Source organism: Artemia franciscana, chromosome 14 (genome assembly GCF_032884065.1).
Source record: "Artemia franciscana chromosome 14, ASM3288406v1, whole genome shotgun sequence".
NCBI classification, from domain to species: Eukaryota; Metazoa; Arthropoda; class Branchiopoda; order Anostraca; family Artemiidae; genus Artemia; species Artemia franciscana.
Window position 1 is genome coordinate 24,595,155 of NC_088876.1, and position 68,435 is coordinate 24,663,589.

The 68,435-nt window shown below is 34.2% G+C and overlaps 1 protein-coding gene across 1 annotated transcript; it reads left to right on the forward strand.

The window, feature by feature from the left end:
• Positions 1-5,059: 5,059 nt before the first annotated feature.
• Positions 5,060-36,445, forward strand: LOC136035757 (rab GTPase-activating protein 1-like). Its single transcript, XM_065717727.1, has 5 exons — positions 5,060-5,139; positions 10,750-10,902; positions 14,623-14,926; positions 25,843-26,031; positions 35,924-36,445. Exons 1-5 carry the CDS (start codon positions 5,060-5,062, stop codon positions 36,137-36,139), a joined length of 942 nt encoding a protein of 313 aa, XP_065573799.1. The 3' UTR covers positions 36,140-36,445.
• Positions 36,446-68,435: the final 31,990 nt, after the last annotated feature.

Consider the following 68,435-nt stretch of genomic DNA (forward strand, 5'->3'; position numbering starts at 1 on the left):
TATTGATATATTGTTTACTCGAATTATCGCCCAACACTACCTATAACATCCCTCTTACTCCAACTCTTTTGGCAGAATGATAGGCATATTTCGCTTCGAGAGGAATAAAGTTGGCCTGGTATCTGACATTGCTTCTCCAATGCCTCCGCTCTACCCGCCTGTTTTGTTGGAGAAAGCTAAGAAGAAAATATGTTGTAATTTGTTTGAAGTTGAATCATGCAACGGTTTCCAGTTAGTTTTACTGAGGCATAAAGCGGATGAGGCTCCAACTACACCACCACTTCATTTATAACAGATAGGTACGCACTTGTTTCACCAAAGCTTGAGCCCTTTGGATAAGCATCTTGGTTCAATAGGACAGGCAAATGTTGGCTTTTCTCCGAATTTTGAACACAAGTCCTCAGATGGAAGAAGGGCCCAGGATAAAACAAGGAAGTAAATTAAGAGGCATGCACCACTTCAGAGACCCACCTGCCTTTGGCACAATAGTGCCCAAAATAAGTTGAAATTGGTGAGCTCATAGCTACAGGCAAGTAGACTTTGCTTCAACATCGCTGGACAAAGACTCTTAGACCTCTGATTGTTGTGATCCAGATGAAAGCAGGCATAGTGTGGGAGGACGAGTAATACGCTAAGGATTTGAAAAGCATTATGCATGATCTTCTTGCCATACCACCATAGCCACCTCTTTGGGTGATGATGAATCTGCAGCTTTTTCTGTTTGATGTGCCTGTTATTTTTTCTAATATATTTGAGGGCAAGGAACATATATTGAGGGCAAGGAGCATATTTGAGGGCAAGGAACATAGTTTCCATCTCTATTGCGGATAATAGCTTGTGGACTTGATCCCTTTAATAGCGTGAATTACTGGATGCAATGAAATAGAGAATAAGTTTGGTTCAAGGAAAAACAGCCTATTTTGAGACGAAGGAACTTGCCAACCTTTTTAGTAAAGAAATAAATTCTTAGAAATACATTCTTATGCCTTTTTTATGGCATGGTATTAAACACATTTCCAAGGATTAATAGTTACAGCGTGTAATTAATTGTGACGAAATAAAGAAATCTAGCCAATTATGTACCTTTGAAAGTTTGAGGATTCTGAGACTTTTGGTTATAAATCAAGGTTATTTGTCCTGTATGTTTTCACTTCTCAAATCACTTGTTAATTCATGATACGTTTGCCTTTGAAAGACTATCTCTATGAATAAAGTGCGCACGCATGATCCTGGGGAAGGGATAGGTATTTCGGCAAAACTGGAAAAAAAAAATAGACGAATCAGATGTAAATTGCCAGATCATACAAGGAAAATGGTGAGCATACACAGATCGAGAGGCTGTGGGATATGGATCCTAATATCCCCCCCCCTCCCTATCCCCCGATTGTACGTAGCTGAAACTGACGAGTAGAATACTTTAAGCATAATTTGACATCGCATCGATTCTCGAATACAATCCTTCCTATCCACAGAAGGGCACCTTTTACAAAAGGTAAAAGGATCTCATTAATTAGGACAGTTTTGACCAAGAAAACCATTGAAATGCAGAAGAAAAGTTCGTATTTTTGGACCTAAAAATAGGGTTTCAAGTATTGGACCTTCTTACAAAAATCTCACTTTTAATTAAAGTCTGATAGCAAGATATTTAGGATATTTTTAAAAGGTAGCAGTGGAGAATGCGGGGTTGTTAAGATATCCAGGGGAGAGAGAATGCTAAATTTTATAAGCTTAAAAATGTTTAATTTTACTAATTAGGATACGTTAAAGATGGTGATTAATGAGGCATTTCCAAGCTCCTTTAAAATAGATGCCGTTTTCAAAACATTTGCTCGGCTACTTGTGCCAAATTTTGCATTATTCAGGAACTTTTCAGCAGATACATTGAAAACAACAATGCGTATTGCTGTAGCCTATGTGAGAAGAAGCGGAAGAAAATTACGAATGTTGGGTTGGATTTAAGCTTATCCTACAAGACTTGTGAAAATTTTAAGTGCACGGGACTGTTTTTGTCCCGTGGACTTTTCTTTTGTAGCATAAAAGTTTACCATAAAATGATTTACTTCCCTGATAAGCAACCTTATATTATGTTCCTTGAGCAATGCTTAATGTAAACCATGTTTTGAAGCAATTACTAAATAGAACAGTTAGTAAAGGAAAAATACAGTGGAACGGAATTTATTCAAAATTATTTTTAAACTAGAATTTACTCAAAATTATTTTTGGCGTTTTGGGAATACGTCATTTTGCGTCGAATGGCAACTGTCCGAAACTGCTGGTCTTCATGTTGTGAGAGCTACACCAATCCGAAAATGGTGTTCAAAGCTACCTCATGGGATGTTTAATTTTGAACACTAAAAATTTGACGGGTAACATTAAACAAGAGTTGGAGGAATTTGAAGGTATATGGCATCAAACTTAAAGTAAAAAACTCGTTTATTGAGAGAACTACAACATTACTTCTAAAATAAAAAGGCGAAGAAAAAGTCAAATTATTGAAGTATCAGATCCAAAGTCATAATCCTATAAAAATCTTCCGCCGTGAGTGAGTCGATGGGCTGGAAGGTCTTCCGTGTATGGAGGGATAGATGCTGAGTCTTTCACCCTGGGAAAATAGAAAGATCCATCCTTGCTTTTACGCAGGCATATCACGTTCAGCAAGCCGTCACAAGAAGGAGCATCTACTTCTAGCACTACAAAATGCTTATAAAATACGACTCATGAAGAACTTTATAATAAACCAGCGTCCATTCACGGTTTTTTGGTGGATAATTCGAACCCATATTGGCTGCTGCCTTGCTCGACAGAATAGAAGGGCCAGTGCTCGTCAACTCATCAACTTCCATTTCAGACTCACTCTCGCATCCGGATGCGTCAGTCATGTCAGACTCACAACTTGACGTTTGCGCGCAATATTCCTTAAAAATTTTTCAAATCTGCGGACTTGCAGAACGTCTAGTAAAACTTTGCTGACGTTCGCTGACAACCTCTTGTGGAGTTTGTTGGGCGGGAAGATGGTCCTCTTTTCGTAATGAATTTCTTTTTCCCGGGGTTGTCTATTAAGTTAGTCTTATCGTAATTATAAATATTCGACAAAGGAACATCCTGAATAGTCACTGCTAAATTGTCGTCAACATTTCAGATGAAATAGAAGCTCTTTTTTTGGAGTAGTTTGCTATGCTTCTCAGTCGAAGCTTTGAAGGATGTCGATTTAGGAAACAGTTAATAAAGTCATGCCCAGGTATATTGTTCTTAAAGCAATTTACTGTTTTTCCAATTGATACAAGATAACTTTTGACTAGGAGTTTCAGCTCGAAGCGATCGACGGGAAACCCCCACTCAGCACATGTAAGCAAATGGGAGACGGTAGCTTCTTCTTCGATCCCTACCAATACAAGTTGGTCTTCCCACCTTTTTATTGTGCTTATTGTTCATTTGGGAGAAAGAGTACCCAAAGGAATTCCGTATTTCCCTGAAGCCCTTTTCATTGTTAGGTCTCCTTTGTTTATTTCCTCCAGAGCTTTTTCCATCGCTTCCTCATCATAACTGGCATACTTTCTTGCATTTGCTTGTTTCGTACATATTCTGGGCATTTGTAAAAATTCTTAATTAAGACTCAATTTAAAATGAATAAAAAACAAAACAAAAATACATAAGACAATCGATAAGAATTCCTAATCAAATGACTCTTCTCCAAAGTTTTTACGGCCTACGCTTCTCTACTAAGGGACTGAAAAAAAAATCAGTACAATGAAGGCTTGCGGTCTTTACACCAGGCAACGGTAATGCATTGTCGCTGATAGGCTCAGTTCCAAGGATTAAATTATTACTATGATTTTGTTTCCCTTTTGGGTGTCTTTAGGTAATTTCGCTTGTCCTGCATTTACTCAGCTAAATTGCGTGATAAACCACGACCTGATAAATAAACCTCTTTAGCAGTCAAGCAGAAGGCATGAGCACCGAAAATAATATTTTAAAAATACCATCATATTTTAAGTGCATCAAATTGAATTACAAAGGACCCAAATTAAAAACCTTAAATTAATTTTTCATATTTTTCATAGGACAAATAGTACTTTTCTTTTCCATGTTTTACACTATAAGTAACTTTATAATCCTTTGTCTCTTCTATTAATTTTCAAATGACTCCTCGCCCCCCAAAAAAAAGAAGAAATAAAAGTAGGTCTGAAGGAATTAGAAAATGGTCAAAAAATTTAACAATTGCTAAAGAGACGAGCTTGATTTGTGCCTTCCTGAGGATCAATAGAATAAAAAAGGTCTCCTGAAAGTCTAAACTAATTGGCCAAATAATTGGTCAGTACAGAACACTGAAATCAATGTTAAAGTTAGACAAGGGTAACTTTGAACAGATGTTCAAAGTTACCCCTAAAAACAAATATTTGCGGGTAACATTTTACACTGCTGCTATCTTTAATCCATGGAATAAGGAACTGATTTAGCCTAAAAACCTAACCACTCGGCTCCTTGGCTATAGAAAAATGTAAGATTGAAAGGCATAGTTTAGTTTGTATAAGTAAAAAAGGGTTACTTACTTTTGGCACTTTTTGACAATTTTGGATAGCTCAAATTCTTTTGAGAATAAAAAGCTAATATTTCCTGTTAATCTGAATGCAAGTGTTACCAACTGATTTAGATGCCATCTATCAATAATCTAACAAGTACGATCAAATGATTCTACTATTGTTTGCAAGGGAGCGCTCATGGTTCGTTTCTGATTTTGTTCGAAGTTACCCCTAGCGTTCAAAGTTACCCCATTCTACGGTGTTGATGCTCTACATTGAAAGCTATTGGATATCACTGACTAAAATCACAAAAAAAAGTATTCATACGTATCTAGTATATAGCTTCATTAAAATACTTAGTACCAAAAGTCATGGATTTTTGAAATATCTTGGTTGAGGCATCTGTCGCAACCTAGTAAAGAGTTAACTATGGCAAAAGGTGAATAATGAATTGCCATTTGAAGCTGATTTAGATATGGTAACTATTATTTCGATGATCTTTAATAGTAAAAGCTCATTTCGAGAACAAATTTATGGAAATGTTGAAAAATAACCTGACACTCGACAAAGATGATGTGAGATTGAAATGGAAACTGCACCAATGGAATCATCATAAAGAGTAAATGTTTGCGAAGCTTAGACAGGAGACGTGTAGAGCTATTTTTTATTTAAACATTTCCTGAATATTAACCTTTGACCAGGTTTAGTATTACCAGATTTTCATCAGATTGTGAAATATGATGATAAGAAAAATGCAAAAAATAAGTATTAATAAGAGCATTGTGTATAGGATTTACATAAATTCCCCATAATTTCAACTGCCTCTCAGAAAACCTGCGTGAAACCTTTGAGGCCTCTTCATTTTATACATCTACTGGATTAGATTCTTATAATTTATTTTGCAAGTTGTTATAATTGAAAAATACCTTATGAAATTGTAAAAATATTTAAAAATAGGAAAGATAATAAATTTTGCAGGCATGTTCAGATCATTCTCTAAGAAAAGTACGTAAAATCACAATGCTGGCTCATGGATGGATAGGTCTGAAACTAATAAGTCTAAGTTTATTTTTGTCTTGTCCCTCCGGTGTAAGCCACTTTTGAAAACTTGTTACAAAATTTCATTTTCCAAAGAGATAGAAACCTTAATACCGATACTTCAATTTTTTTTTCGAATGTTTGATGATCAAGTTTACATGACCGGTTTGTAATTTTTTTATTTACGCTTGGAATTCTTAAAATGTATTGATTCAATTGCGTAATGTCTTTTCAAGGTACACCTCATAATTATGTTTTACCAATTACATGTGTCATAATTTTTAAATGGTACTTTTGTAGGCAATTATTTTTGTTTTCTCTAATTTTAATAAGATAATAAAATTGACCGTAAATAAAATATCTGAAATATCTGCCCCTTTTATATTTCTATATTGACCTTATTTCTTTTGATGTCTTTCTTTAATCACTAGGTATTGTTTATTGACTGAAACTTCACTTGACGGAATCAATAGATTGCTTTGATAGAATAACCTCAGGTAAATGGCCCTGGATAGATTTGCTGCGTTAAACATTCTTGTGCAGTAAACTTGTCAACGATCATGAAAATCTTTCATTAAATTATATTCCTTAAACATCCCCCCCCTCATGTCTAAAATTATGAGAATGGTTCTCTTTATTTTTACATTTCTTTTAAAAGAAGATAACGATATAGTTCTGAACTACGAATATGTTTATATAAAAGTTTGTTTGACATTCATTTAACTTTGTGGGAAAGATATGTACTTCAATTAAACGATAGTTAAATTATGATTTCTGTTTGAAATTCTGGTTGATAATATTGCCCAAAGCTAGCTTCCTCCTCATTATCTCTTGAAAATAAACAAGGATATTTGCAAAACTTGCGAAGTAGCTGATATCGAATATTTAGCTCTTTAAAGTTTTTTGTAGTGTTTTGTTGATGTTACAAGGAAACAAGCCTATGTTTTTATTTCGCTTTGTACTTCAATAAGGATAAATAATTTAATTTGGTATTGGTGAATCATGTATTGTGGGTCCTTGGCAGATATATATGAACGGACAGAGACGTATTTCCATGTTAAAAATTTTATATGTGCACATTTCACCAAAATTAAATGCTTTTTATTAATTTATTAAGATAGTAAAAGTCAAATACTTTATTTGGAAGCTGCAGTCATGACAGTGGTCAAGTATGGTTCTGAAGCATGTGCGCTCCGAAAAACGGGGGTAAATTTGCTAGATGTTTCCCAGAGAAATTTCCTACGGATTGTTTTGGGTACCCAGCTGACTGACTGTATTTCAAAAAGTAGGCTATACAAAAAGTGTAGTTTTATTCCGCTTTCTGGGGGCTATAATGAAAGGTTGAGATGGCGAGGGCACGTTCTGCGGATGAAGGATGACAGATTGCCAAAGATTGTGTTTTTCGACCAACTGTATAGGGCTAAACAGAAAGCAGGTCGTCCGCGGTCGGGGTGGAAGGATGTCGTAAAGAAAGATCTAAGGGAAATGGGACCTTCCTGTGATGGTATAAAGAGGGATGCTTATAATAGATTAGGATGGAGGAGGAGGGTACGTAGCTGTGTCGGCCTCTGGTGGCTTGGGGCTGTTGTGAGTTGTTATTACTAGTAGTACTAGTAGTAAATAGTTTACTATCTTAATGGCCTTAGGTTTGATCTGTATGCATACTACTGCAGCGACTAAAAAGATAATGCAGCACCAACCGTCTAAGTCCAATACTGCTGTGTCCACTTCTTTTCCATCTCAATCTGTTCAAGGCTTAGCCCCTTACTCCCTTTCAAGAAGTTCCAGTTTACTTTTACTTCTCTCATATAACCTCCATCTCAATCCCAAGTGAGGACAGCTTATAGTTGGATATCCTCAATACTTGCACAGAATCCTGAATCAAAGGTTCTAGGCTGCAAGTATGCTCGTTTGCAAGTTCTTGGATAAACCAAACGCTATTCTAGATCTCTTGCTGGCTCTGTGAGGGACTTCTGCAGCATTGAAAATTAAAATTGCAAGCCATAATTTCTGCTCTACTAGCTACCGCAAGCAGTAGGTTCTTTGGTTGAACGATACTAGTTAGTTCGTTTTTTTTTTTCTAGGAACAATACTTTTCTGGTTACATTCTGGTAATTCTGGTAATTCTGAATTACCATTCTGAATTTACCATTCTGGTAAATGAGAATTACCATTTCTGGTAATTCTGGTATTCTAGTAAATTTTGAAGTCAGTTTTATTAAATTGTGAGAAAAGTGACTCGCGTATTTTGCAATGTCGGTCATATTGTGGTTTGTGTTTAACAGAACGCAGGTCAATCTAAAAGGTTTCCGACTCACGCTTGCAATCATTTCGTGCTTATGGTTCTCTCACTAATACTTACGGTATATAGATTGCTGGTGCTCCAAATTTGAATCTGCTTGGAACTTCAGTATTGAACCTTGTAGACTGTTGCGTCTGCCTCACTGCTGTTTGAAAATAATTTGCCTCCCCCTCCCTCCCCTTTGGTCCCTGTTTATATAATGTCCATTTGTATGCTCAAACCTGGTCTCTCGCTGTTTGAGTATAATGTGCCCTGAGTATAATATGACATATACCCTGGCCCCGGCATAGAAAAGCCGCATGCATGATTCTAGTAACGCACAAATTTTCATCCTTTAATTCTTTGACTTCCTGAAAACTACTGTAACGCATGTTATTTTTCCGTCTTGATTCTTTTTCGTATACTAAGACTTATCAGTTTTCTTATAAGAAACACCTTTCCATGGAGTCTTAATATTAATTCTGCGTTCTGTTGATTGGTATTGCTATCTATTCTCAACTGATGTTCATACTAGTTTTGTTGATGTGCGTAAACCTGTTGATGTGACTCTATAAATAATTTAAAACTGCATGGTATTTTTAATAATCGCTGTGTTCCCTTACCTTAGTTGAAGATCCTTCATTTTTGTTTATGGCACATTATTTTATGGCTCATTTGGGGTTCCGAAACAAGTCCACCCATTTTTCATATATACGACGTAGGTAATTTCGAAGACCACACTACCTTTCAATAACGATAAATAACAGTTCGAATCGGGATAAATCCTTTTATTAGACAGCGAAAAAAAAAAAAAACAATAAAATATATACTGAATATTTTTTCATTGTTTTTTCACTGTCTAATAAAAATATTTATCCTATTCGAACTGTTATTTCCCTTTTTTCAGCGAATTGTGTCCGTTACGGAGTTGTATTGTATGCCTTTCTTTTTCCGTGTATGTATGTATGTATGTACATGTTTATTTCCCGTCGTATTGCAAAAAATACAAAACTGACGGAGTAATACGAGAAAAAACAAAAGAAAAGAAGAAAAAAAACAAAACAAAAAAACACACTTCTAAAACGAAATCAAACTCAGCATTTATAACATGAAAAAACTATCGGAAAACACTTAGCAAAGTGCTATTACTGCCCAGGCGTGTTATATAACGCTCATTTCGCTTTCCTACTGTACGCACTGGATTGGCTACTCCGCAACGTGTTGACAGAGTTGCATTACTGGTCCATAGAGGCAATCTAAGCAGATATTTTGCATATTTGTTAAAACACTTCTTTATGTCGCTGACATCTGTGTGCGAGAAAAGAGACCAAAATGGGGCAAGCGCATACAAATGGGGAGCCACAAAAGCATTATATAAAGTAGCAAGGATGCGACGGTTAAACTTGAACCTCAGCGCTACCGACAGGCCATATGCCTTCCTAGTCTTATTCGCAAAAAAATCTTTAAGCAAGACCCGTGTCGATCGGAGATTTTTTTTTCGGGCTCCAAGGTACGTAAGACGTTCTTGGTCTTGTATGGCGTGCACACCAAGAAAGATGCAGCAACAGGATCTTGGCAACGGCGATTAAAAACTAGAATCTCACTCTTACTATGATTAAAATTGAGACAACACGATTATATTCATCTGACAATTTACGAAAGTTTTTCTTCAATCCCTGCTTATGTTCTACTTACATTCAATACGCCTTCTGCGTTATTTACTAATGAAACGTCTATTCCTTTAAAAATACATGTCGCGAGGGCTTTTTGCTGTGGCTCGATTGCACTGTTATTGAACAGGGGCGGGGAGGCCAGAGCTCCCTATCTAATACCACTTTTAAACAATGATCTTGGTTTTTGCCTCATTACTAATTGATTTGGCTCCCAATTCGACTCTGTATGCATTTATAATTTAAGTTATATTAATGACCTGGCTATATAAGCTACTTTTCCTTCTACTTTTCCTTCTGAGTTACATACTAATATGTAACTCAGGATTTGTTACTTTTTTGTTCGCCAATATTCTCTGCAGCTCTTAAGAAGTGCCTGTGTTTTGGCACTTGGCCATTCTGGCCACACCTTATCTCATGTGTTAAATTTGTGGTAATGACCTGTGCTTTGAGGGGGAATCCTGTTACCTAGGATTGGTAATGAACATGAAGGTGATGGTACGTATTTATACCCTGCTTTTGAGTCATTGTACCTCAAAAGTAATCTTCTGCTTCGCTACTCTAGTTATTGTACAAATCATGCTCAAAATGTTATTCTTCATGTAGACATGAGAAGATTTATAAGTCCCTGTCCTGCACTGGTTTGGGACCCATTGCTTTGCTTGAGGCCATAATGATTTCCGTGGTTTAGATTATATGAAAATTCTATCTTGCAGTGTTACAACGTTAAAAAACAACCATCGTATTGATATTTTGATAGAAACATTTCGGCGTTTTTAATTGGCCTCGTTGGGAGTTTCTGAAACTCGTAACCAAGGGGTAGGGGGGAGGACGAAGTTAGGTGATATCGATTTTTTTTGTTCAGGCAGGAATGATGCCAAGGCTGGTAGAATTAGGGATAAATGACATTCTAGGCTAGATAAATTTAGTGTAGGAAGATAAACAAGTGATAAGATAAGAAATAAGATAAGATTTATTTCAACAAAGCGGCTATCACAAGCCCAAAAGGGCCAAATTCGCACTTTAGTGTCCGTACAAAGTCCGTGAGGGATGAACGTTCTTCTATATATTTCAGTGGAAACTCTTATTGGGGCAAGAAGGGGGATTTTTCTTGAAACAGAACGTGGGGGGGGGGGTTCGGGGGGTAAATGATCACTAGAGAAAAGAGAAGTAGTACGAAGGTTATGCACGGCATTGTGGGCAAAACACCCACAATGCCATGTATACTACAATTTTGTAGGTATAACAATCCAGTTATAACTGCTAAAGTATTCACTCATAAAATGGGCCATAAGTTAACATGGCCGTCACATGATGGTGAGATGGCCAACCTTATTGATTGTGTTATTGTGAACCGAATACTGGCACAAATGATGCCATTTGTTTATCTATAGTATATAGGAGTGCTGCTACTGACCATTATTAGCCTTAAAATGTGAACAAAGGAGGTATGTATTGGTGGCCGTGGATAAAATTGCAGAAGATCTGGAAGAGGCAGCCAGACGCCATATAGAAATAATATTGGACTGCCATGTTAAAAAATTAAGAGGTAACAGTTGATCTGAACTAGTCCTAGTTAAGGATAGAAACGGGGCCACAGTTAGTGCTAAGCAAAGAGTAAAAGAGAAATGGGCATACAAATTTGAGATTGTACTAAACTGTGGTAAAATTACAGGAAATGATATAGAAAAGAATGAAAAAATTTATGACACTTTGGAAGTCAGGGAAGACTTATTATGTGAGGGAGAAGTAAAAAAAGTACTGAAAGGATTAAAAAATAATTAAACCCCATGGGCATATAGTGTGGTAAATTTTTTTTTTAATACAATTTCTTTTAGTATAGTGGCTGTAAAGTTAGAAATAAATTGTTGAAGATTATGAATATGGTTTTTGAAGAAGGGGAAGTACCTAGCCATTTTAGGAAAACTTTAATTAAAACCTTCTATAAGAAAGGTGATAAGAGTGAGAGTGGTATTTATAGTCATTAGTTTGGTTTCTTTTGGAAGCAAATTAATTAATATAATGATGCCTTTTAGAATTAAGAGGTGTCATAAATAAACTTTTTGAGAATAACAGTTTGATTTTAGGAAGGAGAGAGGATGTGCCAACCAAATTTTCACTTTTATAACTGAGAAGTGCCTGAGTCATCAAACCCCTTTAGTTCTCAGCTATATAGATTAAGGGCGAATGTTGATTCAGCCGATAGAAGAGCCTTAACAAAGATCCTATCCTTGTTTTGCTATGCCATATAAAAACATTAAAGGGATCAGTGCTATGTCCAAGAATTTCAGTGCTGCGGTTAAGGTAGGAAATTTGAGGAGGAGGGAGGAGGGTTTGTAGCTGGTTTCGTATTGAATGAGAAGTGAAGTAGCGCTGTGTTCTATTCCTGTTTATTAGGATCATTTTGGTGGACTTCGTCCTAAGGAACACGGTAGAGGCTATGCAAGAGTATGGAATCAAATGGGAGAGAGAGACACTTTTATTATACTATTCATCAATATACAAAAGAACCACATCACCACTTTAGAAAGTCAAAGACTTGTTAGTAGTGACTGCTAAACATTCAATAAACAATAATACCGACTTCAATAACAAAAAAAAAGATGGAAATGAGTAAAAAAATGGGAAAGGAAAAAAATTAAAATAAAGAAGAAGAGAAAAAAAAATCCTACTTAAAAAACAAGACAATAAGCCATCCCATTTAAATTATTTACTTTATCTCTTCCCAGAAGGTGGTTCTTCAGTCTACTCTTAAAATGGCTATCATTTTCAGATAACCTTATACTCGTTGGTAAAGAATTCCATACTATTGGTCCAGCAAACCTGGGACTAAAACTTGCCCTCTGAGAGCTGCGGCACTCCTATACCAAATCATCCATATTTCTGTTATAACTGTGTCTCATAACTGTGGTACGAAGACTTTCTTGCAAAAATTTGACGGAAAATTTCAGGGGACAAACCATAAATACTCTGAGATACAAAAATAGGAAGTTGATACTCATGAAGTTGGCTTATATTAAGAATCATGAGTTTTATATAACAATTAACTGTATCATTTTCACCACAGACATCATTTTCTAATAGTCTTTAACTTTATTTTGTAAAACTTGTATAAAATCCAATAGTCCATATCACCACACAACCCTAAGAAATATAAGGCATGACAATAGAATGATGGTTTGTTAAAAGGGCTTAAGGGTTTGTTAAAAGGGAGTTAAAAGGGCAGAACGAGGTAACTGATTTCTCAAACGCCGAATCAGACCAAACCCTCTAGATACCTTAGCTGACACCTGATCACTATATGCTTTCCAATTCAGATTTTGATCAAGCTGGAAATCAAGGTATATCATCAAAGCTAATTGTTTCAATGCCCTATTAAAAAGAAATATTTTTCCACTTAAGTCAACTGGACTTCCTTTTCGACTAAACAATATAAAATGAGTTTTTAAAACATTCACTGATAAACGGCTAATCCTTGTAAAAATTAAAAGACGACTTAAAGCTTGGTTAATTTTCTCCACAAGATCATCACATGATCTCCAAAAGATCAAATGGCAAAGTAGAACTATTCTAGACTTAGGTTGTAGGGATGATTTAAGCATCCTGAATAGAAATGTTAGTAAAAAGAATGATTTTTTGGGGGTCTTGAGAGTTCAGCTTGCAAGAATAGGTTTGAAAATCAACGCTTACCAGGTAGTATTATCAGTGAATGGTATTATTATTGTTGCCCCCCCCCCTTCTTGAAAGATGCCTGGTGGCTCTTTTGGCTTTTTTGCGTGCATGGATGGTGCAATGTTTTTTCTGTTACTTAGTATCTATTCAGGCAATAAATCTATATTGGATTGAAAATCAACGTAAAGAAGAATAATTCGCTAAGACTTGAAATAAATGAAGGCGAAGAGGTGATGATGAGAAATGAGAAGATTGATCAAGTTGAATGGCCCCGCTTACCAGGTAGTATTATCAGTAAAGGGGGTGCATGCAATGAAGATGTTAAAAGTAGATTAGCCAATGCTTAAGGTGTTTTTCTCGCAGGTGAAAAAAGTTAGGAAGCTACAGTGATGACAGCGGTCGAGTATAGTTCACAAACGTAGGCGCTCCAAGAATAGGAGGAGGATATCTTGGATGTTTTCCAGAGGAATTATCTACGTATTCTTTTGGGTACCCGTCTTACTGATCGTATTTCAAACAATAAGCTATGCGAAAAATGTGGTTTTATTCCACTTTCCAGGGCTTTAATGAGAGAAAGGTTGAGGTGGCTAGGGCATTTTATGCGGATGAAGGATGACTCGCCAAAGATCGTCCTTTCGGGCCAACTGTCTAGGGCCAAACGAAAAATTGGCCAACCCGTCTAGGACCAAATAGAGTAGGAAGAAGCTGTAAAGGAGGATTAAAGAAAATTATTACTTCTTGGGAGGGTGAAAAGGAGGCTTTGAATAGATTGGGACGGAGGAGGATCCTGGGTAGCTCTGTTGGGCTCAGAAGGCTTGGTGCTGTACTGAATTGTTCGTGGTAGCAGCACTATTAGTATTGTACCTCTAGTTTTAGGTTATTCCTTATTTGTCATCAAACGATTTAAGACCTACGTTAAAATTGCTTTACTTGCCTACTGGATTTATATATATCACATGGCTATGCTTGTGCCATTGAGGTGTTGTTGAATTTCCACTTGTCCTCTTTTTGTCTGCTTCGTGTAGCCTCCTGTATTTCCAAGACTCATTTCATCTGATAATGAATAATTTCCTGATTTATGTGTTCCACTTTCAAGGGCTTCATTTACGATTAGACTGAAGCTAAGCCTTTTGAAGGCTCAACTTTTTATTCGCTATACTGTTTACTTTTTTTTATATGTTTGTTCATGTTCATTGTTTTTCCAGTTTTTCTTGTCGTACTTTACGGCCTTTTCTTTGTTGTAATAACTTATTAACTTGAATTGAGTTTCTGGAATACTTCATGGATATGGAATGGGCTATGTCGCTTTTAGTGCCCCATACTAGTCTGCATTTTGATCCATACTTTCTTAAGAAATAGCATGATTATGAACTGTCTCAGTATTCTGTTTTTGGTATTTTTCTAATTTTAATTCTTTATATTGTGTGTTCTAACTCGCAAGCGGAAAATACAAGTTTCAGCATTATATCATATTTAATTTGATTCTTTTTTTTATTTCAGATAATGACGAACCCCTCCTGAGTGGATCTGGTGACGTATCAAAAGAATGTTCTGAATCAGAACTTGAATCTTGGGCCCAGGTTCTAGATGCTTGGAAGGAAAATTCTAATGTCCTTCCAAAGCAACTTCACTCTTTAATCAAAGGAGGAATCCCTGAAGCTCTGAGGGGAGAGATTTGGCTACGGCTTGTTGGATGCTTTGACCAATCAGAATTGATGGACTCCTACCGAATACTCATTACAAAGGTAAATTTGATTTTCACGCAACATCTACAAATTAATCAAGGACGTGAAGTTGGGAGGAGAAGAGGGGAGTGTTCAACTAATTGCTCCCCCCTTAAATCTGAAATTATTCTCTTTTGTATCTTCTTTGAAAAAGAAGAATGAAAAAATCTATCCCCCCCCCTACATTTTCCTGAATTGTCGGCGTTGACAGTAACAATAAAAAGAAGACGTTCTCCACATCCTTTGTTAGTCTTTAATAATTTTTCTGTATGTAACCCTTTGTAGGTAAAAAAGAAAAACAAGTTCTCCACATACTTTGTTAGTCTTTAATAATTTTTCTTTGTGTAACTTTTTGTAGGTAAAAAAAAGACATTTTCCACATCCTTTGTCAGTCTTCAGTAATTTGTCCGGCTGACTGACCGTATTTCAAACAGTAGGTTGTACGAAAAATGTGGTTCAATCCCGCTTTCTAGGGCTATAATGAAAGAAATGTTGAGATGGCTAGGTCACGTTCTACGGATGAAGGATGACAGATTACCGAAGATTGTCCTTTTTGGCCAACCGTCTATGGCTACACGGAAAGCAGGTCGTCCTTGTCTGGGTTGGGAGGATGTCATAAATAAAGATTTAAAGGAAATGGGAACTTCCTGGGAGGGTGTAAAGAGGGAGACTTTAAATAGATTAGGTTGGAAGAGGAGCGTGCGTAGCCGTGTTGGCCTCAGACGACTTGGTGCTGCAGTGAGTTATTAGTAGTAGTAGTAAGCCTTTGTAGGTAAAAAAAAGACGTTCTCCACATCCTTTGATGGTCTTTAATAATTTGACTTAATGTAACTCTTTGTAGGTAAAAAAAAGACGTTCTCCACATCCTTTGTTAGTCTTTAATAATTTTTCTTTATGTAAACCTTTGTAGGTAAAAAAAAAATGTTCTCCACATCCTTTGTTGGTCTTTAATGATTTTTTTTGTAACCCTTTGTAGGTAAAAAAGACGTTTTCCACATCTTTGTTAGTCTTTAGTAATTTTTCTTTATGTAACCCTTTGTAGGTAAAAAAAAGACGCTCTCGTTCTCCACATCCTTTGTTAGTCTTTAATCATTTTTCTTTATGTAACCGTTTGATGGTAAAAAAAGACGTTCTCCACATCCTTTGTTAGTATCAATATTGTTTCTTTATGTAACCCTTTGTAGGTCAAGCGTTTTATTCTTAACCTCCAGAGATTTTTCCAGATTATAGTTTTAATAAAGATATTGGTTTCTACTATTAAGGGGATTCGATACCGTTAAAATCATTTTGCGACTGTCAGCGTCGGTTGACCGTCTCAAAGAAAAAGGGCCCATTAGGAAATTTTGACAGTACCTCAGAGAACTCCCAAAACAACTTTGGTAATAATTGATAAGGGATATAAAATATTGCAAAAGTTCGGAAAGTTAGCGAGAAAGAAAATGTATAATCTCTTCTAATTTTTAGGTAAAGTACTGTCTATTCAATGTAAATACATCATGGATAATATGCATCCCACGTCGGCAAGGTTTTCAATAAGGTTGGCTAGGACAGCCGGGAACTTCCAGCGCTGTTAAACCATTCAAATGATACTTCTATTGGGCTGATTTTTGTTGCTACCAAGCGGGTATGCAAGGACATTTTCAGCGATAACCTCTTCCTGAGCTTTAGAATAAATTTGTGCTCCCTTCCATCGAAACAACAAAATTTTTTACTCTCTAATGATGTAAGTTTTTATTAAATCTGAATTTCTCTATCTCCAGCACAAAACGGGAGGAGTTAAATTATTTTTCTAAAGTTTCTGGGAAAGGTGGCGTTGGCTTTAAGTTTTTCAGTTGTTTGTTCGAACCTAACGTCCAAGCTCTACATGCTATGACTAGATCGCCAGATCAATCTTAAATAATATAGCCACAGAAAATAAAATTTTTATTGTGGACATCTTGTCCTTTATAGAAATTCGAAACCTTAAATTACTGATTATTGATATACTTATTACCGTTTTCAAGCATATGGATTGGAAACCTGCATAATTCTTAATCTTGTTTTTATGAAGACGATCCTGATCGTCCCTTAATATTTTAATATTTTTAATATTTTCCCTTAATAATTAATATTTTCCCTTAATATTAAATATTTTACGTATTTGAATCCACTATCTTATTAAAAGAACTTTCTGTTTTGCTGTTACTGTTTGTTTGTTTGCATAAACCTACTTATAGGCCATTCGTAGAAGGATTTTCATTTTATTGACTTAAAAAAACACTCGGGACGTCATGTTAGTTTCAAAATGGCTTCTCTTCGTTAAGTATTCATTGGGCCCTTCTACCTGTAAGTTCCAAGCCAATTGGCGAAAAAAAAATTTGATTTTTCGAATATCGTTACGGATCGATAATGCCAAAGTTTTCTTTCAAGATTTTTATTCTCATTGAAGTCGCCTCGTCTCTTTCTACATGCCGGGAGAAAAGTCATTTTCTGGGATAATCTTATATCATCAATCATAATCCATTTTTTCTTCAAAAAGTGTCTTTGTCCAAATTCTTTTGACCTAATCTAGATGCCTTGAAAGTTTCAAACTGATCAGAGACGAAAAAAGTTTGGCCCATTTATGGAGTGCCAATCTTCGGCGCAGCCAAATTTTTTACTGTTAAGATTTAGCTTCATCTAAAATAACCCAAGTCCATTTGCTTCTTGTAATTGCGGCTGATCGGAAACTTGCCGAATTCTTGCCCATTGTGTTTTTTGGCCCATTTTTGGGCGAATTATTCTTTTCCAAGTGTTTTTTGCCGTTTTTGCATTGGAGTTCCCTTCACTCAAATACTTGCGGACACAAGTTTCAAGCGGATTAGAAAATATTAGCCCCTTTTTGGGACGACGTTTGTAAGATAAGATTTCATTCATCATGAAATACGCATACGATATTACATTGTACTATTACCCAAAGGCTCTTTGGCCTGTCAAGAAGGGGGAAGACAAACGAGTCACTTACTCAGAACCAATTCGTTGGTTTGTGTGAACCAATGATTTTTTGTATAGTTTTTTTTTTAGAATGATTTAGTTTTTTACGATTTGTCTAATATGACTGTGTAAGTAACAGTAGTTTTCAGCGAAGTGGAAACAAAAATACCAGTTATTTGAACACAGTTTCCTGTACACCAGGCTTCTTCACCGTCGAGGCAAGTTAATTTGGCGTTCTGTTACACCAATATCAGCTAAGATTTTGTCGTGGTTTCTTTGATTTGAAATATTGTAGGCAGAAATACTCTTTTTTTAGTTTGCCTTGATAAATCGACTGTTACTGTTTATTCTCTTTTGGAATATTTCAAGTTCCTTATTCTAAAAGTCATTATTTGTTTTTTATCCTCAGTCTTCTTCATGTGAAACATTTTAGGTTTTAATCAAATGTTGCAAAGTAAAGGAACATTTGCTGTACACAGGGCGCGTCAGTGCTCAGGTGAGCCAAAGTCTTGCAATCCAGGATTCTTTTTCGGGGGGGGGGGAAGGTTACACAAAAAAAAACTTAAAAAGATATAAAAAACTTTTATATTCATTTTAGTTACGTTTTTACGAGTCGGGTAAACATTTCGGGAGGGGGAGGGTTTCAAACCCCCTAACCCTCCAATGGATATGCCCTTGGTTGTACATATTTTTTTTTCTTATCTATCAATAAACAAAATAAGTAGAATATTTACAACTTGCATAATAGGTAAATCCACCATCGTCACCGCTCTTACCTTTGGGGTAAAATATGTTTTTTTTAATATTCTGCACTTGACAGTTCAAATTTTAAATTCGAAATAGTTAAATAGCAAATAAAGTTTTAAATTCAAAATAGCTAGCTCGTTCCTACGTGTCCCACCGGACTCTTTTTAGTATCAATAACTTTATTTTTATTACTACCCAGCAGTAAAAGATGACTTTATTTAGCTATTCAAAAGCTGTTTTCCTATGATAGAGATAAAGTTTCAAGGCGTTAAAAATACAGTCAAACTTAGATATTAAGCAGTTTCTTCTAGAAAGTTTCTAATTTGGAAAGCCGGAGTTGCAAAATAATGGGACATTCGTTCAGGGGTAATGCTTATTCATAAAATTCTTCGTAACCTATTCATGTCATTGATGACGGTGTCAATGTTGCTACTGAGCCCTAGGATATAAGGATAAATACTTTATATAAGGTGGCCCTGCATTCAATGCTGTATCCCAGGGGGGGCTAGGGAATTTGAACCCTCCCCGAAATGTTTGTCCGACTCGTATAAAATATAATAAAAATGAATATAAACACATTTTTGATGCGTTTTAAATTTTTTTGTACCCCCTCCTTCCAAAAAAAATCTTGGATCTGGCCCTGCCTGACTTAGTAACGATATTTCACCCAACTTAATGACATTCTTAGGTTTCTCCTGTTTGGAATGGATAAAGAGAAATAATTTAGTATTTTGAATGAACCAATTTATTTCTAACCTTTATAGTCATTTTGTTTGATTCAAGATATCGCGCCCAAAACCAAGAATTGGAAAATGATTAAAAAAATTAGGAAAAGTTTTCTTTGTGGATTTTTATCTTCTGGTTGCAATTTTAGAAGTATATAGCCTTGAAATGAGATAGAGAATGTTAACCGGTTGCAATTAGGACAAAATATTTAAAATCTCCAAGGCCACTGTGCAGAGTCTAATGCTTATTTTATTTATGCGGTTCAGCTAGACAGTGTAGTCGCTACAGATTTTTGTCATATTTAAACCCTCAAACAGCAACTTAGGTTGACAAGCTCTAAGGCCTTAGTTTTATTCTCTTGAAAAAAGTTTGAGACGCGTTGTTCTTTGGTTTTATGAATCCGCAGGGTCCCTGACCCTTGCAATTTTCTGGGAATACTCCAAGATCTCCAAATTGAGTTTAGCTTCGGAAAACAGTTAAGTAACTGAACTGTCTGTTCCTATGATTTTGCATTTGGTAAAGTCTTCGCTTAAAGTGAAGACTTTACGTTCAGTGGCTTGTATAGTTCAATATAAATAACATACTATCAGACTCCTATTTATTTTTGACGTAACACTTTAAATTGGGAATTTGTTTTCCAAGAACACACTGTCTTTCTATGACGAACAAATAAATATTCAAAGTCTATTTATTAGACAGTGAAAACAGATATTTTGACCTCATATACAGCAATCGTTTGCAGATATACTAAAGCATTAAAATTAAAAGTAACATTTTGTACAGAAAAAAATAATTACTTCCGGTTCACTGGATTTTTAGAGAAAGTTGAATAACTGGGCATATCCAAAGTCTTGTGTTGCAAATTTTCTTCTTAAATATTGCTCAAATGTAAGTTTCATTACATTAATTTTGCAACTAGAAGACTGAGAAGATTTTGCCACCATCATTAGAAATTCAACTTACATCTAGGCAGCATTAAGGAAGAAAATTTACAACTCAAGAATTTGGATGAACCCAGCTTTTGAACTCACTCAGAAAAATCCAGCGAGTGAACTGGAAGTAATTATTTTGTTCTGTATAAATGTGCTAGTTTTAATTTTAATTTAAAATTTTTAATTTTAATTTAATAATAAAAATCTAGTAAATGAGCTGGAGGTAATAATTTTGTTCTGTGTGTAGATGCTAGTTTTAATTTTAATGCTTTACTATTTCCGATGATGGCAATCGCTGCATATGTGGTTGAAATATCCAGACTTTTGAATCTGTTTTCACTGTCTAATAAGTGGACTTATCCCCATTTGAACACTTATTTGATTCCTATTTACCACATGGATCCATATTTAGTAGTGCACACTTTCGCAGTGCTAGTCCAAGTCCCCACCCCCACGGAAAATTCTTCCCGTGGAAAATACCTTTCGAAAAGTATCTGTGTATATACCATTAACCAATTCTATACATAAACAAAGGGCAAATTTCATAAATTTCACCCCTTTCTCCGCTGGCTGTGGGGATCATTTTATCTCCAGAGGCACATTTCTTTAAACTAATGCTGAAAAAATGCCTATCTGAAATTTTTGATTAAACGCCTTTGGGTAAAGGTGGGCATAGAAGAGGGGCTAGTGGCCCTCCAATCTTTTTGGTAAAGGGCGTAAGAACTTTTAATTTCCTTTCGAAAGGGTCTTCTACTGATATTCTAGGACCATTAGTTGCATACGATATACCCTGAGAAAAAAAAAAAAAAAAAAAAAATAACACACATCCATGACCTTTCTTCTGGCAACAAATACAAAATTCCGTATTTTTACTGATGGGAGCTTGAAAGCTCTACTGCAAGGTTCTCTGACACGCTGAATCTGATGGTTATTTTTATTAAGGGGTCTTTGGCGTTTCCCATCTTTTTCAAAAATCAGGCAAATTTTCTCAGGCCCGTAGCCTTTGATGGGTAAAGCTAAACTTAATGAATCTTGTATATTTGGAGTCAGCATAATGAAAAGCCAATCCTTGTGATGCTGCCATTGATGCCAAAATTCCGTTATTTTAGAGTTTCGGTTACTATTGAGCCGAGTCGCTTATTATAGTTCTTTACCACGAACTTGATAAAAACATCTTTTGATTCTCCTTGTCATGACGAGATTCGGAGGCTTTAAGCTTAGTTTTTCTTGGAGTGGTTTGAAAAGGTAAATGCTTTTAATTTAGATTACCAAGGCTAATCCGAAAATTCTGGCTGATGAATATCAAAATTGATCATTAGGGAGAAAAAATAATCCATCGTGGACATCTGGAATATTAAATTTCCTCTTTGCTGTTAATGAATCACAGTAATACAAAAAATAAAAAGAAGATAAAGCGAAGGAACCGAGTCAAAAGCTACTTTCTTTCTCTTTTAGTTGACAACCCATTAGGGTAGGGTAGGCAACCCATTTACAATTTGCATCCTGTCAAATTTGACTACAACGGAGATTCCTGCGGTCGCTCATTAATACAGATATATCTTATACTGTTTTCTAAAGCCCTTTTCTCTCAAACAATCATTTTGTTGTGATAGATTTTATAATAATTCGATTCTAAATACTGCTAGTTTTTCATGAGCAAAACGAGGAGTGAACAATTTTTAAAGGATGATTCACTCCCCGACGACTATTTTTTGTTTTTAAATCTTTTATTACGAAAAGAGTTGTCCAAATATTTCCACCAAGAAGTTCCTATTTTGTGGATATTTGAAACCATAAGAACACAAACATAGATTAATTGTATGAAATTAGTATAAATGTTCTGATATAATAAATATTGATTAATTAATTAATGGGATTTTTCAATTAGAAAAATGTTTAACGATGCTAAGGCATTTTGCAGAACTATTTTAACTTTTTGTAGGACATTTTCAAGGTCTCCCAACGGGATTAAATGTACCCAATAAAACTTAGGCAGAATGCGATAGTTTTCCAAGTAATTATATAAGTTTTTTCTCTTCTACTTTACTATGATATCTAATTTAGTTAGATATGTTTTCAATCTACGCATACAAGTATTTTGACTGCATTGTTTTTTTTTTTCTCTATATTTCTCATTCTGAAAGATATAGAAAATACGTGACTCGGGAGTCACTTTGTGTCCCTTATGATTTGCCGAATAATTCAACTTGGTGTGTGGCTGAGTAATAGTGTCACGTTCTTAAAAGAGAGGGGTATTGAATTGCTTCTACTGACTAAACATCAAGTTACATTTTGGCTGGATTAGAAAGTAATACGAAATGCGACGCTATTTTTTGTCGGTTAAAACTTTATTACACTGTTGCTGTGTGTAATCTTAAACTTTTTTTTTAAATTCTTATGAAGTTGAGCTTTTAATTACAGTTCCTATAAATTTCTCAAGGATTTTACTGAATACATCGATAATACCTCACGTGTGTTAAAAAGTGTTTGATGTCAAGAGACAAATGCATAAACTAAAATAGACAAATGTTGAACCTGGGATAAATTTAATATCAGATTTAACAATAGTAGTAGTAGTTTAATAGTTTTTTTCTTTCTTTAATTTATCCAGTTACTTTTTTCTTGACAAGAAACATTCCGTTAAAACCTGAAACGTGGATAAACATCCTTAAAGAAGGAGTCAAACTTATACCCGAATAAGTCATAGATTTACTCCCCAGCTCTTAGTGCCAGACTACCACATGCGCTTTACTTGAACAGGGCATACTTACAAAGTTTTAATTCTTCTTCAAAATTTTTGAATTTAAAGATTTAAATTTACTTTAATCAATCATTTTATTAAAACTAAAATGATATTACAAACTTAAAACGATTACTCGGCGCAAAAAGTTTGGCTTGGTGTAGACCACGCCATACAATTACAAAACACTGGAAGAACCCTAAACAATAAACCCTAGAATACAGAAAAATATTTTATAAGAAAATAGGTGGTAATCATAAGAATAATAACGATAAATAGAAACCAAGAATGTAGATAAAATAGGAAAGAGAAACAGGAAAGAGAAAATCGTGAAATGCCTTGATGATTTTTTCTCTTTTACTGAGTTTATTAAATTTGGGAGCGCTTGAATTCTTTTATTTTATGTATTTGTTTCATTTTTCTTTCTCCCTTTTTTTGTTCCTGGCTTTTCCTGTTTTTTTTTTCTGTAATTCCTTACGGGGGAGACTATGTTGTAATCAGGCACGTACGCAGGAATTTTTTTTTCGGCGGGGGGGCCAAAACCTTCGAAACAGCAGATATGAAATAGCACTTTTTGTTTAGTAATGCAAAAAGCACGCATATCGGAAAATACAGATTAACTTTAATCTGTAGTATTGTAGCGGAAGGGGGGAAGAAGACTGAAGCCTAAAAAGTATGTTCTAGGCTCAGGTTATGTTCACAGCGATTTAGAACCAGTGATTAATCTATTATATCCCACTGAAAGGGACATTTCAGGGTTAACAGTGCAATTTGGGTGCTGTGGGGGGTAGTTCTTCTGTTGCAAAAATGTAGATTTTAATGAAAAATTATTGTTTCCAAAATAGATCCATTAAAAGCTCTACTTTATCCTGAAAAGGGGGATAAATTCCCTAATATCCTATTTTGCTATGGAAAGCAAACTCTCTTTACAAAAAAAACAAAATGACAGTACAATTACTAATTACTTCAAAGAAGATAAAAGGTTAGACAGAAAATGGGTTAATAATTGGGCAGTGAGTTGACCAGATAATTGCATGCTGTAAAATCGCCCAAAAAAGACTTCACACATGTATTTAGATTCCTAATAAATGTCCTTCTTCTGCCAGAAATTCCAAGAAACCATGGTGAAATTAAACATTTCACAAAATTTCGGGAGGGGGTGGGCTCGGGATCGAAGGCCCCCCCCCTGAGTACGTGCCAGGCTGTAGTGTTTTGTGTTACAAATCTATTGATCAAATAAATTTGTTGATTTATTTATTCCCGTCTTTTTGAAAAACAATTAGGCTTAAAAAAGGGACAGAAATGAAAATATACAAACTTTGATTTGTTTTGTAAAGTTTTTTTTATGATCCCCGTCTCCGAAAGAAAGCACTACATACACCCCCCCCCCGTCCACTGCGAACAAAAATCCTGAATATTATACGCCCTCCCCTCTTGTAAAGTTTTGCTTACGATTCTCGATTGAGCGTAATCTCAACTTTTTATTTCTTGTATAAATAAGCCTTTCAGAAGGTTATCTGAGACCAAGTCGTTATTTTTTTTTTTTGGGGGGGGCCACTTCGTTAAATCGGAATTCAAGAAATTTTTTATGGTGTAATTTGGCCACCGTAAGCGGGGATTTAGTGTGGCAGGATGACGTCCTCTTTGCAGGACAGCATCTTTTATTGTGTTTAGAGGATGTAGTACAATAATACAGAGACCACTCTTTGGTTGCTATTTTTAAGTAATTTAATATGTAGGTGGCATTTAGTTTTTGTAAATGTTTCAATAGTTTTTTGTTACACTAAATTGATTCTCAACTTTGTAACTTCAGAAGGACACCACCAAAAAAAACAAGGGCTTGTAGTGAACTTGGCCAAAAAAAAAAAAGTCATTAAACCCTAAATACTTTCTTTAGAATGTAAATTGACATAGCCCAAAAGATAATAAGAAGGTTAGCCGAGACCAAATCAATTTTTAAATACAACTTTTGGGAGTTTTTCTGCTAAAGCGCCGAATTGATTCTTAACTCTATAACTTCAAACTGACAGTAAAACACCTGCCTAAAACATCTGCAAATGCTCACATTTATCTCTAATAAATTTTAGGAAACTTTTTTTAAAAAAAAAAAAAGGAAGTTTAATTTAGGAAGCTTAATTTTTTTTTAGGAAGCTTAATTTTTTTTAGGAAGCTTAATTTTTGAGTAAGCTGCAAGCTTCTTTACACTAACTTTGACTTTTGTTTAACAAGCAGGGGTGGGTGGAAAGGAGAGGTAGCAATCTTCATATTTAGGATAATACGTCTTAATTTTAAGTTTTGTTGTCATTGTTTTTCCATATTGAAAACATTTTTTTTAATTACATCCAGGTTTTTACTATTCCTTTAACTAATTATTAACTATTTCTAACTAAAGGAGGGAAAGGGGATGTCCCCTTAAACCACAGCTTTAAAAGAAAAAGAGTAAAATCTTCTTAACTAGAATCAGTGTTATTAAAACAAAAGGATATGTCTAGAGATTTTGGGAAACAGATTCTTTAGTATCTGATTAATTTTAATTTAACTATCGTGCTCGGCATGTTTTGTTGTTCCGCAGCATTCTTAAGAAGTCTTTTGCGCCACATGTCCTGACCAGGGTTGGGACTTCTAGCCGTTTGTCACTATTTTTAGTGATTTTTTATATCGTGTAAATAAGAAAATAACTAAATCAACATATATCAAGCAATATAAACCAAAAACCACGAAATTTAGTGATTTTTTCTCACCGAGCGGCAACCCTGGTCCTGACTGCACACGGTTCGGATATGACTATTATGAGTATTTTCAGTGCGCATAATATGTTTCAGTCATCATACGTATTCTAGGAATGCTCTGCAGAAGAGGTGATCTTACGGGACCTTCATCGAACTTTTCCAGCCCATGACTATTTTAAAGAAAATGGTGGACATGGACAAGATGCCTTGGCAAAAATTGTTAAAGCCTATTCTATTTATGATGAAGAAATTGGGTATTGTCAAGGTATAACTTTCATCGCAGCTGCTTTGTTATTACATGTAAGTTTTATTTTTAATGACTTTATGCATGTAAGGTGTATTGTCATTGTCATTGACATTGTCAATTGGGTATTGTCAAGGTATAATTTTCATCGCAGCTGCTTTGTTATTGCATTTAAGTTTTATATTTAACTACTTTATGCATGTAAGGTGTATTGTCATTGTCATTGACATTGTCAATTGGGTATTGTCAAGGTATAATCTTTATCGCAGCTGCTTTGTTATTACATGTAAGTTTTATATTTAACGACTTTATTCATATAAGGTGTATTGTCATTGTCATTGACATTGTCAATTGGGTATTGTCAAGGTATAACCTTCATCGCAGCTGCTTTGTTATTACATGTAAGTTTTATATTTAACGACTTTATGCATGTAAAGTGTATTGTCATTGTCATTGACATTGTCAATTGGGTATTGTCAAGGTATAACCTTCGTCTTTAACGAAGGTTAAACGTCTTATACGTCTTTATACGTCTTAAGTCGTATTTAACGACTTCATGCATGTAAGGTGTATTTTATAAAATTAATTGCAAATAAATTTGAAACCTTATGTACATCTCTCTTTTATGGAAAGAAAATACAATAAAATAAAACATGCAGATTTAGAGATATCTTCTAGAAATACATTTTAAAGAAGGAAGCTGAGGCTTTGTCTTAATAAAAATCTTTTTTTATCTCTTGGAATGAACCTCCAGTAATTTCTCTATCTTAGAATTTTAATTATGTGTACCCTATGAAGATTATTCAGCATTTACTATTCTGTTAAGTCTCCAAATGAGTTTTTTCTTCTGAGAATTAGAAGAGAAAACTAATTAAATCGATCCTACATTTGACCCTAGCCAAATTGAAGTTGTGTTTTTCGTCAGACCTGACATCTATGCGTGCCCGACTAAGAACTCTTCAGAGGAAAAGGCGAGAAAAATATATGGGACACTCTGTCAGCCACAGAAAGGAATATAACCGATAGATTTAACCCCAACCGTACAGTGATTTGGTTAAGCTAAACCACATTTTTAGCTTAGTCTCCATTTCTTAGCTTTTTTTTTCGCAAATGATAGAGAAAAGTTGCGTTCAAATTTTTTTAAGTGAGTGAAATTACGAATCCTGTTGTAGCTATTTCTAAGCTATTATTCGCGTGTCAACGACACTTGTTTTGATAGAACTTACGTACCGCTAGTCAATCGGGGAGCCCCCCCCCCCCGATGTAAATATGGATGACGTATTAAACACACTGGGTGTTGCGTAATATTTTAGGGGATTTTTTTTTTTACTTCAAGACGTAATTATCTTCGAGACGTTTTCTCGAAATTTTTTTCTTCGGGATATTTTTTTTTCTTCGAGGCATTTTTTTTTTAGAGAAAGTTTTTTTTAGAGATGTTCATTTTATTTCTGTTCGTTTTGGGTTTCATTTATACTTCAGCAGCAAAATACTATTTTTCGTCTTCAGCTTAATTTGCATATTCGATTTAAGCATTACTCGCTTTAAGATTTATTTATTTATTAATACAAATTACGGATCCTATTGCAGCTATTTCTAAGCGCCTTTCTAAGCTGAATCTTCTGAATATTTCTAAGCTGAATCCTTTTAAGTCAGTCGAGACTTGTCATGAGTCGTCCTTAAGAATCTGTGTGTGCGCGTGTAGTGTCTCAGTCTTAGTTTATTCTTGTCGTTTTCTGTAGCGTATGGTCTCTTTTTTCTATTTATTATTGCATTTGTAGCTTCGTACTCTTTTTCGAATAAGTAATAAAATTTTCAGTGACTCAATCATATCTTCTGTCACTTGATATTTTCTTTGATTCTACTCAGATCTTGCCCCATAACTTCTAGCTTTTTAGAAGAATATTATGATTGCTTTATGAGAAACTAATATCCTGTGAGAATAGGAATCTTCCCGCTTGAACACTTCCCAAGATGTTTTTATTGTATAAGTCAGTCATCCGAGCTTGACATCCCTATGACTCTGAGTTTTATAAAGATCCTTTTTAGCGTTTTCTGCACGGTTTAATCCATCCGGGTGAAAGTATTTTAACGTGTAAGTCTAAATGAGATAAAGTAAGTCAGCTGTTCTAAATCAAAAGACCATCTAAGTATAGTTGTAGGTGCTTCTTTGATGGATCGTTTATGAAGCAAATAGATTTATAGAAAATCAGAAATCGATGCAAACGTCTTTGGCTATAATTAAAGATTCATTTAAAGAAAATATATTTTTAGTGATAGAAGCAAAGACTCAAAGACTTCGTTTTAAAACTTTTTTTTTTCTTTTTTTTTTTAGAGACTTTTAATCGTATACTTAACGGTGTCAATGCTCGTTTGAGGGATCGTTTATCGAACAAATAAATTTATAGAAAAACGGGAATCGATGCAAACGTCTTCGGCTATAATTAAAGATTTATTTAAAGAAAATAAATTTTTATTGATAGAAGCAAGACTCAAAGACTTTGTTTTAAAACTTAAAACGAACGCAAATTATTGCCATACAGCTTACGCACTGCAACATACCTACAAAACAAATTCTAAAGTTTTGGTATTTTTTTTTGGAGTTTTGGTACAGTAAAAGCAAACCAACTAAGAAGACTTTTTACAGAATAAAAATATTGTCAATCTCTTTTAGGGTCTATCCCTTTTAAGATAAAGCAACAATAAATTTTAGGATTGTTGCTTTATCTTTTTTCGTTTAATTTGGTATCACTTCTGCATAATGGCTCAGTTCAATGACTGGCTCTTGTTTTGGTTCTGAAAAGGACATGTCATGATTAGTTTGTACACAAGTTCGAAGTAGAGCCATCTTGATAGTATTAGGACTACAGTTGTACACAGATAGTATTAGGACGATATTCACTGTTGTATAGAGAGAAATAACTGGATTTATAGAGTTCGTATTATGTCTTATTTGATCTTCATCTACTAAACGGTGTCAATGCTCGTTTGAGGGATGGTTCATCGAACTAATAGATTTATAGAAAAAAAACTAGTTCAAATAAACTGACTCCTAATATTTTCCTATATTTTTGGAATTGTTAAAAAAAAGGTTTACTGGAAACTGAAATTGCTTTAGTTTTTTTTAGAGAATTTAAATCGTATACTAAAAGGTGCCAATGTCAAGGCCGACGAAAGACTCGAAGAGCCCTATAAATTAGTCTATTATTTAGGCTGCCTAAATTATTAGGCTGCCTATTATCTGCAGGCTGCCTAAGGACTTTTTTGCTTCTAAAAGAACATCCTGCTTTTTGCGTTAATTTTATGTTTCAGTAAAGCGCCGGCTTTTCAGAACAAGAGCTAACAGCTCATATGACACTTGTGACGAGGCCGGAAGAGCCAGAAGCCAAGAGCTCATATGGTATGAGCTCTAGCAAAATTCTAAGAATCAATTGATTGATTTAAAAAGAAAATCAGAGGCTTAATGCCGGTTGGGATTTAAGTTAAGAGCTTCGAATCACGATGTCCTTCTAAATACCAAAATTCCTTAAGATCCGATCACCCACTCGAAAGTTATAAATATCTCATTTTGTCTAATTTTTCCTCTCCCTCACCGGGTCGTTTCCTCACCGGGGAAAACGACTTTATCAAGTCAATTTGTGCAGCTCTCTGACACGCCTACCAATTTTCATCGTCCTAGCACGTCCAGAAGCACCATACTCGGTAAAGCACTGAACCCCACCCCCTAACTCCCCCAAAGAGAACGGATCCAGTACGGTTACCTCAATCACGTATCTACGACATTTGCTTATTCTACGCACCAAATTTCATCCAACTCCCACCAATGTCAACAGATCTGGTCGGGATTTGAGATAAGAGCTCTGAGGCATGAGTTACTTCGAAATATCAAGTTTCATTAAGATCCGGTCACCCGTACTTCAGTTAAAAATACCTCAATTTTTCTAATTTTTCCAAATTAACACCCCCCAGCTCCCCCAAAGAGAACGGATTCGTTCCAATTATGTCAATCACGTATCTATGACTTGTGCTTATTTTTCTTATCAAGTTTCATGCCGATCTCTCCACTCTAAGCGTTTTCCATGACTTCCGGTTTCCAATATTTCTGTATTCCCCCTCCAACCCCCTATGTTCCTGGATCGGATTCGAATTGAAAATCGAGCATCTGAGACATAAGATCCTTCTATATATCAAGTTTAATAAAGATCTGATCACCCATTCGCAAGAAAAAGATACCTCAATTTCACGTTTTCCAAGATTTCCGCCCCCCTCCCCCAATGATACTGGATCCGGTTGGGATTTAAAATAAGAGCTCTGAGACACGATATCCTTCCAAACATCAAATTTCATTAAGATCCGATCACTCCTTCGTAATTTAAAAATACCTAATTTTTCTAATTTTTCAGAATTAAGCCTCCCCCCAACTCCCCCAAAGAGAGCGAATCCGTTCCGTATGTAGGACCTGTGCTTATTTTTCCACCAAGTTTCATCCCGATCCTTCCACTCTAAGCGTTTTCCAAGATTTTAGGTTCCCCCCAACTCCCCAATGTCACCGGATCGGGTCGGATTTGGAATATCAGCTCTGAGACACGATATCCTTCCAAACATCAAATGTCATTAAGATCCGATCACTCCTCTGTAAGTTAAAAATACCTCATTTTTCTATTTTTCAGAATTAACCCTTCCCCCCCCCCAACTTCCCCAAAGAGAGCAGATATCCTCCGGTTATGTCAATCACGTATCTAGGACTTGTGCTTATTTTCCTACCAAGTTTCATCCCGATCCCTCAATCCAAGCGTTTTCCAAAATTTTAGGTCCTCCCAACCCCCTCCAATGTCACCGGATCCAGTTGGGATTTAAAATAAGAGCTCTGAGACACGATATCCTTCCAAACATCAAATTTCATTAAGATCTGATCACCCGTTCGTAAGTTAAAAATACCCTATTTTTTCTAATTTTTCCGATTTAACCGTCTCCCACTCCCCCCCCCCCAGATGGTCGAATTGGGGAAAAGACAATTTCCAATTTAGTCTGGTCTTGTTCCTGATACGCCTGCCAAATTTCATCGTCCTAGTTCATCTGCAAGTGCCTAAAGTAGCGAAACCGGGACAGACAGACAGATCGACCGACAGGGTTTGCGATCGCTATATGTCTCTTGGTAGATACCAAGTGCCATAGAAAAAAATTTTCAGTATTTTTATATAGAGTACAAAATTAACTGTTGTTTAATATAGTATACCACGACATATTAGAACAAATATTTATTGAGATATGGAGCTACAAAAACAGAAGACATTAAAACAAACAAAGCTTTGAAACAACCATGGCTCATCGTTTTACCTAAAAATGTTGTCTCTTTTTTTTTTTCGAGAAAACTCCACATAAATAAAACAAAAATACATCTTTGAACTCGTTTCTAATGGTTTGAAACCCCTTGCGTGTAATCTAAACCAGTCTTAATGTAATATGGACATAATTTTAGCTTAAAATTATTCTAGGACTCAGTATTGTCGGAACATTTGTAAGTAAACATTATGTTTACTTCAGTTCTGAAATATTTAATACTTCTCGTAATTCGTTTCAAGCAGTGATTTTTTGATTTTCATATCCCGTTTGTCCAAAATTTATATTGCTAGCAGTTGGTAAAATCAGCCATTTGATAGTTTAAGCTGTTGCTCTGTGTTTGGGAAATGAGAACATTTCATACTGAAAAAGTATAATATTGCTTCCTCTGTTGTGTTTTTGGTACTCGAGGAAATAAATATTGAGAAGAAACTTAAATCACTAAAAAAAAAATGTATTGCTGTTGCAAGAAAGACAAGAATACCAAATATGAAAGTTTGATATAATTTACAAATAGATTAAAGCTGGAAATTGGAATGAAGAAAACCTAGTGGGGCGGAAATTTTTTTTCCCTGAATGGAAAAATTAAGGTTTCGCTTTTTCTCCAAACACTATATAGAAAAAAAAAAATATAAACCCGAGGAAAAATAAGACTTGTTGTTCATCGTTTACTAGTAGAATCGTATCAATGACACCAAGCACAAACGCCACGAGGACCATGTTTACAAAAATAATTTTTTTTTATTTTTACATGTTTACAAAAATAATTTTACATTAGATTAAATAATTTAGATTAAATTATAAAATTTAGATTAAATAATTTTAATAATTTTTTATTAAATAATTTTGCAAAAATAAGTTTACAAAATTTTACATGTTTACAAAAATAAAAAGGTAAAAAATCTCCAAAATTTACGACAAACCAGATGGTTGTTTATTGATACACAGGAAGTATGCTGCATTTTCAAACGGCTATGTTATGCTGAATATACTATAAAAAAAAATATTTCTTTCAATATGGACTTGGGGTAATATTCACTAAATTCTTTAGATTCAAATTTAGTCAAATATCATCTTACAAAATATTTTACCAAACCAATTTACAATAGTTGTTTAATTTTTTTTAAGATGAGAGATGGCTGTTTAGAGATTGCATAGTGTTTCGTCTGTTTTTTTTGCATATTTCTTTGATTTTGAATGAATAGTTATCATTTATTTGTTGTAGCTTTGCTGCTGAACAGAGACACTTTAGGGGTCCCTAAATTGAGCAAAAGTAAATTTTTACTTTTAGTAAATTTTTTTGATGAAAAAAAAAAATGAATACCTACCTACCTACCTACCTACCTACCTACCTACCTACCTACCTACCTACCTACCTATCTACCTACCTACCTACTTACCTACCTACCTACCTACCTACCTACCTACCTACCTACCTACCTACCTACCTACCTACCTACCTACCTACCTACCTACCTACCTACCTACCTACCTACCTACCTACCTACCTAGTATTGAGCCCGTTTGAAAGTTCTTAAGCCGAACTGGCCAGACATGACAATAAACAACAAAGAGTGATAAAACTCCACAAAAAAACATCAAACGAGACTGCGGCCAGTAGAGAGGAAAGACTAAAATAACGCGGATATTTCACCTGTATCCAACCTAGGTGTCCTCAGCACAAGATAAAAGGAAAAAACACTAAACTAAAAACGAATAAAACCACCACCATTAATAATAAATACAATTGTCGCTACTGATCCACGTAGGGAAAAGAGGCTATTAGAGTTACTTCAATGAGAACAATACTCTAATAGCTTCTTTTCCCTACGTGGCTAGCTGCCAAAAAAGCAAGATTAGCTTTGAAAGCTTGTATTTAATTATTTAATTTTGTTTCGTTTGAATGAATTTAAAAACATATCATTTTATTTATCATATTTATCACAAAATACTGAATTTCCCTTCGGAAAATGAAAAAAAATAAGAAGATACACGAAGCGGAATTAATTGGAATTAATCGGCCGTTTTTGCTGTTACAACTTAGTCTACAACTTAGTTGTTACAACTTTGTGATGTTGTTTGTATATGTGTTCTGTGTTTCTGGTAGTCTAAAACTATATACTTCTGTAGAAATTTTGTTTGGCCATTAACCTTGCTAAGTTTTTCAGCAAAATATTCCGAGTGTTCAAGTTCTCAAATTATAAAATAAAACAGTAAAAATGCATTTTTGGTTGGAGCATAAGAAATCCTGTCTGCAATACCTTAATATTTACTCGGATACGGCTTAGGTTTAGGCCCGTTGAAACTTCCTTGGTCGATACGGTTGAGAACAACGTTATACATTCAACATAGAAATTGCTACGTTTACCAAAACTTTTCTTCTTGAATTTTGCGTTTTAAATAAAAAAGTATGTGATGTATATATCATATTGGCTGTTCAAACCGAATAATCCGCTTTATGACCGGATATATCTGGATTATTTTTAGATGAAACCGAATATTCCCTTTTATGACCGGACATATCTGGACTATTTTAAAATAAAACCCAATATTCCCTTTTATGACAGGATATATCTGGATTATTTTTAGATGAAACCGAATATTCGCTTTTATGACTGGATATATCTGGATTATTTTTAGCCGAATCCCTTTTAACTGATTTTAAACCGAATCCCTTTTATGATCGGATATACCTTGATTATTTTTAGATGAAACCTTTTAAACCGAATATCTGGATTATTTTAAAATAAAGCCTAATATTCCCTTTTATGACTGGATATATCTGGATTATTTTTAGATGAAACCGAATATTCGCTTTTATGACCGGATATATCTGGATTATTTTTAGCCGAATCCCTTTTAACTGATTTTAAACATTTTAAAATAAAACCTAATATTCCCTTTTATGACTGGATATATCTGGATTATTTTTAGATGAAACCGAATATTTGCTTTTATGACCGGACATATCTGGATTATTTTAAAATAAAACCCAATATTCCCTTTTATGACCGGATATATCTGGATTATTTTTAGATGAAACCGAATATTCCCTTTTATGACTGGATATATCTGGATTATTTTTAGATGAAACCGAATATTTGCTTTTATGACCGGACATATCTGGATTATTTTAAAATAAAACCCAATATTCCCTTTTATGACCGGATATGTCTGGATTATTTTTAGCCGAATCCCTTTTAACTGATTTTAAATCGAATCCCTTTTATGATCGAATATACCTGGATTATTTTTAGATGAAACCTTTTAAACCGAATATGTGGATTATTTTTAAATAAAACCCAATATTCCCTTTTATGACTGGATACATCTGGATTATTTTTAGATGAAGCCGAATATTTGCTTTTATTACCGGATATATCTGGATTATTTTTAGCCGAATCCCTTTTAACTGATTTTAAATCGAATCCCTTTTATGATCGGATATACCTGGATTATTTTTAGATGAAACCTTTTAAACCGAATATCTGGATTATTTTAAAATAAAACCCAATATTCCCTTTTATGACCAGATACATCTTGATTATTTTTAGCCGAATCCCTTTTAACTGATTTTGAACCGAATCCCTTTTATGATCGGATATACCTGGATTATATTTAGATGAAATCTTTTAAACCGAATATCTGGATTATTTTAAAATAAAACCCAATATTCCCTTTTATGACAGGATATATCTGGATTATTTTTAGATGAAACCGAATATTTGCTTTTATGACCGGATATATCTGGATTATTTTTAGCCGAATCCCTTTTAACTGATTTTAAACCGAATCCCTTTTATGATCGGATATACCTGGATTATTTTTAGATGAAACCTTTTTAACCGAATATCTGGATTATTTTAAAATAAAACCCAACATTCCCTTTTATGACTGGATATATCTGGATTATTGTTAGCCGAATCCCTTTTAACTGATTTTAAACCGAATCCCTTTTATGATCGGAAATACCTGGATTATTTTTAGATGAAACCTTTTAAACCGAATATCTGGATTATTTTAAAATAAAACCCAATATTCCCTTTTATGACTGGATATATCTGGATTATTTTTAGCCGAATCCCTTTTAACTGATTTTAAACCGAATCCCTTTTATGATCGGAAATACCTGGATTATTTTTAGATGAAACCTTTTAAACCGAATATTTGGATTATTTTAAAATAAAACCCAATATTCCCTTGTATGACCAGATACATCTTGATTATTTTTAGCCGAATCCCTTTTAACTGATTTTGAACCGAATCCCTTTTATGATCGGATATACCTGGATTATATTTAGATGAAATCTTTTAAACCGAATATCTGGATTATTTTAAAATAAAACCCAATATTCCCTTTTATGACTGGATTCATCTGGATTATTTTTAGATGAAGCCGAATATTTGCTTTTATGACCGGATATATCTGGATTATTTTTAGCCGAATCCCTTTTAACTGATTTTAAACCGAATCCCTTTTATGATCGCAAATACCTGGATTATTTTTAGATGAAACTGAATATTCTCTTTTATGACCGGATATATCCGAATTATTTTTAGATGAAACCGAATATTACCTTTTATGACCTGATATATCTGGATTATTTTTAGATGCCAGAAGAACAAGCATTCTGTATCTTAGTCAAGATTATGTCTGAATATGGTCTCAGAGATTTATTTAAAGATGGACTTGAAGCTCTTCACTTAAGATTTTATCAACTTGATAAACTTTTAGAGGTAAGAACATCTCACTTTTCTTTCCTTTTTCTCTGTGTAAGCGTAGATTTGTACCTCCAATGCCTAGGGGACGGAGAGTTTTTACTTTAGATTTTGTCCATTTGGTGCACTTAGGGGTAAGAATATTGTTGTTTTTTCTGTTATTTTTCTTTGCGTAGAAATTGGATTGTACTCGTAAATTCATTTGATTGGGAGGGGGTAAAGGATAGCGAATTTTCTTTGAGATTAAAGAAATGAGTCACACCTTGTAGTTTGGGTAGAAGCATATCAGTTTGTCTCCGAGACAGAAATCAGCCAATTAAAAAAGAAAAAGAAAGATCCCCTGGTAGAAATTTAATGAAAAACTCATTTAGGTTTTTCCTGGTAAAAAAATTGTCGTTGTTACTAGCGGTAAGAAGCGACCTGGCTCAATAGTAACCGAAACTCTAAAAAAACGAATTGTGATACCAATAGATATATCAAAAGAATTAGGTTTTTACTCTGATTTTAAATATATTTAAGTTTCATCAAGCTTAGTCCTACATATCAAAAGTTACAAGCCTTAGAAAATATGCCTTATTTCCGAAAAAAGGGAAAACATTCCCTAAAAGTCATATAATCTAAATGGAAATTACACCGTCAGATTCAGCGCATACGAGAACCCTGTTGTAGAAGTTTCAAGCTTCCATCTGCAAAAATAGGATTTTGTACTTTTTGCCAGAAGAAAAATCACGGATGAGTGTTTGTTCGTTTTGTATGTTTTCCCCAGGGGTGACTGTATTGACCCAATGGTACTAGGATTTCGGGAGAGGGCCTATTCGAACAGAAATTACAAGTCCCAGTACCCGTTTTAAGTGACAAAAAAATGGAGGACAGCCTCCCACTCTCATTTTTTCCCCAAAGTCACCGGATCAAAATTTTGAGATAGCCATTTTGTTAGCATAGTCGAAATATATAATGAATATGTCTTTGGGGACGACTTAATGTGCTACAGTCCCCGGGGGAAGGGCTGCAAGTTATGACCTTGTCCAGTGTTTACATATACTATTGGTCATTGATAAGTATACAGACGTTTTCAGGTGGATTTTTCTGGTGGGGGTGCTGGGAGACTTGGTTGCGTGTGAGAATCTTTCCATGGAAGAATTTTTCATGGAGGAAGAGAATTTCAATGAAGATGGCACTGGATTACCCAGCATTATTTAAAGAGCAATCAGAAATTAAATTAAAAAATAAGTTTTACAACTGAAAGAAAGGAGTAACATTGAGACTTAAAGCGAACAGAAATAATTACATATATGAGGGCTCAATAGCAACCGAAACTCTAAATAATAAAATTTTGATACCAATAGATGCATCAAAAGAATCGGATTTTGACGCTGATTTTGAATGTACAAATTTTATCAAGTTTAGTCCCACCCATCAAAAGTTACGAGCCGGAGAAAATTTGCCTCGGGACTAAACTTGATGAAACTTGCATATTTAAAATTGAGCATCAAAATCCAATTCTTTTGTTACATCTACTGGCATGAAAATTCCGTTTTTTAAAGTTTTGGTTACTATTGAGCGGGGTTGCTCCTTACTTAGAGTTTGTTATCACGAACTGTTTGATTTCTCATGGCTACTTGTTGCCAGCAACTTGATTTCAATTCAAAAGTCGTCTACGAAGAATCGTTTACTTTTATCATTTTTGTATTATTTTATTCTGAGGAAGTCGGCCAAAATATTTGTATTTCTTCTTTTTTTTTCTGCCTGTTTGAGAATCACCTTTCTTGTTATCTTATGTTTTCTCGTTTTACCATGCTTGGCTAGTGTGGTCTCGGAATTTATTTGTGTGCTGTATAATACTTCAACTTAAAAAATTAAGAGGGGAAAGGTCTAATTTCGTATGGGTCCAATAGGGTGAGGGTATTTAGGAGAAACTTCCAAGAATTTGGGGGGGGGGCAAGTCAAAATTTTATTTTATTACAATGATGTCTTTTGTTAATTTCAAAAGGCGCTAGGTATTGCAACTTTCTTTCAATTGAGCCCTGAAACATTTCTTTGTGTTTTTTCAGTTCCTTGTTAATAGTGACAAAAAAAAAAAAAAAAAAAAAAAAAAAAAAAAAAAAAAAAAAAAAAAAAAAAAAAAAAAAAAAAAAAAAAAAAACTTCAAAGAGGATACAGTAGACGAAATTGTTTTTCTTTGTTGTTCAAGTTATAGGGTTTTTTAACTTCAATGTGTGGGTTTCGAAAACGATTTAATGCCTTTAGACTCAGTGTTTATAACTAGTAAGGTATTATCAAACCAGTATGTTCAAAGTAAAACATTAAAATCAAGATTAAGAAAATAATATAAAAAATTTTAAGTCAATATTTTTAATTTAATTTTGGGCACAAAAAAACAGTATATTTGACACCTTTATACTTCATAACTGTATAAAATCAAATCTTTTCAAAGTGACAACTAGATCAATAAAGTCACTCCTGAAAAAAAAAAGATAATAAAACATAAAAAACGTATCTGTTCAGGGGAAAAATGCAGAAATTTCCAACATTCCGTTCAGGGAAACATATCTGATTTTAGTGGCTTCATGTATCAGCTCATGGGTACTCCTGCAATGCAAGCAAAAGTTGACAGGATATTTTTACCGAAATTACCCCTTATAGCTATAATTGCCAAAAATCCTATAATTATACGAACTTTTTTATGTAATAGTAACTACTCTAGTTACTAATAAGCAAATAAATATTTAAGATCACTCTAAAAAGCTGATTCTTTAATTTAATGTTATAAATAGTTAGGCTCTTATACTTTCTTTATTGACAAGGATCGTTATTTGCTTACCATTCAATACTATGGAGAATTTTTTTTTTTTTTTTTTTTTTTTTTTACTCCAACCTAATCATATAGAAAAAATGTTTGTTGAAGACTGGAAAGGGGTCACTCAGTCACAAATTAGAACCTATATCTACCTTATGAAGGGTCAAAATCTATTGGCAGGCGGTCGACAATGGGGCAACACACGTTTTTTCTATGGTTTTTTCCTATTCTGCTCTCTTTCCTTTGGTTTCCTTATAATTATTTTATAGTCGCACATTTCCAGGGGAGGGGATTTTTTTTAAACTTTTAGAACTTTTTTATGAATTACAATTTTCTTTTGTACTAATTACTGCTCTAATTACTAATAAAAAAATATGTATTTAGGATCACCATAAAAATCTTATTCTTTGATTGAATGTTATCAATAGTTTGGCTCTTATACTTCCGTTATTGACAAGGATGATTATTTACTTACCATTCATTACTATGGAGAATTTTTTTTTTTTTTTTTATTCCAACCAAATAATATAGAAAAATGTTTACTGAAAACTGGAAAGGGGTCACTAAATCACAAATTCGAATTTATATTTTCCTTATTAAGGGTCAAAATCTATTGGCAAGCGGCCAACAATAGGGCAACACTGGTTTTTTCTATAGTTTTTCCCTATTCTGCTCTCTAACCTTTGTTTTCTTTATAATTACTTTATAGTCCCGCATTTCTAAGGGGGAGCTAGGCCCCCTCCCTTGCCGTTGCCCATGTGAAGCTTTGAACCTACTGGACAACTTGAAGTAACTAATGAGCAAATTAAGATTTTTGAATTAACACAACCTTTTAAAATAATATGAATAAGCATCCTGGTACAGGTATAGTGGACTTGCTCGCTCCTGACAATCGTGGGTACTGAGGCTAGATCCTGCACTGTGCCAGGAAAGTATAATAGTATTTTATCAATGACTTATTTTTATATATATATAAATTTCAAATATCTTAAGTTAGTATTTCTCAAAGAGTAATATTTTGATCTTTGTTTAAAAGTAATATTTGATCTTCGTATAATTAGCAAGGGTCCTAGCTAATTATAAACAAGCAAAAAAATGGTGATTTGTGATGCTATTTTAATTCTTTACGTTTTTCCTCGCTGTAAATTTGCTCAAAGTTATACACGTTGCCCAGTGCTTACGTTAAGGTCCTTTGGTGTTGTTGCCTACGTCAAGTTCTTCATCCATTGGCGTGTTGTAGAAGCAGTTTCTTCGTTTTTTTCTTTCAACTTAGTTTGAGACAAGACCAACACAAGTGACAAAATAGATGGGAAATATATTGTTTGGGCTATACTTTTGAACATTAGGGGGGGGAGGGGGAGAATATTCGGACAGTTTGAAGTTGGAAAACAATTCTTACTTCATAACATGTAGAGTAATTATACCTAACACATATTGCATGTAGACCCGCTATACTTTACCCCCAACCCTCCTAACGTGCAAAATATAGCCCAAATTTGTTTTTAAAGTATTAAGAAGTTTCTTAAGTATTGTATTTTCTTCATATTTTGTGATGTTTCATAAGGATTAGTCAGAAAAACAGATGCTACTTAGATAAAGAACTTAACAGAGGCGCTATAACAGAACAGTACCGATCCTTTATTGGGAAAAGGGGGCATGTTTGATCCCAGGTCTCTAAAAAATGTTTGGGTATTAAAGTGAAACTCTAAGAAAACGTTAAGAGGAATATTGATAGAATCAAAGCCTAGTATGTTTATGCTGGTTGTCATTAGCGTGCATAAGCAATATCCAAGGAACGGCTACGTGTATTTTAATATAAGGTAGCTTTATTATGACCAAAAAAACTTCAAAAAAGAAAAAAAATACCAAAAAGCCCAGAAATCTAAGCTTGTGCGGTATACTCTAGACATAAATTATTAACAACTAGTGATAAAATAAACAATAAACAGAACTTAACAAACAAATACGGGTTCCAAAACAAAACTCAAAATATCCTATACTGCTTGCGAAAAAAACTACCACAATTGCTTATCTTTTTCATAAAAAAAATAGTTAAATAAATAAAAAACAAATAGATCAAAATTCATAATTCATAGCAGCCCAGACAATGGTTCCTCAGCAGCTCCCGAAAGGCCGGCCTCTCAGTCTCCTCATACAAACTCAAAGGAATCATATTCCATATAACAGGCAATGTTTTCGCATTGAAAACCCAAACCGCGTGGATTTTCAAAACAATCAGGCGCTAGAGAATGTAACAAATCAAACATAAACTGACACCTATAAAAAATAAATGGGCCAGCAAGCCATAAATAAATAAATAAAATAAATAAGCCAGCATAATATAGATTTTTGTACAGGCTGATCTAACTGAGAACCAAGTATCACATCCATTTAAAATACGAATAACAGAATTTTGTAATATATGCAATGGTTTAAGGTTAACAGCGAATGTACTTGACCAAAATGAACAGTATAACAAATAAGGGTGGACAAGTGAAAAATACAATAATCTTAAAATATGTTGTGGAAAAAAATGCTTTATTTTTCTAATAATTCCTATATTTCGTGCAACTTTTGAAGTGATACACTGATCTAAAAACCACAAGACTTTGTCCAAAATGACACCTAGATACTTTACTGATTTCCTTCGAGGCACAGTTGCATGACAAACTTTAAGCTCTTTAAGCAAGGAAAATAATTTGTTGAACGGCCAAAAACTATGAACGCTGATTTACTATAATTGAGTTTTAATTTGTTGAGGTGCAGCCACTTTTCAATCTTGGCCATATCATCTGATAGCGTCTGAACCAGCTCTTGTTCAGACTTTTCTGCCACTGTATATGAAGTGTCATCAGCAAATAATATTAAAGATTTCATTATGGTTTAGGGGTCTCATCATTAGCTTCAATTCATTGGTACAGGTTAGATATCACCCTAGAAATATCATTAATGTACATAGAAAAAATAACGGGCCAAGGGGCGATCCTTTGGGAACCCCACAACTAGCTTCGAAATCATTAGACTGCGTACCATTTACTTTTAAAAACAAGTATCTGTTACTCAAATATGAAAATATTAAGTTCAGGATACTACCTCTCACTCCGCAATTCTCCAATTTCTTCATTTTTCTTTCATTTTTAAGAGAAAAATTTATCGGTGTGTGTTGAGATAATGTGTGAGCCTTTGGTATTGAATGTTGGAACTCAGACACAGGACAAATTTTTCGTGGTTATTATGCATAAACCCGCTTCAGCACCGAATCATAAATTTCTTGAATTGATTGAAAAACCAATTAGAAAAGATCCCGATGATGCCCAGATTATGTAGTTTTCTGGGTGATTTTAATATTGATTTGAAACATAGTTTCAGTATGTTCCTATTATTATATTATTAACGTTTATATTATTAATATAATATTAATAGTTCCTATTATTAATAGTTCCTATAGTTATATATTAATTATACATAACTATATATTAATTATATATTATTATAGTTATATATTATTATATAACTATAATTAAACTATAACTATAACTATATAATTAACTTAAACTATAACTTAAACTATATATAACTATAACTATAATTAATTATGTATTATTATAGTTATATATTCCTATAGTATTATATTATTAATAGTTCCTATATTCCATACTTCCTATTATTAATGTTTGCACGAGAGCAACGGAGAATACTGCTACTTTAATTGATAATATATTTGTCAGTAAGAAATTTAGTAAGCCAAAAGTAATCATTAATGATGTGTCAGATCATTATACGATTATTGTTTGTTGTGATATTAAAGCTTCTCATTATGGTTCAATTAATCTTAATAATTTCAATCAGGATATTTTTGTGAAAGGTGGTCTCCCGAAGGTTAGGGAAGTCTTGGGCAGGTCTGATTGGTCTCTTTTAAACCAGTTTACCACTTTTGGTGATAAATTTAGTGAATGGTATAGCAAAATGAATGATATTCTTCGTGAAACTTGCATAAGAAAAGCGGCTCAGAAAAGATACAAAACCCCGAAAGCCTTGGATAACATGGAGTTTAATTTAGTCTATTGAAAAAAAACATGCATTATATAGAAAAAGTATTGTAAGAAAAAATTACTTGGACCAAGATGTACATAAGAAATAAAATATTGCATTGAACAAATTGTTAAGAAAGGTGAAGCGGAATTATTTTACAAAGCAGTTTGAAGAGGCTTAGGGTTCCTCTGCAAAGACTTGAAGAATTACTCGATCGGTTATTGGTAAGAAAAATTTACCATTGCCACGATTTATTGGTAACATAACCATCATCAAGTTGCATATGAAATGGCCAGTTATTTTTCTAAAGCTGGAATGAATATCGAAGCATCGATTGAGGAACGCTTTGGAGAAGGAACGTACGAGAAATATCTGCCTCCTCCAAGTGATACAAGCTTACTATCAAACAAGACCAACGCTCTCGAAGTGACAGAACGTGTGAACAGGATGAAAAATGGCGTCGCAGGATCTGACTTAGTATCTCCCAGTGTTGTTAAGGGCATTTTGTCATCTATTTTACTCATATTTATGGAAATGGTAAATGGTTGTTTCAAGGATGAGTCGTTTCCGGATATTCTTAAAAGGGCGAGAATTGTGCCATTGCATAAAGGTGGTAACCAAGATGATTAAAGTAATTTCAGACCGATATCTCTTCTACCTAGATTTTCTAGAATTTTTTAAAAATTGATTCATGTTCGAATCGAACAGTATTTAGAGAAAAAGAGATTTTTTTCTTATTGTAATGAGTTTCGTATCAGAAAGAAATACTCAACTGAACACATGTTGCAGTTTTAGACGACTTTGGTTAATGATGCTTTGGATAGTAAGATGAAGGTCGCTACAGTATTTTTAGATATTTCGAAAGTTTTTGACACAGTTGATCATGGAATTTTATTGTAGAAATTGGCTATTTTCAGAGTGAGAGGTAGTACCCTGAATTTAATATCTTCAAATTTGAATAACAGATACTTGTTTTTAAAAGTAAATGGCACGCAGTCTAATGATTTCGAAACTAGTTGTGGGGTTCCCAAAGGATCGCCCCTTGGCCCGTTATTTTTTTCTATATATTTTAATGATATTTCTAGCGTCATTTCTAACCTGCACCAAAGAATTGGGGCTAATGATGAGACCCCTAAACCATAATGAAATCTTCAATATTATTTGCTGATGACAATACATATACAGTGGCAGGAAGGTCTGAACAAGAGCTGGTTCAAACGCTATCAGATGATAAGGCCAAGATTGAAAAGTGGCTACGCCTCAACAGATTGAAACTCAATTATAGTAAATTAGCGTTCATAGTTTTTGGCCGTTCAACAAATTATTATCCTTGGCTTAAAGAGCTTAAAGTTTGTCATGCAACTGTGCCTCGAAGGAAATCAGTAAAGTATCTTGGTGTCGTTTTGGATGAAGTTGTAAGTTTTTCGGATCATATTCAGCGTATCACTTCAAAATTTGCACGATATAGAATTATATCGATAAGTATATAGAACTCGATAGTATATAGAAATCGATAAATATATCGATATAGAATTATATCGAGAGTTATATCGATAATCATATCGAATCATATAGGAATTATTAGAAAAATGAAGCATTGTTTTCCACAACATATTTTAAGATTATTGTATTTTTCACTTGTCCATCCTTATTTGTTATACTGTTCGTTTTGGTCAAGTACGTTCGCTGTTCACCTTAAACCATTGCATATATTACAAAATTCTGTTATTTGTATTTTAAATGGATGTGATTCTTGGTTCTCATTTAGATCAGCCTATACAAAAATCTATATTATGCTGGCTTATTTATTTATGGCTTGCTGGCCCACTTATTTTTTATAGGTGTCAGTTTATGTTTGATTTGTTACATTCTCTAGCGCCTGATTGTTTTGAAAATAATTTTATTACTGTATTGCAATCTCATAGTTATAATGTACGAATTTTGCGGGATTCAGGAAACCACCTAAAAAATCCACGCGGTCTGGGTTTTCAATGCGTCAAATCTTGCCTGTTGTGTGGAATATGATTCTTGTGAGTTTGTATGAGGAGACTAAGAGGCCGGCCTTTCGGGAGCTGCTGAGGAACCATTGTCTGGGCTGCTATGAATGTTGATTTATTTGATTTTATTTATTTAATTTTTTTTATGTAAAAGGTAGGCAATTGTGGTAGTTTTTTTTCGCAAGCAGTATAGGATATTTTGAGTTTTGTTCTGGAACCCGTATTTGTTTGTTAAGTTCTGTTTATTGTTTATTTTATCACTAGCTGTTAATAATTTTTGTCTTGAATATACCGCACAAGCTTAGATTTCTGGGCTTCTTGGTATTTTTTTTCTTTTTTTTTAAGTTTTTTGGTCATAATAAAGCTACCTTATATTAAAATTAAATAAAAAAAAACAATTTTTTTTAACTGAAAGTAAGGAGCAAAATTAAAACTTAAAACGAACAGAAATTACTTCGTATATGAAAGGGGCTGCTTCCTCACCAACATCCCGCTCTTGACGCTAAAGTTTGACTCTTTCTCTCAACTCTTCTTTTTAAAACAGTAAAAAACTTTAGCGTAAAGAGCGGGATGTTGGTGAGGAAGCAGCCCCTTTCATATACGAAGTAATTTCTATTCGTTTTAAGTTTTAATTTTGCTCCTTACTTTCAGTTAAAAAAAACTTGGTTTTTTTTTATTTAATTTCTGAACGTTTTTCAATCAATGCATGTTTTGATTTTGGCTCTCCGCAGAACAATAATTAAAACGAAATTTGCATATTTTTTTTTTTTGCTAAATGACTTTCTCATAATTTTGATTGAATGATTTTGAGAAAAAAGAGCGGGGGAGGAAGCCTAGTTGCCCTCCGATTTTTTGGTTAATTAAGATAAAGGTAACTAGAACTTTTAATTTTTTACGAATTTTTTTTTTAGTAAAAGATATACGTAACTTATAAATTAGCTTACGTAAAGAAGTTTTGTATTCTCATGCTTTTATTACATATATGAGGGGGTTCGCCCCCTCGTCAGTACCTCGCTCTTTACACTAAAGCTTAGATTTTGTCCCAATTCATTAAGAATAACCCCTGAATCACCAAAGCCGTAAAATAAATAGTTGAAACTACTAAAAATACTTTAGCGTAAAGAGCGGGGTATTAGGAGGAGGTGAGCTCCTCATATGGGGAATAATTTCTGTTCGTTTTAAGTTTTAATGCTGCTCTTTACTTCTAGCTGAAAAAAAACTTTTTCATATTTCTTTTTTCATTGTTTTTTTTAATAATGCTAGTAAATCCTGCGCTCCCTTCATGGAAATTTTCTTCTACCATGACAAATTCCTCGATGGAAAGCTCCCCCAGCCTATCCCCCTATTCTCAACCCCTCCCAACCAACCAAAAAATCCTACTGAAAACGCCTACACACTTCCCAATAACCATTACTATATGTAAGCACTGGTCAAATTTTGTAACTTGTAGCCCCTCCCCCAGGGACTGCGGGGGATTAAGTCATCCCAAAGACATAGTTTTTATGGTTTTCGACTATGCTGAACAAAATGGCTATCTCAAACTTTTAATCCGGTGACTTTGGAAAAAATGGCGTGGGAGGGAGCCTAGATGCCCTATAATTTTTTGGTCACTTAAAAGGGCACTATAACTTTTCATTTCCGTTAGAATGAGCCCTCTTGCGACATTCTAGGACCACTTGGTCGATACGATGACCCCTGGGAAAAAAAAAAACAAACAAATAAACACGCACCCGTGATTTGTCTTCTGGCAAAAAATACAAAATTCCACTTTTTTGTAGATAGGAGCTTGAAACTTCTACAAAAGGGTTCTCTGAGACGCTGAATCTGATGGTGTAATTTTCGTTAAGATTCTACGACTTTTAGGGGGTGTTTCCCCCTATTTTCCTAAATAAGGCAAATTTTCTCAGGCTCGTAACTTTTGATGGGTAAGACTAAACTTGATGAAACTTATATATTTAAAATCAGCATTAAAATGCGATTCTTTTGATGTAGCTATTGATATCAAAATTCAATTTTTTAGAGTTTTGGTTACTATTGAGCCGGATCGCTCCTTACTACAGTTCGTTACCACGAACTGTTTGATACGCGTAGCCCTTCCTTGGATATTGCTTATGCACGGTAATGACAACCAGCATGAACAAACTAGGCTTTAATTCTATCAATATTCCTCTTAACGTTTTCTTAGAGTTTCACTTTAATACCCAAACATTTTTTAGAGACCTGGGATCAAACATGTCCCCTTTTCCCAATAAAGGATCGGTACTGTTCTGTTATAGTGCCCATGTTAAGTTCTTTATCTAAATAGCACCTGTTTTGCTGACTAGTCCTTCTGAAATGTCACAAAATATGATGAAAATATGATACTTAAGAAACTTCTTAATACTTTAGAAACAAATTTGGGCACACTAGGTTCCACACTAGGTTCCACACTAGGAGGGTTGAGGGTAAAGTAAAACGGGTCTGCATGCAAAATGTGTTTGGTATAATTATTCTACATATTATGAAGTAAGAATTGTTTTCTAACTTCATCAAGGAGGCACACTCGTGCCTCTATAAAGAGGCGAACCACGACAATGTTAAGCGATCTTCGGTTTCAGTGGTTGCAGAGGGATGGGGAGGGATGCATTTCGTAGCCCGAGCTACAACTAAGAAACCTGCCAAATTTCATCCCCCTCCGACTTTTCCTTCATGGGGAAAATCTGGCCGAAAGTTTCGAACCCCCAGCCCCAGACCCCCTTTAACGTTGTCCGATCGGGCTGAAATTCACAAGTTAAGGTCCCCTAGGGCCCAGGACCTTATCCGCGAAATTTCAGCTCGATCCGATAACTCCTTCCCTGTTTTCCAGAAACCACGCATAGCCACTTAATTTTCATGTTCTTTTTTTTCTGCCACGCCTACAGGTCACAGCCGACATCGGACCTGGGTGTACGAAGACTCATTCGATGCGGAATTCTCCGAGTAAGTTTCCTTGAAAGTTTCGTAGGAAAATCTTAACCCCCCGAAAGTTTCGACCCCCCCCCTCCTTTAACGTTGTCCGATCGGGCTGAAATTCACAAGTTAAGGTCCCCTACGGCCCAGGAGCTTATCCGCGAAATTTCAGCTCGATCCGATAACTTCTTCCCTGTTTTCCAGAAACCACGCATTAGCCACTTAATTAACTCATTTCTCCATAAGAGCCCATGTTAATTTGAAATTTTTAAAAGGTATTTAAAAGTTATATTTACACACATGCAGGTGGTTAGCTCAGTCGGTAGAGCGTGGGACTTTTAATCCTAAGGTCAAGGGTTCAAGTCCCTTATTAGGCGTTTTTTTTCACAAAATATTAAAAAACTTCGTTTTCTTAAAGAGTTAAAGAGGCTGCGTCCCAAAGTCGAACCTTAAAACGTACAGGAATTAGGAGAGACAGTCCTAATTCCTGTACGAGGAGTACAGGAATTATTAAATTACATCCACCATGGATTGTAGAAAAACGTACAGAAATAATATGAAAAAAACTTCGTTTTCTTAAAGAGTTAAAGAGGCTGCGTCCCAAAGTCGAACCTTAAAACGTACAGGAATTAGGAGAGGCAGTTGGGGGGCTGCCGCCCCCCCAAACCCCCCGCTTTTAAAGACTCTTTTATACAGGTTTTTTGTTTTGTTAAATAAGAGAGGGCCTTTCCGAAGCCAAGAGCGGGGGGTCAGGGGGGCGGCAGGGCAGCCCCCCACAACAAAAAACCTGTACAAAAGAGTCTTTAAAAGCGGGGGGTCTGCCTCTCCTAATTCCTCTACGTTTTAAGGTTCGACTTTGGGACGCAGCCTCTTTAACTCTTTAAGAAAACGAAGTTTTTTTCATATTATTCTGTCCAAATATTCAACCCCCCCTCCCCTAATGGGCAAATATATAGCCCAAATATTATATTTCCCATATCTTCTGTCATTTATCTTTATCTTGTCTCACACTAAGTTGAAAGAAAGTAACGAAGAAACTGCTTCTACAGTGCGTCAATGAATGAAGAACTTGACGTAGGCAACAGCACTAAAGAACTTGTATAAACAACGTAAGCACTGGGCAACGTGCTGACTGAGCAAATTTACAGTGAGGAAAAGTTCAAGGAAAAAACACTAAAATTAAAATAGCGTCACAAAACACTGTTTTTTTTATTATTATTTTTTGCTTGTTTATATCTAGCAAGGGCGCTTTTAAATAAAAATCTAAATTACTCTTGGAGATATCCTAACTTAGGATATTTGAAATTAATAAAAAAATTGACTTAAACAAATAAATATGACAACGTTTCTCTGGCACCGTCAGGGATCGAACCTCGGGTCCCCTAATTGGCAGAACCGACTACAACCGCTACACCAGTACCAGAGTATTTAAATGTATTGTTTTAAAAGGTTGTGATAATTCGAAGATTCTTAATTTGTTCATTAATTACTTCTTGTTGTCCTGTAAGTTCAAATCTTAACATCGGCACCGGTAGTGGAGGGGGAAGAAAGGCGGCGCCCCTCCCCTGGAAATGTGGGACGGTAAAGTAATTATAAGGAAACCAAAAAAAAGAGAGAGTAGAATAGGGAAAACCATAGAAAAATGTGTTACCCCATTGTTGGCTGCTTGCCAATAGATTTTGACACTTAATAACGAAAATATAAGTTCCAATTTGTGATTGAGTGACCCCTTTCCAGTTTTCAACAACCTTTTTTTTTATATATATGATTTGGCTGATATAAGTAAAAAAAAAATTAATACCCCATTGTTGGCCGCTTACCAATAGATTTTGACATTTAATAACGAAAATATAAGTCCCAATTTGAGATTGAGTGACCCTCAAGTTTTCAACAACCATTTTTTTTATATGATTTACCTGGAGTAAAAAAAAATCATTAAAACCTCCATAGAAATGAATGGTAAGTAAAGAACAATCCTTGTCAATAAAAAAAGTATAAGAGCCTAACTATTGATAACATTCAATCAAAGAATCAGCTTTTATGGTGATCCTACATATTTATTTGTTTATTAGTAATTAGAGTAGTTATTAGCATAAGAAAGTTCGTATAATTACAGAAATTTTGGTAATTATAGCTATAAGGGGTAATTTCGGTAAAAAAAAATGCCGTCAATTTTTGCTTGCATTGCAAGAGCACCCATGAGCTGATATATGAAGCCATTATAATCAGATAGGCTCCCTTTAAACGGAATGTTGGGAATTTCTGTATTTTTCCCCCTGGACAGATACGTTTTTTACGTTTTATAATCATTTTTATTCAGGAGTGATTATATTTATCTAGTTGTCTTCCTCCTTTTTCTAGTGATAAATCCTTCTTGACCACAAGGAGCATTTTGTATATTACACAATCCTTGCTCCGGAGCTGTAGGAGGCTGGATGTACTACTATCAGACATCTTGACCTTTTTAAAATACTGATCTGTATATTGGGGAGAAGGGATTCAAAAAGACAAGGGAAACTTGTTGCATTTCTAACACTCTTCGTCATTCCCTGAAAGTTTCAACTTAGTAAGTTTCAACTCGCGAGATACACTTTTTCCAGGCAACTCCGAGTGGCATAGAAAAAAATAATAAGAAGGAATACCAACAGATATCGAGAAAAAAAAAATCGCCCCTGCCATTTATTTAGTGTTGAATTGTGATTTATTTATTTTTGAGTTTGATCATTCATTCATTGAACATCTTAAGCCGGATTAGCTCTCACAAAGTTTTTGCCAAAACAAGAATCAGAATTGACAAAACAAGAATCAGAAAACAAGGTTTACAGGTGGTTGAAAGCATTAAAATAAAAATCAGGGTGAATTTGGATAATTTTGGCGTGATTTGTCTTATCAAAAGAATTGGCGTGAAGCCGAATTTAAAGAGAAACAGACGAAGGCCGGCATGCCTATAAATAAGAAAGGTTGTAACAAGGTAACATCTTTCTAATTAATTTCACGTTTACCTGAATTCATTCGAGGTAAACGCTCGAAGTTTGCATCAGACCATTCAGTTAGTGTCCAGCAAGGTTAATTTACTGTCAAAATTTTTGGATAGATTAAAAATGCTAATGTTGTCTGCTTATTGTTTCCTATTCTCGATGTTAAATAGCTGCTAGCTGTGGCTATAGTAACGGCTTAGCCTATTGCAAGTTTGCTCCAAGTAAGTAATTAAAGGAGTTTTATGAGGTAGGCTACAGCCTGTTTTTTTTAGTTCAATTACTGTTTTGTATAATGGGGGGAAGGGGAAATCTGACGAGTCTTTCCTTACATTCAGTCCTATGAAAGGAATCTCGTCGAAATCGCTAGCTGACGGTTTGAATCTAGTTTACAGACTGTTAATGAAAGTTCTACTACATTAAATGAACGCTAAACGTTCATTTTAAAGGATTAGAATACAGGATATCTAAGATCGAAGAATCTGTACTGGAATCGAAATTGGAGGTGGAAAGTATTAAAACTAAAGTAGGCACGTACGCAGGAATGTTTTTCGGGGGGGGGAACCTTCGAAAAAGCAGATATAAAGTAGCATTTTTTTTATTTAGTAACTAAATAAATGCAAAAAGCACGTATATCCGAAAATGCAGATTTACTTTTATCTGTAGTATTGTAGCGGTTGGGGGAAGGAGACTTAAGCCTCAAAAGTACGTCTTAGGCTCAGGTTATTTTCATAGCGATTTAGAACCAGTGATTAATCTATTGTATCCCACTGAAAGGGAAATTTTAGGGTTAATAGTGCAATATGGGTCCTGTGGTGGGTATCTTCTATTACGAAAACGTCGATTTTAATGAAAAATGATAGTTTCCATAATTCATCGATTAAAAGCTGTACTTTATCCTGAAAAAGGGGGGATAGACACCCTAATATCAAGGATAATTCTATTTTGCTGTGGAAAGCAAACTCTCTTCACAAAAAAAAAAAAAAAAAAAAAAAAAATAATAACAGTGCAATCGCTAATTGCTTCGAAGAGGGTAAAAAGTTAGACAGAAAATGGGTTAGGAAATGGGCAGTGACTTGACCGGATAATTGCATGCTGTAAAATCCCCAAAAAAGGCTTCACACAAGTATCTAGATTCTTAATTAATGTCCTACTTTTGCCAGAAATCCCAAGAAACCATGGGGAAATTAAACATTTTACAAAATTTCGGGGGGGGGGGGCCTTTGCCCCCCATAGTTCCTATTAATAATAGGAACTATGGAATATAGGAACTATTAATAATATAATACTATAGGAATATATAACTATAATAATATATAATTAATTATAGTTATAGTTATATATAGTTTAAGTTAATTATATAGTTATAGTTATAGTTTAATTATAGTTATATAATAATATATAACTATAATAATATATAATTAATATATAGTTATATATATTATTAATATATAACTATTAATAATAGGAACTATTAATATTATATTACTAATATAAACATTAATAATATAATAATAGGAACATACTGTAACTATGCATCAGATCAATATTAAAATCACCCAGAAACCTACATAATCTGGACATCATCGGGATCTTTTCTAATTGGTTTTCAATCAATTCAAGAAATTTATGATTCGGCGCTGAAGCGGGTTTATACACAATAACCACGAAAAATTTATCCTGTGTCTCATCCTGAGTTCCAACATCCAATACCAAAGGCTCACACATTATCTCAACACACACCGATAAATTTTTCTCTTACCTTAGCTTTGAGGCCCGATCTAACGTAAGCCGCCAAGCCACCATGTCTGGCTCGCTCCTATTCTTCCTAAAAAAAATTATAAGGCTTCATATTTAATAACTCTTCATTTCCACCACTTAACCAAGTTTCAGTCAAACCAAGAACATTTATCTTATGCACATTGTAACACTACTCAGATAAATAATCATATGAACTATGATTGTCATAAGACAATTTAAATGAAAAAGCACTTAACGATATTGTCGATTCAAATCCGAATCATTCATTATTTCATAACCAAAAATATACTTCGAGGGCTCATTAACACCTTAAATACTCTGAAAAGCCACCTCATCCCAATCCTGACGCAAAACTTCATTCATTTCTTCATAAAGTTTCAAAGAATTACTCTCAAGCAGGTGAATTTTATCCTTTGGTTGCATCACAATCATATTTTGGCCTACCTACATACCTTGAAAGCGTACATGTATACCTCCTCATATGTTACAAATAATAATTACTACATTCATAAAAATACTCAACTAGCAAAAGCTCCTGTTAGCGAAAAAAAAAAAAATAACAATACAATAAAAAAGACACAATATTTGTTGTGGCAGAAATTACCATTATATAAGTCACTATTATTATTTTTATTACATTGGACCAAAGTAACTCAATAAGTACTTCATAAGCAAAAATTTTTTCTCATCAAAACACATAAAATGTCCGAACCTCCACAAATTCACTTACAAAAAACTTCATTCGCTCATGTAATCGTCCATAGAATTGCCCCTACCATTATCCTACATCCTACCATACCCACATTACCTACCCATACCTACCATTACCCACATCCTACCTTAGAGAAGTCCATAGAGTTGCCCCTACCATTTCCTTGCCTGCACTGTCGATGCGTTTGAATCAGGCTCCTAATATCTGGTGGGATTTCATCAATCAAAAATATTTCCACTGTCCCTTCCTTCATGCAACGAATACATAGTGATGGTGGTGTGAATTTCGTAATCCAAATTTCCAAACCTATTGTTTCATGAATACTGGTTCGGATAGGCAAAAGTTTTTTTCGAACTTCTCGAACAGGCAGGGGAGAATCATCGGTTAAAAAAACATTCTGATTTGTCCATGATAGTTTTACCACGAAGATTTTGAGCCTGTTTTATAACTGCCCCTTTCAGCTCCTTCTTTTCCATAGTAACCTTTATCCGCTTTTTTCAGGCTTAACATCAGCTATCGTGTAGTTGGGCTCCTCACGAATCTCAAGGCCGGTCGAAATTATATTATCAAAAATCGCCTTAGCGTTTCCAGTATTATTCACTGTCATGTTGCATACTAGAATGTTTGCTTCCAGCTTCATCATTGTATGCTTTAGGCAAGATAACTGTATCAGCTTTTTTCAGGCTTAACATCAGCTATCGTGTAGTTGGGCTCCTCACGAATCCCAAGGCCGGTCGAAATTATATTATCAAAAATCGCCTTAGCGTTTCCAGTATTATTCACTGTCATGTTGCATACTAGAATGTTTGCTTCCAGCTTCATCATTGTATGCTTTAGGCAAGATAACTGCGATTTCAGAAAAGAATTTTCATCAACCAACAATGAAACGTGGCTTTTTAGATCTTTGGTTTCTACTTCAAGGCTGATTACTTTAGGCCTGGCACGTACGCAGGGGGGGGGGGCTATCGGCTCCCCCCAAAATTTTGTAAAGTGTTTAATTTCCCCATGGTTTCTTGGGATTTCTGGCAATAGTAGGACATTAATTAAGAATCTAGATACATGTGTGAAGCTTTTTTTGGGATTTTACAGCATGCAATTATCCGGTCAAGTCACTGCCCATTTTTTAACCCATTTTCTGTCCAACTTTTTACCCTCTTCGAAGCAATTAGCGATTGCACTGTTTTTTTTTTGTTTTTTTTTTGAGAGTTTGCTTTCCACAGCAAAATAGAATTATCCTTGATATTAGGGTGTCTATCCCCCTTTTTCAGGATAAAGTACAGCTTTTAATCGATCAATTTTGGAAACTATCATTTTTCATTAAAATCGACGTTTTCGCAACAGAAGAACTACCCACCACAGCACCCATATTGCACTATTAATCCTAAAATTTCCCTTTCAGTGGGATACAATAGATTACAGTATCAATTCAGAGTTCAAAGTGTCAATATCTAAATTGGATATTGCATGGACATTATTAATTCAGTAAGTTTTTGGTGAAGAAAATCAAAATTTCGCAATAGGGATTATAGTGACGCATAAGTATGAATCAGTCGTGCTCTTTGACCAGTTTGACTGGTTTTTCCCAGTAAAGGATAATGGATAACAGCGAGTATGTGCATTGCCCGGTAATGAACGTTTTGCAAAACAACTGGGAAGAAGGTATTGAAGACGCTACTATTATTCAACACGCAATAGACTTTTTTGAATGCGGTGTTATTGCTGATGCGAAAAGCGAATTTTGGGCGAAGGTTGCGCCTAATGATAATTGCCCCCGGCGCATTGGTGCGAAAGCTTCTGCGAACAATGTGAAAGATATTCTTGATCTTATTAAGAAACTGGACTCTGAGGAGGTATCAACTCCGATTTATGTGATCAAATCTCCAACCGAGGTCCCGGTTTTGCCCGCAGTCGCGTATTCTAGGCTGTCAACAAAGGTGAATCGTGTGGAACAACTACTCAAGGTTGTTGCCACCAAGCTGGATGCTTATGAACTGAATTACCCGAAATTGCCGAAACCTGCAATTCCCGACTCGCATGCTACTATTGTTGTGTCGAACCTTCCATCTACCCTTTCGGACCCAATAAAACGAAAAGATCTGATAGATCGAATCAATCACTAGCATTCGCCCCGTTTGTGACAAACTGTTTATCAATATAGATAAGTCAGTTGCTGAAGATTTCCGCTTATCGGTGACTGGTGCGTTTACTGGCTCTTCTGCGAAAGTTCTAACCAAGAAGTTTTACGGACTCCTGAAGGGAATCCCGCCTGATTTTGAACTATCCCACCTGATATCGTGACCTGGTGTTTCTGGTGCCTCTAGGCTAGGGAAATCGCTTGCAGTAAAACTTGAATTCTCCGATGCAACATCAAGAGTCGAAGCATTTATATATGGTCTCAAAGTTGGATACGAAATCCTAAGTGTTTATGAGTTCAAAGCGATTCCCCGGTGCTGTAACAATTGCCGATCCCCAGACCATCTCCAGTCGTCTTGTCTTAGTGTTACACCAAAGTGTGCGCGATGTGCCGGTCCTCATGTTTCAGATAGAGACTCGCCTTGCAATTTGTCACCTAAGTGCGCAAACTGTGGAGGTGATCACGTTTCGTTTAGCCTCACTTGCCCTAAATTGAAAGCAATTGTCAGTCGCAAGTTACCGAAAACAAACTAATGTCTGAATCAGTATCACTCGTGTCCTTCAATATTAATGGGACGAAAAATAAGGACCTGACCATTGATGAACTGAACAGTAAGTTTGACATTGTATGCCTTCAGGAACATCTTTTGACCGCAACGAGTGTTAATTTCCTGCGCCGCAGTTCCGCCCACTTTGTTTTCACAACAAATGCTAAATCTGCTTTTGGAAGGCCTTCAGGGGGTTTAGCATGTATTATAAAACAAAAGCTCAGCTTTCTGTCCCCGTCATGCTATTTCTCTGATGAACATTTATTGGCTATAAGACTTGGTAAAACCGTATTGATAAACACTTACCTGCCTCACGATGGGAAGAATACGACATCGCTTAATAAATTCTCCAAAGCATGCTCTAGTTTGAAAACTCTCCTTCAAAGTATAAGCAAAAATGGGTACGAATTTATTATTATTGGAGATATGAACACTGATGTAAAACGTGATTCTGCTCGTACTGTGACCCTACTTGATTGTCTCCCTGATTACAGAATAATTGCGAAGGATCTACCTTTCTCGTATGTGCATAATTCCGGCAGCTTATCGGATATTGATCACGTGATTTGTTCCCCGTTCATTACATCTTCAACAGTGCATGTCCACGAAGATGAGCAAGATATTGATCACCTTCCTTTATCGCTATGCTTTTCGATTAGAAAAGATAGTACTGACCAGGCTTGTGCTCCTGCCTCTAAATGGTTTGTGTGGAGTAATTGGAAAAATGTTAATATGCCATTATATATTTCAACCTTGGCCATTCTCCTTGGTTCTTTACGTGTACCTTTTCATCTTCTCCAGCTGAGTGTTAGTCCTACTAAAAGTAATTACGATCTGAATCATTATTACAACCAAATCGTGTGGTGTTTAAAACGCGCTGAGGAGGTTGCTGTCCCTCAGGAGCGAGTGAGGAAAAGTACAAGGAAACCAATCTGGTCGTGTGACCCTGAGCTGAAAAGTGTGAAAAATAAAGCCAAATTGTGGCTGCGCATATGGGTTGCTAACGGTCGACCATTAGCTGGGAATGTGTTTGAAATAAAACAAAAAACTAAGCGTGAGTTTAAGAAATGTCTGCGATCGAGCCGTTACAAAGGGTTAGACTATCCTACCAATAAGAATGAATGGGACAAAGTGATTAATTCAGCTAATTTAAATAACTCGGCAAATCCTAATTGCCCCATTACGCCTTCCGCATGGTCTGACCACTATTCAGTTATATTTTCCAAAGTGAATTATGCAGTGCACGCGCTTTATTCGAAACTGCTTGATTCGGTTCTCCCGCCTTCCCTGACTCAGGCACAAGTTATTCCCGTTTCAGTTGACATTGTAATTGCATCTGTTAAGAAATTGAAATCAAGTTCTCTTGATATTGACGGTATCAGTGCTTGTCATCTAAAAATAAATTGCCCGTCTTTGTTTTTCCATTTACAGTTGTTTTTCCAAATGTGCCTTTGTTGTTCCCTCGTTCCTGACAGCTTTTTGTGTGGAACTGTCACTTCTGTACTTAAACGAGGTAAGACTCCTTTGGATTGTCCTTCTTACAGGCCTATCACGGTTGCTTGTAATTTTAGTAAAATCCTTGAACACACCCTACTTCCTTTCATAAGTATGAATGCTAATTTCGGGGAGAATCAGTTTGGTTTTCGGTCTGGCATCGGGTGCCAGCACGCTCACCGTGCTCTTGCTTTCCTTCTTAAAGATGCTTCGGCTAAAGGGTATGGTCTTCATATTTGTGCTCTTGATCTTTCTAAGGCTTTCGATAGTGTTGTACATATTCAGGCTCTTTACTCTCTTTATAGTCACGGTATTAACCTTTCAGTTATTTTTCTTCTAAAGTTTTGGTATAGTAATTCTTATCTTCGAATTAAAACTAATGATGCCCTTTCATCTTCTAATGTTCTTGTTCGTCGGGGCGTACGGCAGGGTGGAGTGTTATCTCCTAGTATTTTCAAATTTTGTATCTCTGGTATTCTTGAGAATATTTCTTCTATGTGTTTTGTTGGTTTGAGTGATATTTCTTACCTTGTGTATGCTGATGACATTCTTCTAATTAGCCGGTCTAAACTCAGTCTATCGCAGATGGTTCATAAAGTTTATTCTTCTTTTACTAAAATCGGTCTTTCGCTTAATGTTGATAGATGTAGAGTATCTTTCTTTCAATGTTCCCTCTTCTCCTAGGCCTCTAATTTTTCAAAATTTTTCTATCCCTCATGTAGATTCGATCCGGTGGTTGGGTATTACACTTACAAAAAATCTTAAATCTCTTCGGGAGCGTGCTGTCTGGGATGCTGGAGTGAAAATCCAGATTGGTTACTCAAAAATTGTAGCCAATCGAGGGAAATACAATCGTATTGCCCTTGATAAGCTTTATTCTACTTTTTCCGATCATTCTGTTCTTTACCTTTCTGGGCTTTACCCTATATTTAAGAAAAAAGATATTAGCGATATTCGATCCTCTTATTTCCGTTTCTGTAAATTTCTTCTCTATCTTCCTCTGTGGTATAGGAATCGAAAGATAATCAAAAAGTTCTATCTTCCCAACATTACTGAGAAGCTGACTGATCTACACAAAAAGCTCTCAGAAACGGCGTATCGGCATTTGTCGCCTCACCACGGTCTGATCCGTTTGTATGATTAATGTCTATTGTTGACTCTCGTTTTTTTTTTTTTTTTTTTTTTTTTTTTTTTTTTTTTTTTTTTTTTTTTTTATCACATTTTTTTTATTTGTTTTCCGTTTTTCTTCAAGTTTTTACTCCACTATTTATCTTTTTGATGTATGTGGGTTAGGAATAAATATTATTATATTATATATTAATCTCTGGTTCTAAATCGTTATGAACCTAACCTGAGCCTAAGACGTACTTTTGAGGCTTCAGTCTCCTTCCCCCCATCCGCTACAGTACTACAGATAAAAGTAAATCTGTATTTTCCGATATACGTGCTTTTTGCATTTATTCAGTTACTAAGTAAAAAAAAATGCTACTTTATATCTGCTTTTTCGAAGGTTTTGGCCCCCCCCGAAAACATTCCTGCGTACGTGCCTGCTTTAGGCTTAATACTTTCCACCTCTAATTTCAATTCCAGTACATATTCTTCGATCTTAGAAATCCTTTATTCTAATCCTTTAAAATGAACGTTCAGCTCATTTAATGTAGTTGAACTTTCATTAACAGTCTGTAAAACTAAATTCAAACTGTCAGCTAGCGATTTCGACGAGATTCTTTTCATAGGACTGAATGTAATGAAAGACTCGTCAGATTTCCCCTTCCCCCCCATTATACAAAATAGTGTTTGAACTAAAAAAATAGGCTGTAGCCTACCTCATAAAACTCCTTTAATTACTTACTTGGAGCAAATTTGCAATAGGCTAAGCCGTTACTATAGCCACAGCTAGCAGCTATTTAACATTGAGAATAGGAAACAATAAGCAGACAATATTAGCATCTTTAATCTATCCAAAAATTTTGACAGTAAATTAACCTTGTTGGGCACTAATTGAATGGTCTGATGCAAACCTCACCTCGAATGAATTCAGGTAAACTTGAAATTAATTGGAAAGATGTTACCTTGTTACAACCTTTCTTATTTATAGGCATGCCGGCCTTCGTTTGTTTCTCTTTTAATTTGGCTTCACGCCAATCCTTTTGATAAGACAAATCACGCCAAAATTATCCAAATTCACTCTGGTTTTTATTTTAATGCATTCAATTGTAAACCTTGTTTTCTGATTCTTGTTTTGTCAATTCTGATTCTTGTTTTGGCAAAAACTTTGTGAGAGCTAATCCGGCTTAAGATGTTCAATGAATGAATGATCAAACTCAAAAATAAATAAATCACAATTCAACACTAAATAAATGGCAGGGGCGATTTTTTTTTTCTCGATATCTGTTGGTATTCCTTCTTATTATTTTTTTCTATGCCACTCGGAGTTGCCTGGAAAAAGTGTATCTCGCGAGTTGAAACTTACTAAGTTGAAACTTTCAGGGAATGACGAAGAGTGTTAGAAATGCAACAAGTTTCCCTTGTCTTTTTGAATCCCTTCTCCCCAATATACAGATCAGTATTTTAAAAAGGTCAAGATGTCTGATAGTAGTACATCCAGCCTCCTACAGCTCCGGAGCAAGGATTGTGTAATATACAAAATGCTCCTTGTGGTCAAGAAGGATTTATCACTAGAAAAAGGAGGAAGACAACTAGATAAATATAATCACTCCTGAATAAAAATGATTATAAAACGTAAAAAACGTATCTGTCCAGGGGGAAAAATACAGAAATTCCCAACATTCCGTTCAAAGGGAGCCTATCTGATTATAATGGCTTCATATATCAGCTCATGGGTGCTCCTGCAATGTCAGCAAAAGTTGATGGCACATTTTTTACCGAAATTACCCCTTATAGCTATAATTTACCCAAATTTCTGTAATTATACGAACTTTCTTATGCTAATAACTACTCTAATTACTAATAAACAAATAAATATCTAGGATCACCATAAAAGCTGGTTCTTTGATTGAATGTTATCAATAGTTAGGCTCTTATACTTTCTTTATTGACAAGGATTGTTCTTTACTTACCATTCATTACTATGGAGGGTTTAATGAATTTTTTTTACTCCATCTAAATCATAAAAAAAAAAAAATGGTTGTTGAAAACTTGAGGGTCACTCAATCTCAAATTGGGACTTATATTTTCGTTATTAAATGTCAAAATCTATTGGTAAGCGGCCAACAATGGGGTATTAATTTTTTTTTTACTTATATCAGCCAAATCATATATATAAAAAAAAAGGTTGTTGAAAACTGGAAAGGGGTCACTCAATCACAAATTGGAACTTATATTTTCGTTATTAAGTGTCAAAATCTATTGGCAAGCAGCCAACAATGGGGTAACACACATTTTTCTATGGTTTTCTCTATTCTGCTCTCTTTTTTTTTGGTTTCCTTATAATTACTTTACCGTCCCACATTTCAAGGGGAGGGGCGCCGCCCTCCTTCCCCTTCCACTACCGGTGCCGATGTTAAGATTTGAACCTACAGGACAACAAGAAGTAATCAATGAGCAGATTAAGAATCTTCGAGTTATCACAACCTTTTAAAACAATACTATTAATTACTCTGGTACTGGTGTAGCGGATGTAATCGGTTCTGCCAATCGTGGGATCCGAGGTTTCGATCCCTGACAGTGCCAGAGAAAAGTAATCATTTGCATTTATTCAGATCAATTTTTTTTATTAATTTCAAATATCCTAAGTTAGGATATCTCCAAGATTAATTTAGATTTTTATTTAAAAGGGCCCTTGCTAGATATAAACAAGCAAAAAATAATAATAAAATAAACAGTGTTTTGTGACGCTATTTTAATTTTAGTGTTTTTTCCTTGAACTTTTCCTCACTGTAAATTTGCTCAGTCAGCACGTTGCCAAGTGCTTACGTTGTTTATACAAGTTCTTTAGTGCTGTTGCCTACGTCAAGTTCTTCATTCATTGACGCACTGTAGAAGCAGTTTCTTCGTTACTTTCTTTCAACTTAGTGTGAGACAAGATAAAAATAAATGACAGAAGATATGGGAAATATAATATTTGGGCTATATATTTGCCCATTAGGGGAGGGGGGGGGTATAATATTTGGACAGAATGAAGTTAGTAAACAATTCTTACTTCATAATATGTAGAATAATTATACCAAATACATTTTGCATGCAGACCGGTTATACTTTATCCTCAACCCTCCTAGTGTGGAAATATATAGCCCAAATTTGTTTCTAAAGTATTAAGAAGTTTCATAAGTATCATATTTTCATCATATTTTGTGACATTTCAGAAGGACTAGTCAGCATGACAGGTGCTATTTAGATAAAGAACTTAACATGGGCACTATAACAGAACAATACCGGTCCTTTGTTGGGATAAAAAAAAAAACAAAAAAAAAAACAAGTTTTATTTTTACTGCAAGTAAGGAGTGACATTAAAACTTAAAACTAAAAGAAATTATTCCGTATATGAAAGGGGTTGTCCCCTCCTCAACACCTCACTCTTGACGCCAAAGTTTGACTCTTTCTCACAACTCTACTTAAAAATATATATAAAAAAAAAACTTTAGCATAAAGAGCAAGGTGTTGAGGAGGGGACATCCCCTTTCATATACGGAAAAACTTCTGTTCGTTCTAAGTTTTAATGTCGCTCCTTACTTGCAGTTAAAAAACCTTGTATTTTTATTTAATTTCTTAACGTTTTTGAATTAATACCTGTTTTTATTTTGGCTCACCGCACATGAATATTTAAAACGAAATTTGCATATCAATATTTTTTTGGCTAAATGGCTTTTTCATAGTTTTGATCGGACGATTTTGAAAAAAGGGGTGGGGGAGGAGGCCTAGCTACTTTCCAATTTTTGGTTACTTAAAAATACAACTAGAACTTTTTTTTACGAACGTTTTTATTAACGTAACTTACGAAATAACTTACATATCGAGCTTTTATATTTGTGTATTTTATTATGTATATGAGGAGGTTCGCCCCCTCGTCAATACCTCGCTCGTTACGCTAAAGCTTGAATTCCATCCCAATTCTTTAAGAATGACCCCTGAATCACAAAGGCCGTAAAACAAATAGTTGAAATTACTAAAAATACTTTGGCGTAAAGAGCAAGGTATAGTTGAAGAGACGAACCCCCTTATATGTATAATATTTTCTGTTCGTTTTAAGTTTTAATGTTGCTCCTTACTTCCAGTTGAAAAAACTTTTATTTATTTATTTTCTCATTTTTTTAACAATACTTGAAAATCCTGCCCTCCTTCATGGAAATTTTCTTCCCTCATGACAAATTCCTCCATGGAAAGATTCTCGAATTTAATCCCCTTCCCCAACCCATTTCCATCCCAACTCGAAAAAGTCCCTCTAAAAATGTCTGTACACTTCCCGATAGCCATTACTGCATGTAAACATGGTCAAAGTTTGTAACTTGCAGCCCCTCCCCCGGGGACTGGGGGATTAAGTCGTCCCCAAAGACATAGTCATTAGGTTTTTCGACTATGCTGAAAAGAATGGCTGTCTCAAAATTTTGATCCGGTGAATTTGGAAAAAAAGAGCATTGGAGGGGATCTAGGTGCCCTCCGACTTTTTGGGTCGCTTAGAAGGGGCACCAGAACTTTTCATTTCCGTTAGAATGAGCCCTCTCGCGACATTCTATGACCACTTGGTCGATACGATCACCCCTGGAAAAAAAAACAACAGAAAAACAAAAATCAAATAAACACGCATTTGTGATCTGTCTTCTGGCAAAAAAAAAAAAAAAAAATGAAATTCCACATTTTCGTAGATAAGAGCTTGAAACTTCTACAGTAGGGTGGTCGGATACGCTGATTCTGATAGTGTGATTCTCAAGATTCTATGACTTTTAGGGGGCGTTTTTCTAAAATAATGCAAATTTTCTCAAATCTCTTTACTTTTGAGGGGTAAGACTAAACTTGATGAAACTTTTATATTTAAAATCAGCATTAAAATTCGATGCTTTTGATGTAACTATTGGTATCAAAATTCCGTTTTTTAGAGTTTTAATTACGATTGAGCCGGGTCGCTCCTTATTACAGTTCGTTACCACGAACTGTTTGGAAAGGGGACATGTTTGATCCCAGGTCTACTAAAAGTGTTTTGGTATTAAAGTGAAACTTTTAAGAAATTTCGAGAGGGATATTGACACACTTAAAACATGTCATGTGCATGCTGGTTGTCATTAGCGCGTTGTCATTAGCGCGTATATATATATATATATATATATATATATATATATATATATATATATATATATATATATATATATATATATATATATATATGTATATTATTATATATATATATATATATATATATATATATTTATATATATATATATATATCTATATATATAAAAATAAGTTGTCTGTGTGTCTGTCGAGTGAGGTCACTGTCCGCATATGACGTTTGAATTATTTCATCATATACCAATTCAAAAACGAATGTATTCAAGCCGAAGTAGTTCAGTTGGTAAAGCGTTATGTTCCAGGTTCTAGGTCCGAGAGGTTCCAGGTTCGAACCTTGGCTTTAGCAAAATAAAAATAAAAAAAAACTAAAAACTAATAAAAAAATAAACAAACTAAAAAACTAAAAACTGAAAAAGAAAAAAAAACAAAAAAAAAGAAAAACTGAAAAATAAAGGAGAAAAAGAAAACTAAAAAAAGGAAAACTAAAAATAAAAAAAAAACTAAAAAAGGTAAATGTATTCAAGCCGAAGTAGCTGAGTTGGTAAAGCGTTATGTTCCAGGTTCTAGGTCAGAGAGGTTCCAGGTTCGAACCTTGGCTTTAGCATTAATACAAAGGAAGAAAAAAAGCTAAAAAAGGTAAAAACTACAAAAAAAAACTAAAAAAGAAAAAAAACTAAAAAAAAAACTAAAAAAAAGGTAAAAAGAAAAAGAAAACTAAAAAAACTAAAAAGAAAAAAGAAAAAATAAAAAAAAATAAAAAATAAAAAAGCTAAGAAAAGGTTAAAACCAAAAAACTAAAAAGAAAAAAAAGGAAAAAAACAAAAAAATTATTTCATCATATACCAATTCAAAAACGAATGTATATACAGACCGGGACACCGGGATACAAATGACGACCGGGACCAGGTTCGAACCTTGGCTTTAGCATTAATACAAAAGCAGAAAAAAAAATAAAAAAGGTAAAAACTGCAAAAAAAAACTAAAAAGAAAATACTAAAAAAACTAAAAAAGCTAAAAAACTAAAAAAAACTATAAAAAAGGTAAAAAACTAAAAACTAAAAAAGAAAAAAACTGAAAAATAAAGGAGAAAAAGAAAACTGAAAAAAATAAAAATAAAAAAAAAACTAAAAAAGGTAAAAACTACAAAAAAAAACTAAAAAGAAAAAAGAAAAAAACTAAAGAAGCTAAAAAAAAGGTAAAAACCAAAAAAAAACTAAAAAGAAAAAAGGAAAAAACAAAAAATTCATTTCATCATAAACCATTTCAAAAACGAATGTATATACAGACCGGGACACCGGGATACAAATGACGACCGGGACACAGGGAATATAAATGACGACCGGGAAAATCAAAGATATATTACATACTGGGACACCGGGACACAAATGACGACCGGGACACAGAAAATATAATTTTTATAATGACGACCGGGACACCGGGACACAGGGAATATAAATGACGACCGGGACACTCAAAGAGAAATTACAGACTGGGACACCGAGACACAAATCACGACCGAGACACAGGGAATATAAGTGACGACCGGGACACAGGGACACAACTACAATGGCACGTAACTAATATGGCGCGTAACGACTTACGCGCGCGGGGGGGCTTGGGGGGCGAGCACGAAGTGCCCCCACCAACTAGGTGTTGGGATGGCACGAAGCACCACCCCAACAGCTAGTATATATATATATATATATATCTATATATATAAAAATAAGTTGTCTGTGTGTGGATCTGTGGATGGATCAGGTGACGTCACCTGAAAAAACTGGATCAGGTGACGTCAAAACTGAAAAAACTAAAAAAGGCAAAAACTACAAAAAAAACTAAAAACTAATAAAAAAAATAAAAAAGCTAAAAAACTATTAAAACAAAAAAAAGGCAAAAACTACAAAAAAAACTAAAAACTAATAAAAAAGCTAAAAAACTAAAAAAACTAAAAAAAGGCAAAAACTACAAAAAAAACTAAAAACTAATAAAAAAAATAAAAAAGCTAAAAAACTAAAAAAACTAAAAAAAGGTAAAAAACTAAAAAAACTAAAAACTAAAAAAAACTAAAAAAAAGGAAAAAACTGAAAAATAAGCTAAAATAAAGGTAAAAACCAATAAAAAACTAAAAAAAAACTGAAAAAACTAAAAAAAGGCAAAAACTTCAAAAAAAACTAAAAACTAATAAAAAAAGTAAAAAAGCTAAAAAACTAAAAAAACTAAAAAAACTAAAAAAAGGTAAAAAACTAAAAAAAATAAAAAATAAAAAAAAAATAAAAAAAAGGAAAAAACTGAAAAATAAGCTAAAATAAAGGTAAAAACCAATAAAAAACTAAAAAGAAAAAAAGGAAAAAACTAAAAAAAATTTTCATCTAAAAAACTAAAAAAAACTAAAAAAGGTAAAAACTAAAAGAACTAAAAAAGAAAAAATAAATGACGACACTCAAAGAGAAAGCGACCAGGACAAAAGGAATGTTCGATTAGCAATCAACAAAGCACCGGGACACAGGGAGTATAAATGACGACCAGGACATAAGTAAAAAAAAAACTAACAAAACTAAAATGAAGGTAAAAACTACAAAAAAACTAAAAAGAAAAAAACTAAAAAAAGGCAAAAACTACAAAAAAAACTAAAAACTAATAAAAAAGCTAAAAAACTAAAAAAACTAAAAAAAGGCAAAAACTACAAAAAAAACTAAAAACTAATAAAAAAAATAAAAAAGCTAAAAAACTAAAAAAACTAAAAAAACTAAAAAAAGGTAAAAAACTAAAAAAACTAAAAACTAAAAAAAACTAAAAAAAAGGAAAAAACTGAAAAATAAGCTAAAATAAAGGTAAAAACCAATAAAAAACTAAAAAAAAAACTGAAAAAACTAAAAAAAGGCAAAAACTACAAAAAAAATAAAAACTAATAAAAAAAGTAAAAAAGCTAAAAAACTAAAAAAACTAAAAAAACTAAAAAAAGGTAAAAAACTAAAAAAAATAAAAAATAAAAAAAAACTAAAAAAAAGGAAAAAACTGAAAAATAAGCTAAAATAAAGGTAAAAACCAATAAAAAACTAAAAAGAAAAAAAGGAAAAAACTAAAAAAAAATTTCATCTAAAAAACTAAAAAAAACTAAAAAAGGTAAAAACTAAAAGAACTAAAAAAGAAAAAAATAAATGACGACACTCAAAGAGAAAGCGACCAGGACAAAAGGAATGTTCGATTAGCAATCAACAAAGCACCGGGACACAGGGAGTATAAATGACGACCAGGACATAAGTAAAAAAAAAAACTAACAAAACTAAAAAGAAGGTAAAAACTACAAAAAAACTAAAAAGAAAAAAAAACTAAAAACTAATAAAAAAACTAAAAAATCTAAAAATCTAAATAAACTAAAAAAGAAAAAAAAGGAAAAAAATAAAGGAGAAAAACAAAACTAAAAAACGAATGTATATACAGACCGGGACACCGGGATACAAATGACGACCGGGACACAGGGAATATAAATGACGACCGGGACACAGGGACACAACTACAACGGGGACACCGGGGGAAACAGGGGGATATAAATGACGACCGGGACACCGGGACAGGGAATGGTCGATTAGCAATCACCATCAACAAAGCTCAAGGGCAATCATTAGAATCATGAGATATAGATCTGAATACAGATTGTTTTCCCATGGACCATTATATGTTGCATGTTCAAGAGTCGGTAAACCTGACAATCTATTTATATGCAAAGACAATGGGACAGCAAAGAATGTTGTATATTCGCAAGTTTTACGTAGTTAAAACCATATATATATATATATATATATATATATATATTATATATATATATATATATAATATATATATAATATATATATATATATATATATATATATATATTATATATATATATATATATATAATATATATATATATATATATATATATATATATATATATATATATATATATATATATATATATATATATATATATATATATATATCTATCTATCTATATTCACAGGTGGGACATAGGGACACAACTACAATGGCGCGTAACTATTATAGCGCGTAACGACTTACGCGCGCGGGGGGGCTTGGGGGGGGGCGCGAAGCGCCCCCACCAACTAGGTGTTGGGGTGGCGCGAAGCGCCACCCCAACAGCTAGTATATATATATATATATATATATATATAATATATATATATATATATATATACATATATATATAGGTGTTGGTATATATGGTATATATATATTTATATACATATACATATATATATATATATATATATATATATTATATATATACATATATATATGGTGTTGGTATATATGGTATATTATATATATATATATATATATACATATATATATATATATATATTATATATATATATATATATATATATATATATATATATAATATTATATATATATATATATATATATATATATATAATATATATATATATATATATATATATATATATATATAGGTGTTGGAACCTTAGTTGGTGGGGTTGCTTCGCTCCAAGTCGTTCGCTCCAATCTGTGGATCTGTGGATCAGGTGTGACGTCGTGTTTGTCCGCATATGACGTCTGAATTATTTCACACTAATACAAAAGAAGAAAAAAACTAAAAAAGGTAAAAACTACAAAAAAAACTAAAAAGAAAAAAAAACTAAAAAAGCTAAAAAACTAAAAAAAATTAAAAAAAGGTAAAAATCTAATAACTAAAAAAAATCTGAAAAAAATAAAAAAAGGCAAAAACTACAAAAAAATAAAAACTAATAAAAAAAAATA

What these genes read in the sequence shown, in the direction of transcription:
- LOC136035757 (XM_065717727.1), top strand. Translation starts at nt 5,060, where the DNA reads ATGTTGAAAAATAACCTGACACTCGACAAAGATGATGTGAGATTGAAA. An exon ending in ACCGAATACTCATTACAAAG is followed by an intron (nt 14,927 to 25,842) that starts GTAAATTTGATT and finishes TACGTATTCTAG; the next exon opens with GAATGCTCTGCAGAAGAGGT. An exon ending in CAGCTGCTTTGTTATTACAT is followed by an intron (nt 26,032 to 35,923) that starts GTAAGTTTTATT and finishes GATTATTTTTAG; the next exon opens with ATGCCAGAAGAACAAGCATT.